At 34.6% G+C, this 59,183-nt stretch overlaps 3 protein-coding genes across 5 annotated transcripts; 2 read left to right on the top strand and 1 right to left on the bottom strand.

The window, feature by feature from the left end:
• The first annotated feature begins 1,904 nt into the window (after positions 1–1,904).
• On the top strand, positions 1,905–6,061 carry LOC144572058 (ADP,ATP carrier protein 1, chloroplastic-like). The gene is made up of 5 exons (XM_078321469.1): positions 1,905–2,810; positions 3,723–3,992; positions 4,377–4,520; positions 4,926–5,273; positions 5,400–6,061. Exons 1-5 carry the CDS (start codon positions 2,037–2,039, stop codon positions 5,796–5,798), a joined length of 1,935 nt encoding a protein of 644 aa, XP_078177595.1. The 5' UTR covers positions 1,905–2,036; the 3' UTR covers positions 5,799–6,061.
• A 10,511-nt stretch (positions 6,062–16,572) lies between these two features.
• LOC144572056 (protein argonaute PNH1-like) lies at positions 16,573–36,253 on the bottom strand. Of its 3 annotated transcripts, none has more exons than XM_078321465.1 (24): positions 35,990–36,253; positions 33,505–33,697; positions 26,804–27,144; positions 26,402–26,610; positions 25,442–25,588; positions 25,102–25,235; positions 24,910–25,019; positions 24,309–24,415; positions 24,053–24,191; positions 23,843–23,959; positions 23,358–23,465; positions 23,190–23,261; positions 22,660–22,782; positions 21,913–22,069; positions 21,326–21,447; positions 21,038–21,175; positions 19,665–19,807; positions 19,303–19,365; positions 19,113–19,176; positions 18,898–19,033; positions 17,634–17,707; positions 17,460–17,554; positions 17,315–17,346; positions 16,573–16,881 (listed from the first exon to the last, which is right to left on the bottom strand). In XM_078321465.1, the coding sequence occupies exons 3-24, from the start codon at positions 27,140–27,142 to the stop codon at positions 16,715–16,717; spliced, it is 2,796 nt and encodes a 931-aa protein (XP_078177591.1). In that variant the 5' UTR covers positions 27,143–27,144; positions 33,505–33,697; positions 35,990–36,253; the 3' UTR covers positions 16,573–16,714. The 3 variants fall into 3 exon arrangements, with proteins under 3 accessions (XP_078177591.1, XP_078177589.1, XP_078177590.1); XM_078321463.1 differs by lacking the exon at positions 35,990–36,253 and adding an exon at positions 35,051–35,212; XM_078321464.1 differs by lacking the exons at positions 33,505–33,697; positions 35,990–36,253 and having other exon boundaries at positions 26,804–27,943.
• A 15,225-nt stretch (positions 36,254–51,478) lies between these two features.
• Positions 51,479–53,236, top strand: LOC144571914 (uncharacterized). The gene is made up of 2 exons (XM_078321309.1): positions 51,479–51,614; positions 52,821–53,236. The coding sequence occupies exons 1-2, from the start codon at positions 51,479–51,481 to the stop codon at positions 53,234–53,236; spliced, it is 552 nt and encodes a 183-aa protein (XP_078177435.1).
• Positions 53,237–59,183: the final 5,947 nt, after the last annotated feature.

Genomic DNA, 59,183 nt, shown 5'->3' with positions numbered 1-59,183 from the left:
GACCGTTTGTTCTTTTAAATTGCTTACGCACTCGGAAAAAAGTACGAGCACTAGAATAATCATCTAGATTATATGCATAAAAAAAAATGCATAGTAACAAATGTGGAAAAATGCTGGTTTAAAGATTGTTCAAAGGGTGGAAAAAGAATTTCACAACATAGTATGAAATTTCGTGAATATTATCATGAGCTTCTTATCTACGGATTATTTGCTTTCAATAGTTTTTCAAATAAATATATAACTTAATGACTTTTCAAACTATTTTCTGAATTTTCCGAATTGAGTCCAAATTAATTATTTGCAAAAATTAATTTAGACTTCAAATTCTTAATATAATTACATGTTATACAAGGAAACAAATTATTTTCAAATTTATATATTTGTACCTCATCAAATTATTTCTGAATTTGATTTATAATTTAGAGAGCAGCTGTATGTCTTTCCTTTTTAAAGTCATGACAGAGGTAGAGAAGCTGTATGTCACGGAAAGGTATTTTTAATCTATGGAGATAGCATTTTCTGTGGAAATTATACACGGCATCGATCACTTCTTTTTACAAATACACAGAGTGAGGCTATGATATTATCCACAACGCACATAAGTCCTTAATATGTTATATTTTCATTTTCAATATTTAAGTTGTTAGTTCAAACCGCTTAATATGATTTCAATATACAGAGAAATATTAAATGATTTAAAAAATTAACTATTTCAATTTTAAAAATGAAGATATAAATTCATAATAAGAATCGATGTGTGTTGTGTTTAGTTTTGTAAATAACGGTATGTACTTGTCGGACATACAGAGTACCGTTAAGTGATTAATCGGTATGTGGCTGATTATTTATAATTTTACGGATAATTTAATATTTTTATTAAAGTTATGTGGATATACTTATAATTATTAAAAATAATTAATTTAACTCATTAAATTTATCAAATAAACTTATTTTAACTTAGTTTCGTTGTTAAATAATAAAATTTTATGAAATTATTATTTAAAAAAGCTAAGATAAAACAAGACAAAGTATAATACATATGATGAATAAATGCAAAAAAAATAACTAACTAATAATCATATAAACAAAAAATAAATTATTCTAACGATTCAATCACCGTCAATAACTTATTAATCGATTAGTGGAGCTAAACAGCCATTTTATACAACACTGGTTGTGTTTATATATTAATAGTGTAACGCCATTACCCCACCCCCTAGATAGTGCAATTTAATAAAAATGGACGGCTCATATTAATTCCATTCAGGCCAAACTCAATCAGGTAGTTGTTGAGATTGTAGGGGTCCTACTTTGAAATTCTTGTAAAGTGAAATGAACGGTCCAGAATCACCGATTTCACCTCAGGTACCTGAGGTGATACGGATTCGTGCATATAATGATTGTTGTAGTGGAACTTCAGACGAAAACAACGTGTACAGAGCCAAACTATAAGTCTATAACCAACTAACCAAGCAATCAATCTCCTTTTTCCTTTCCGCTCACAGATTAATTTAAAGTATTTTTGGTCCATTAACCCTCCTGAAACTACGTATTTCTTGGTTTGAAGAACGTCGGGGGAATTAGCATATACTTCACAATTTAGTTCCACCTAACATGTATTGAGAATTGACTTGTCAAGTGAGTCCAGCCGCCACATGGTTTGCGTCACATCAGATCACAGCGCGGTACTAGGAAACGTGAGAAGACCGATTTTCTCTTAAAAATAGTATCGCCGCTGGCTCCGACTCTCTCTCTAATTCTCCATCGCTCCTCTCCTCTGCAAAAGCAATTCATTGTTTAACAATAAATAATATCTCAGCTTTGAGCCTTTGTCCTTTGACAGTCCTAATCTACCAAATCCCTCCCCTTGTATTAACTAATTTTTTCATTCTCTAAAATTAATCCTCAAACTAAATATAAATACCGCAGTTCTCCCTCTGCCCATTTCCTCTTTTTGGGACTTCGCCTCACTCTCTTATCCCTTGCTCCCCTTTCCAACCCCCTCTCAAGATATTTCGGTTTCTACACACTAATCCATGGAAGGAGCAATCCGTAGTCATGGCCTCCTATCTCTTCCTTCCAATCCACAAATGTTTAGAGTGCGAACGCGCCTCCACACCGCGGCTGCCCTAAAACCCCAAAACCCGATAAGGCTCCGAACCCAACAAGCCTTGTTCTCCAGAGATAAGCTCTCTCCCTTTTCTCCGCTCAAAACGCCATTAAATGGCCAACGCTTGCTCTTCTCCCATAGCGACAAACCCCAAACAGAAAAAAGGCTCCACCTTTGCCACGCTGGAGCCGCTGGAGCTGCAGTTCCCTCAGAAAAACCCAAATTCCTCGGTGTGGAGTTTCAGACCTTGAAAAAAATTGTGCCTTTGGGTCTTATGTTCTTTTGTATTCTCTTCAATTACACAATTCTGAGAGATACCAAAGATGTATTAGTCGTGACAGCAAAAGGGAGCAGTGCTGAAATTATTCCATTTTTGAAAACTTGGGTTAATTTGCCCATGGCCGTGGGCTTTATGCTCCTATACAGCAAGCTCTCAGATACCCTTTCAAAGGAGTCTCTGTTTTACACTGTTATTTTCCCATTTATTGCGTTTTTCGGTGTATTTGGATTTCTAATGTACCCTATGCGAGATGCAATTCATCCAACGGCTCTGGCAGATCGACTCCTAGCAACTCTGGGGCCAAGATTTCTCGGACCTATTGCCATACTGAGGATTTGGAGCTTTTGCCTCTTCTATGTCATGGCCGAACTGTGGGGTAGTGTCGTAATTTCAGTTCTTTTCTGGGGCTTTGCTAATCAGGTAAAATATTTGGACTGTTAGTGAATATATTTTGTGTTATTTCTAGTGCTGTGGATCTGTTAATCATACTATACTATGTACTGGTTGATTTCTCAAGCCAAACGAGGTTCAAATAGCTTAAATTTTAGCTTGATGGGATCTTTAATCTAATAGGATATTTTGTGGTGATTAGGTGATGCACCTCTATTACTTAGAAAAGATTCTAGTTTTTCACCTCCACTTAACACTAGTTATTAACCGCTGTATGTATTTTACTGAGGCCGGGATAATAATCTCCAATTCAAGCTCGATATTAAATATCCAATACACATTTGTTCAATTTTGTTTTGATGGGTGTGCTACTTGATTGAAATCTTTTTTTTTTTTTTCTTTTCTTTGTCTATATATAGAAAATTTGTTTTGATTTTTGAGATCAATTAAATTTTCTGTACGGATATTAGGGAATCAACTATCTGACTATTTGTTTATTAAGTAATATGGAGTCTCTACAATACTAGTTTTAGACTAATATGAAATCTCACATATCGGTACAAAACCTGCCACTAGTTTTAACAAGACAACATAATATTCCGGCAGCGATCAGTGTGGGATCAGGGAATAATTGAAATTTTGATTATAAGACATGTTCAGAGTTCAAATAACACCTTAAAAAGCTTGTAAGCACCATAGTACAAGTCAATGTAGTAATATTCCTTTTTATAATACGTACCAGTATTTGAAAGCTTTAATAATTAAATAAAAATTATAGTACCAGTTGTTGCATAATAAACAAGACAATAATTGTGACTGATTCAACTAATTAAAAAGTCAAAAGCTATACCGAAATTCAGAAAACTTACAATAGAATTGAAAAAGATATACAAGGCAGTGGAACTGATCCAGTAAGAACTAATTAAGCTAATTTTTTGACAGATTACAACAGTGGATGAGGCGAAGGAATTCTATCCCTTGTTTGGTCTGGGCGCCAATGTGGCATTGATATTTTCGGGACGAACAGTGAAGTACTTTTCAAACTTAAGGAAAAACCTGGGGCCTGGAGTTGACGGGTGGGCTGTATCTCTCAAGGGAATGATGAGCATTGTGGTGGCCTTGGGTTTTGTCATTGCTGGCATCTACTGGGGGGTCAATAAGTTTGTCTTGAATGACCCGTCTCTTCCCAAGGTTGAGAAAAAGAAGAAGAAGGTATCTTTTGTAAATTAATTACTACCATATTTGTAGTTTCATGGGTATGCCTTCCTGTTTCCTTGCTTTAGGAGGTGTCAGGCTAACAGTTTAATTAACAAATGCTCCATCAAATGTGTTGAGGAAATTATGGTCTTATATAAAAATATGGTTTATCTACTCATGCTGTATTAAATTTAACCAGTTCAATGAATTGATTGGTATATTTCCTTAAGTGAACTGATTAATTTTTCTCCAATATGTAACTAGATTTCATTAAATAAAACAGAGAACAGATATATGGTTGCTTTTTGTTGCTTCACAACTTAGCATCTTCCAATTAACCAAGTGTCAGAAGCCAGCAAGTTGCATACTCTTGACAATAATATTCAATTATGTATGCAGGAAAAGCCAAAGCTAGGAATGGGAGAGAGCTTGAAAGTCTTGATATCATCACGCTATATCAGAGATCTTGCTACCTTGGTGGTCGCTTATGGTATCAGTATCAACCTAGTTGAGGTCACATGGAAATCTAAGCTCAAGGCTCAGGTTGCTACTCATTTCTGAAGATTGAATTTTCAGCATTGGATTATATATTTTTCTTTTTGTCAGAACTTACCAACGATCCCAGCTTCTTTTGGTATGCTGAATTTTCAGCCCAAACATGCCAGCAAACCCCAGTCCAAAACCTGAATTTCTGTATTGTGAGATGAAAAGGAGTTTGCTTATCATAAATGGTTCAATGTAACACCAATTTAATTTAGTTAAAACCAATGAAAAACAAAGAGGCGGGATGCTGCCGAGTTTTCAGTTGGTATTGGTTTCACACTGACACTTGCACCAGACCTGATTGTAAAAGGATGATAATCCACTACAAGTCACAGTTCTTAAACCTGTATTATAGGCCAATTCACTCTCAGCTCTAACATCTTGCAATTCTTGTTGATTCAACAGTTCCCAAGCCCGAATGAGTATTCATCATTCATGGGTGATTTCTCGACAGCAACTGGCATTGCCACCTTCACCATGATGTTGCTTGGCCGAGTCATCCTGCGGAGGTTCGGGTGGGGTGTTGCGGCCATGATTACCCCAACTGTGCTCCTCCTCACCGGTGTCGGCTTCTTCTCTTTGATTCTCTTTGGACAGCCGATCACTCCCCTCCTTGCAAGTGTGGGCATGACGCCCCTACTTGCGGCTGTCTATGTAGGTGCATTGCAGAACATCTTTAGCAAGAGTGCCAAGTACAGCTTGTTCGACCCGTGCAAGGAGATGGCTTATATTCCTCTTGATGAGGATATGAAGGTCAGTACATGTGTGTGTGTGCACGCATGAAAATATGAACTTGCAGTCTCGCATGCATGTGGTCAGAATGCACACTGATTTATTTGGTGCATATATTAAAGTACATGGTGTTATGAACTTATGTAGGTAAAAGGCAAGGCAGCAATAGATGTGGTGTGCAACCCTCTCGGCAAATCAGGAGGCGCATTGATCCAGCAATTTATGATTCTGACATTCGGATCCCTTGCCAAATCCACACCTTACCTCGGTGGCATTCTCCTTGTCATTGTGCTGGCATGGATCGGCGCTGTGAGGTCCCTCGATTCTCAGTTCTCTCCATTGGCAAAGCAAGAATTGGAGAAGGAGAGGCTGCTCAAGGAAAAAGCAAAGGAAGAGTCAATAATTGATGTAAATGTCACTCCAGTTGAGAGCAAGAATGGCTCTCTCCCTCCTGAGGTTTCTACAAATGGATCAGGTTTGAAACCAGACGTTCCACCACCTGAATCCGAGAGCATGCCAGAGGCCTCGAGCTACAGCACTCAGTAAAGTAAGGGGGTTTAATAATTTGATCATTCATTTTAGGCCGTTTCGGTGGAGTCCCGATCATCAGATAGGAATAATAGAAGAATAAATATTGGCCTTTTTTAAACTGTTTTCCTGTATCCATCTTTAGTACATGGGGATGGATGGCTAGTTGAAGAATTTTGTTGGTTTATTAGTGCCTATATTTGAAGTTTGAATTTTAGAACTGATTATGGTTTTACTGTTTTTATCATATTATTTTATACAAGATCTTAATTTTGCTATTATTTTGGGTGATTGTTTATACTGATTAGCTGTTCAACTGTATGCTGAGGAATTGGGTTTGCTTCCTGCTATGATAATAGCTTTGTTTAAATCTTGATTGAGATGAACTCTCACAAAGATGTCGAGCTAGATAATTGCAGGGTGTTGAATATGAGCCAAAAGTTATAGGTTATGCTCTTTCTACCATTGAAACTGTTCGAGATGGTTGTACATATTTTCCTCTCAGTTTCCAGTACTATATATTTTATTAACACTTCGGTTGCACCTGCTAGCTTAGACTGTTAAGAGTTAGGGGTGAAATCGGATTGGATATTGTTGATCCATATTTATATTTTTTGGGGATAAAAAGATTAGACAATTAAGAGTTAAGGGTAACTGAAAACAATATTGTCTGAGCAGCGTTCGATCTGGCCGAATTTTGTTTTTAGTTGTCATTTTTATTGAATTTTGTTTTTAGTTATCATTTTAATAAAAATAATATACGGACTTGAAATTGGAAAATTTTCAATAATACCGGTACGATAATGATGATGATAGTAAAATAGAAGAAATAATAATAACAACTATGATAAAATAATAAATGGAAAATGTAATTGTTATTATGAAGAGAAAAGGACGGGTCCTCGCATCGAAGGCCTGCTCGAATCATTATCTCCTGATAACAATAATGATGATGATAATGATCGTATACATATCCGTGCTTCGATGTTACATAATCAAGGAAAATATGTAGTTGATCATGAAAGAGATTGGGCAAATTTGCAACTCTTTAATTTTTCTGTTTTCTCACAAGTAGACATTGAGATTTTTTTTTTTGGTTGAAAGTCCGTAGGTGATTGTATTGATCTAACGATTTACAAGGTAGTTATTACATAGGTTTTTTTGTTAAATTAAAAAACAAAAGCATAAAAACCCATACATATATTGAGCTACTTGTAAAATCATTTAATTTGTTATGTCTTGAACTAACATATATGTAAGACCAGATAATACAAATTGGTCTATTCGCGCCAAATTAGCATGTAGGTAAACCTTCATTTTCTTCTCTGGTAATGTAGACACATCAGTAATTTTTTCAGGTTGCATGATTGGCAAACTATGCTGCATCGCATCCTCCTTCATTGATGACGAAACATCTTCTTCTTTCCAAAATCGATGCCGCCCAAAGGAATGCACAACTGAGAGGCACTGAATCAAACTGATCGGGACAGTCATCGCTCAAAGAGGAGATGGAAGAGGGCACTAAATCAAACCGGATCAGGACAATCACCACTCAACCGAAAAGGCATTGAATCAAACTGGACCGAAAACTGAATCAACCGGATTAGGACAGTCACCACTCAGAGAAGAGATAGAAGAAGGAAAAGAAGAAGAAGAAAGAGAAGAGAAGAGGAAGGGGATAACTCTTTACAATCTCGTCATCGGGATCAGGTACGTTTGGATGTACTCTAGAATAGCTAGAATAACTACTATTTGAGAATAGTGATTTTTGGAAGAGTGTGAGAATAGTGTTGATGTGGTGCTATTCGGAATAACGAAAATGTTGTTTGGATTGAACATTTAGAATAGCGATGGAGGAATTAAACATTTGAGAGAGCACCAATTGTTATTCCGACTTTTTGTAGGAATAGCGGAACAGCGCTATTCTCATTGTTCCGAATAGCAATTGAGTATGTTTGAATGGATCGGAACAGCGCTATTCTCGCTATTCTCAGTACATCCAAACATATAAGTACGTACCTTATTCACATATAGTTATAGTAAATATTATAGGGTGGGACGAATTCACAATATTCTCAACCGAACTCGAAAAATCAAGACAGATGAACGAAACGACGAGAGACAACTCTTGAACTGAGCCATCCGCTCAAATAAAGCGAGGCAAGATGAACCGGGTTAGACGAGGGACGGAGTGGGCAAGATGGCAGACGGGTGGCCAGTCGACTCTCAAAACGGTAATCTGAGCGATATCTCCAAGGTTTTTGCGGGTAGACATTGAGATGTTGAGCGACATTATAATCATACGATAAAAAAGAATTATAATTAAGGATGTAGATAATTATTATATAGCATGTGCATATATAATGATGTACACAATTTTATGAAAAGAACATTTTCTTGCACTCACCAATAGGATGAAGCAAGCAATTTTCTATCAATCTTAGACGACGAAAAAAAAAAAAAAAAACCCAACAAATATGTAACTCAAAGATGGAATGTAGTGTGTTATATGTTGTTTAGTTTAATACACCTCATAAGAACGAAAAAAATGCACACAAATGAAAATTTTCGCAATTCTGCAAAAATGAGGAATAGACATTAACTAAAACCACACGGGTGCTTTACTGTAGTTTCTTAGTAAAATCGATGGAATTTATCCACTTTTATAAATAATAAAAAAAAAGAAACTAAGACCACACGGGCATCAAGAGAAAATGTATTGGCAAAAGCACTTTTCTTTCAATGAGGCAAGTAGTAGACTACTAGCAACTCTTTTTATCTCCCTTTTCAAAAGTATCACATGAGTTTGATGTTTAAGAGTGAAGTAAAAAACAAATACAATAAAAATAGGAAGACGTATGTAATTTCTTTTTCAGCAACTTCAGTAATTTAGCTGCTGAAGCATCGCAAACGATGATAAAATATACTTCTTTGGATGTGCAACCCAATAGGTATCGAAATATGAGCAACATATTGTTTACTCTTAAAGTATACTCAGAACATTTATATGTTAGGGAATATAAAAAAAAGAAGAAGAGACGAACATCTAAATTTTAGTATAACAGTAATATTAAAAGCCACTGGTGGCATGAGAGTTACATCTAAATAACAGTAGTATTTTGGTTTTATCTGGAAATCTGGAATGCAAGCTAAAGCAAAACCCACACGTTTGATTAATATATATTTGTCAATGGTTTTATCGACCTTTTGAGTACACTTGACCAGAAATTACGTCACCAAAATACTGCGAAAGAAAGAAAATGAATTGCAACGGGGGATGGATTCTGGCATTGGGATGCAATAAGTAAATCAGTACTGTTCTTTTTACTTAACACAAATCTCAAAACAAAGCTCCTATAGCTTCTAAAGACACCAGATTCAGTTTGTTTCCAATGAGATTAATCTGAGACGTCCGTTTATTTAAATTGCACCACAAATACCTGGAGGAATACAGACTTTGGATTTTTGAGGAATCCAGATCCAGTGCAATGCATGATCGAGTACAATATATAAGATTTGAGTCATTAATTCAATCTGACACAATTTTCAAACCGTATTATTCTTGATTGGGCTGAGAGTACTGTACTCAGTCCGATAATCCGAACTCAGATCCATTTAACCCGATCTAGCTGTATCGTATTTGTTAAGACAGGTGTGGGTAAAAAAATTATTTCTCTAACTTAAAAGAATATGGATATGAATAAGAAAAAGTTTTTATTAATTTATCATGTAAGAATATAAGTAGAAGCTATTTCGTATGTGTTATCATACTATTTTTCTTTTATTTATATACATAACTATTTAATGTTTTGTTATCAGTGTTAGATTGATTTATAAAATATATTGTATAGTTTTTATTATGTAATTTATGATAAAATTAATTCATTTTTTATTTTTATAAAAAACATATAAAATGCCCGTGTCATTAGATTGAAATCAGAAGTTAACTTTCAAAACACGCAATAGTACTGTCACTTATCCAGTAGAAATTAATTTATTTAATATTTATATTTTTATAATTAGTAATTTACGATAAAATTGAATTATATAACATTTTATATTGTTAATAATTTACAATTTTAAATTAATGGGGTAATAAATTATATCTTTATATTTTATGATACATTTATTTATTTTTTATATTTTAAGAGTTACCTATATAATCTATTGTTTGAAGTGTTAGTTCGCATCAAGGTATATTAATTTTTTTTTAGTTGACTCCAAAAAAAAAAAAAATTGAGTTGACTCAAATTTTGAGTTTAGATTAGGACCACCAAATCTGCTTTCGTACGAATATTAAAAACACTCAGGCTCTGTTCGGCCGCGTTACTGTTTCTTATGCCCACACCCATTCCCATCAATGCGCCGAGAAGGGCCTCAGTGTATTCTATTTCAGATTGAATTAGTTCAAATTCTGATCGGAAGGTTCGCATCTAAATTCAAAATTTGAGTTACTTCATAGACTTCCCGTCCTTACAGGGTTAAGGATACGACCGGGTCTCATAATTGGATGTTAGTATTGCGTTAGTGTGATACTATTAGTGAAAAGAGCTGGGCTACGGTGAGTTACGAAGTAAAGCGACTATATTACTTCACGCTCATTTTTTGCGATTTTAAAGTTTAAAACGTCGATCCGAACCGTTCATCTTGTTCTTCATATTGAAATGTGCTTGGAGACCAAATTTTACATTTTTTGGAATTTTTTTACTATTTATTAAGCAATTTTGAAAGTCGCTGATCTGATGGTCCAGAAAATTTTACTGTTTTACTGTTCACAGCAAAACAGCAATTTTTAAAAATGCTTAATAAACAGTAAAAAAATTCCAAAAAATGTAAAATTTGGTCTCCAAGCACATTTCAATATGAATTAAATATCTAACGGTTCGGATCGGTAATTTGGACTTTCAAAACAAAAATACAGCGTGAATTAGAAACGCGTTTTACTTCGCAACTCACCGTAGACTACCTCTTAGTGAAAATATGGAAAAAAAAAAAAAAAAAAACATGCCCTTCATATATTCACTAGGTTAAGATTTTGAAATTTCAATATTTAGCAGACTAGAATCTATGTTGCAAGATCGCATCAAGTGACTGTCACCTAGCTACTCTGGAGCTTCATTATTATCTAATTAGTTCTGTTTTCCCATTTTAGTAGCTAATTCATCTCCGGGCAGTCAGCCAGTCATTCGGCAATTCAAATGTTTATTGGAAGTCGCTCATCAACATTTTTGTCTTTAGACTTGTGAGCACTTTTTTTTTGTTTCAACTCTGATTTGATGTGATCATAAATATAAATTCCATATACATTTGAAGTTATATGATTTATTTATTTAACTAAAATTATAATATAAGATTCACACCTAACAAAGTTTAGTGTGTTCAATATATTTCGATAAAGAAAATCCTATACAAATTCGAAAATTGTGTAAGATTCTCCTTGACAAAAAGAAATATACAATATCATACTTAGTCTTTCTAGTCAAACGGGGCGGATCCAATAAGAACTAAGGGGCAACTTTCTTTTTCTAAATTTTCAATTTTTGTGAAGATCTATAAATTCAGATTAACTCTCCCTCTTCTTCTAGTAATTTAATTTGTCTTCTTCTGAAATTTTAATTTGTAATTAGAGTTAAGATTTAAATTTTTTGAATTCTAAATGGTAGTTAGAATTAGAAGTAAAATCATTATATTTTGTAAGTTACATGCTTTCGAACTTATTCAGGACCAACGAGTATTTTCAGATCTTGAATATCAGGAATGGCTCTCCTGTAAGAATCAATTAGATATCCTTTATAAAGAGGAGGAACAATACCGGGCCACTAGGGCTAAACAAAAATGGCTAGAGGAGGGAGATAGCAATACCAAGTTTTTCCACACTATAGCTACTCATAGGAGGAAAACTAATAGAATTCATTCATTAGACATCAATGGACATTCCACCTCTCATTCCAAAGACATTAGACAACATATTGTGCAATATTATAAGGCAATCTTAGGAGAACCAGGGATGAAATTTGGATCCTTGGATAGTTAGTTTTGGTCCCCAAATGATAAAGTTACTGATTTAGAAAATTTCCTTTTAATTTCTCCTTTCTCTCCAGAGGAGATTAAACACGCTGTATTTGCTTCTGAACCCTCTGGGGCACCTGACCCCGATGGTTTTACCTTCCTTTTTTATCAAAAATTTTGGGATTTGGTTTAGTCCGATGTTGTCCTGTCATGTAAGGGTTTCCATCAACAGACTTTAGACTTGCATAAGATCAACAAATCCATTATATGCCTGATACCCAAGGAGCAAGATGCTCAACTTATTAACAAATTTAGGTCAATTAGTTTTAAGCTCATTTCGAAGGTCCTTACCAATAGATTAGAGAGTATAATGTCTAGACTCATTGACTCTAGCCAATCTGCCTTCTTAAAAGGGAGATACATTTTAGACAACGTTCTCATTAGTCAGGAGATTATCCATCATAGCCATGTTCAAAAACAATATGGAGTAATCGTTAAGGTTGATTTTGAAAAGGCTTATGACAAAATTCATTGGTCATATATCCTTGAGGTATTACAATTACGAGGATTCAGCCCTATTTGGATACAATGGATACACCTGTGATTAGTAAGTTCTCAATCTTGCATTAATGTCAATGGAGAGTTAACTCAATACTTCTACTGTAAGAGGGGGGGTGAGACAGGGTGATCCCCTTTCGCCTTTCCTCTTTATTCTGGCTACTGATACACTCAGCCACATCTTTTCTAAGGGTAGGAAGCACCAGATTATAAAAGGATTAGGTCCCAAATGTTTAAATGGATTAGCTATTACGAATTATCATTATGCCGATGACACTATTCTTTTCTTAGAAAATGATCCAACTAATGTAGAATCAGCTTGGTGGGTCATGCTAGCTTTTGAGGCCGTATCGGGCATTAAAATGAACCTCCAAAAAACTGAACTTTTTGCTATCCACACTGACTTAGGACCTCAGCTAGCTGAACTCTTTAGGTGTAAATTTGCACATTTTCCACTGAAATATCTAGGTCTACCTTTACATAAATCTAAACTAACCAAACAGGACTGGGATTTCCTTATTGCTAAAGTTGAATCCAAATTGTAAAATTGGAAAGGACAAATGTTGTCAATTGGAGGGCGATTAACTCTCATCAATTCAGTTCTGTCATCCATCCCCTTGTATACTTTATCCATCTTTAAAGTACCTGATTATGTCATTAAACAGATTGATAGTCTTAGATGTCGATTCCTATGGCAGGGGACTGTTAGAAGTAGGAAAAAATATGCTCTAGTTAACTGGCAAGCCGCTTGCTTTGCTAAAGAGGCAGGGGGGTTAGGTATTCTAAATCTCAAACAGATGAACAAAGCACTACTAATGAAGTGGTGGTGGAAATTTCACTCTCATACATTTACTGGGCTGTGGAAAACTCTAATCATAGCAAAGTACTACTCAAGACACCCTTCTCCTTTCTCTCATTTCTGGAAAAATATTATGGCATTAGATAATCTAGGTAAAGTTAGTGTTATCAACTCTCCTGGATCACACTCCACTTTGAAATTCTGGACTGATACTTGGAATAATCAATTAGCTTTGAATGTGCAATATCCCGTCTTATATGAGATGTGCTCTAATAAAAACATTTCTCTTAGTGCAGTTGTTCACTCTCAGGGCAAGGCTATTACCTTTAGGAGGCAATTTGACCCAGTCTCGTTAGATGAATGGTTATCTATATTGAATCTCATTAGTTCGGTTTTGTTTACTCATGGACATGACAGTATGGCATGGAAATGGGAACCATCTGGGTTATTCACTGTCCAATCCTTGTACAGGGTTCTGAATTTTCGAGGAATCTGTCTCCCTAATGCTATGATATGGTGGACTCTCCCTTTACCCTATAAGATCAAAATATTCATGTGGCTGCTAGCAAAAAATAGAATTCTCACTAAACAAAATCTTAGCAGACGAGGATGGAGAGGATCCACTACTTGTCACTTTTGTCACCACGAAGAAACCACCAATCATCTTTTTCTTTTGTGCCCACTTACTCAACAGATATGGTTCTGGATGGGATTAAGCCAACATCATTTTGCCAAATGGTCCACTATTTCTGATATTTTGTCTTTTGCGACCACTCTTTCAGGGTCCTCCAAAAAAGCTTTTTTGATTATGTTTAGTGTTTTATGTTGGTCTCTATGGAAACTGAGAAATGAGATGTGCTTTAACCCGACAACCCCAAAAAAAACATTTAAAACAATTGTTTTACTAATCATTTCACTTATTACTTATTGGTCAGGGAATTTCAAGAAACACATCACTGATATCATCCAAACTGAGTGGCTGCCAGAGAACATCGATCTCATCCCTCTCCAGGTTTGGGATCCCATTGCAGCATCAGAGGAAGAGCATGCTTTGCAAATGGTGCTCTACCAGCCCCCTTCCCCTGCAGAGATTGATTCCAATGACACCAGCTTCGCTTAGTTTAGTCGTACCTAGATTTAGATTTACATGAACTCTCAGTAATATATTATCGTGCATTTTGTTCTTTCTGTTCTAGCTTTTGGTAGCAGTATGCATCTAGAGACAGTATGAGAGAGACAGTTTCTTTTGTTTGTAACAAACCTTTCCAGTTTCTTTAATGAAACGGGCCCAAAAAGCCTTTTATCAAAAAAAAAAAAATCATTATATTTTATTTAGTGCCCTGTTAACTAATAGGTTTAAATATAATTAACTATTTAAAATCATTCACTATTTTTTTTGTCCATTCAATAAAAAATTATGAATCCGCTGCAGGTCTGGTGAAGTATAAATTTTATATAATTTTTTTTTAAATGTAGACGAGTCCACGTTATTTTTCCCATTTGGACACATGAAGATCCATGCGGGGACATATATGGGCAGGCGAGTCTTAGGCGACAAGATACTAGAGGGCTAAAGGCTAAAAAAAAAAAAAAATCCGTTCCATGAAGCGGAATTATTTCCACCTCGTGTTGGGCATGCAAAAATATTCAACCATCCTCTCTAGTCGTCAATACTCACCAATTTTCAAGACTTGGCGTTTAAGTCACAAATTGGGTCGTACTCAGATGTCATTTTAGTTCCGAATACGTACAACGGTACAAGAGGAAGTTCATACGAAAAGTGTATGTTACCTTTAGAGATTAAATTAGAATTCCTAGGTTTTGATCCGGTTCAGTTCAATACAGCGCTGCGGTTATTTAATTTGCTTACGCCTATTTCAATTGGATAAGGTTCACGGAATCCGGGTCATATACTGTATATCAATGAGAATTTGGGCTAGTATATTTTAAATACGTGGGGTGACAATATGTCGTGATCGAAAATTTCATGAAAATATATATTTTTTCATGTAATGTGAAGTGATGTTTCAAAAATAATAAAGAGAAGACACGTTTATAAACGTTTTTGTCATGCTGTAATAATTTCGCGATGTGCCGATCCGATAGTCATGTTTATATTTTATTACCGGATTTTAAATTGTTCATGAAAAAATTAGAAAAAAAGGTTAAAAGTTATGGAAATTTTGTAGAAATAAAAAAATGTTGGTAAAATTTTCTATGGTAATTTTTTTATTCTTTTTAAGATTTTAAATTGTTGATCGAAGAAAAACAAAGTTATTAAAATTGTGAAAAAATGAAAAAAAAAAAATTTAAGAGAACAAATGTTGACAAATTTATTGCCACATTCAAGTTGTTCCATGACGTGCTATGTACCACGTATATATACGTGATCACTTGTCATTTCGTTGAAATGACATGTCATGCGTCGTTTCATGATGTGCCATGTAGGGGTGATTAATGAGCGAGCATGAGCGAGTTAGGGTATGCTCATGCTCGCTCATTAAGTAAATGAGCGAGTTGTTAATGAGCGAGTTTAAATGAGCGGATAAATGAGCGAGTTGTAAATGAGCGAGCTTTTAATGAGTGAGTTATGAGCGGCTCACGAGTTATGACTCATAACAAAATTATATAGTGTGCCCACGCATAACAAAATTTGTTAAAAGTCATCATAACAAAATCCAACAAATTGTCATAATTCATTTAAATGAGAGAATTGTTATGACTATTACTTGTTTTGAGATTTAGGCAGAGGTTTTGGTACTGCCGATTTACAAAAAAAAAAAAGAATATGAAACTATGAATATTAGTATATTACACACGATTAAATGTTACATTGTGCTCACTATATTACACAGGATCAAATATGAAACTATACTTACTATCTATCAATCTTAATGAGGCAAGGTTGATGTTACACAGAATTACATAAGATTAAATGTGGCAAGGATTAGATGTGGCAAATGCTTAATGAGCGAGTTATGAGCGAGTTGGGTCATGCTCATGCTCGCTCATTAAGTAAATGAGCGGATAAATGAGCGAGTTTTTAGATGAGCTTTTAATGAGCGAGTTTAGATGAGCTTTTAATGAGTGAGTTATGAGCGGCTCACGAGTTATGAGCGATTTACTCACCCCTAGTGCCATGTGTCGTTCCGTACCTATCACTTGATATGTTTTGTCACTCTATACATGAGTCCCGTCATAGACACATGTTCTTTACATACTGTGTCATTCCATAAGGAAATCCAGCATAGATTGCCATTTTATGTTCACTACACGGATCGAACCAGGTTGCAGTTTGTATTTTAAAATAGCTAGTGCTAGATCATGTCTGGACTTGGTTTCGGTTAAGGGTAGGTTCCACTTTCCAGTACATTTTTCAGGTTGGGTCATAAATGTGACTTGCAAAGAGATGAAGGACAAGAGTACTTGAGCACATAATTATATCAGGCACTTGACATTAGAAATATTAAGTCACATCCTACTAAACTATTCAAGCCTAACAGGTTCTAAGCAGCTACTATCTACCTATAAATACAAGAACATCTATAAACTGATGCAGTCTCTCCCTTTAACAATAGAACATAACCTTCTTAACTTTATCTTTCAAGGCTGGTAGAGGCTTGACAGAGCATCCATTCCCCCGAGAGTTCTTAGATGGGTTGTTTTCATTTGCCTCAGGTTCCATGTAAAAGCGGGCCCGAAATGCAGCCAGATGCGCATAGTATGCTGGCGGCACTGCACATTAATAAAAAAAGGATTTCATTCAGCAATATATCGAACACAGTACAATAGAGGGGGCAATATTACATATGACTGTGCAAAACATCATTAGATGAATTATAGCCCATAAAGAATCATGGGAAAGCATACCTCTTCATGGCATTGAAAATAGTTTTTGTAAACCCATATTTTACTTCAAAAGACATTGAAACCCACAAATAATTCATAAACTTTCGGATGAATTGAACCTTCAATTATTAATTAATGGTTTTTGTTTACCACTAGAACTTAATGTGCAATAGACAAGGTCAAATTAGAACTTTCAACACGAATAGCCTTAAAGTATGTTGACCAGATTTAAATATAAAAAGGTTTTGTGCCCAGTGCAAATGCAGAGCAATATTTCATCTACTATGCAAAATAAATGGCAATGCTTTAAGAAACTTACCAACAGAGACTGAACGAGTGCAACGGGCATACCTGCAGCAACACACATAATTTGTTGTAACTCAAGAAAAACCCATAAAAAAAATTAGAAAATGAAAGACATACAAATGCAATGGTGATAATAAAAAATGAAAGATAATAATTACGTATAGCAAAGATTATTGGTCAGTGTTTGCATCTCATCTGCACTGAAATTATTCTCATCCCACAAGACATGATAATGAGCCGGTCGACTAGTACCCTACAAAAGAAGCTTACGTGTTAATTTACAACTTAAAACTAGATTGTCAACATGTTAAATTACAAGAGATAACATGTACCTGAATTCCAGCATGGCTACAAAGGTAGAAGTCAAACTCAGTTGGGTGACAAATCTTCGAATCAACCACAGTACCTAACAAAAACCAAAAGCAACTCATATTGTGTCTTTATATTAATATGTACAAGTACACTTTTTCAGTATACCACTTTTCCTACAGCATACACAATTTTAGAAATGTACCCTGTGATGTTTCAATCAATATCAAGTCGATATTCAAAGTTGTACAAATTACAAAAGAATGCTTATGAGTCATACAATGAAGCTTTGAGAGAGAAGCATTGAGCATCACTTAAAGAAGGATGACAAGCGTTACGTAGAACCAATTTGGTTTTATGCCTAGGATGTTGACCACATACCACAGAGGCGATTTTCTTAACAAGACAGCTTATGGAGAAATATAGGAAGCAGAAGGATCTACACATGATATTTATTGATTTGGAGAAAGCATATGACAAAGTACCGAGAAAGATCATGTGGTGGGCTCTTGAAAAGAATAAAGTCCCAACAAAGTACGTTACCCTCATCAAGGATATGTATGATGATGTTGTGACTAGTGTTGGAGCATATAATAGCGAAACAAATGACTTTCCTATTAAGGGTCAGCTTTGAACCCCTACATTTTTGCCCTAGTGGTGGATGAAGTTACAAGTGGCATACAAGGGGAGATGCCTTGGTTTATGCTCTTTGTTCATGATGTGGTTCTAATTAACGAGAATAGGATAGGGGTTGATAGGCAACTGGAGAAAGACTTTAGAATCAAAGGGTTTTAGATTTAGTAGTACACCTTTCTTACTCCAAATCCCTAGTCACAAGGCCTAAAGCCTATAATACTACCCCTAAACACGCCTATACAATATTTCGTAAGTCACGTTTTTGGTATGTGAATCGCTAACTTCCACGCACTCCTGACCGAAGCCAATTCTTTGGATACATTCTATTACTATTAGTAGTACTACTACTATTACTATTTTATTACCATCTACTTCACCTTGCGATTACAATTGGGTTTCATTTCTAGCCTACCCAACTTGTTTGGAAGTGAAGGCTTGGTTGTTGTTGTTGATGTTTCAGTCAATATTAGGTGTTTATTGTGACTGCTAAGAACAGTTCAATCTCATAACAAATTTGGGTAAGAACAGTACATACCACAACCCTGCCGCCAAAGTAGTGCATGAAGTAAAACAGATTTGTTAATGGGCTTTAACCCAAACTAACTATTCACCATATCATAATGAGGTTAAATAGGGAGTACTGAAAATTACCAGGAAGGATATTGCCACTCTTGTCAGTGGAGCTTCGGTCTTTGTGGTTGTTTGCAAAAAGGCGTGTATGGTGTCGTTTTTGCACCACCACAAATGTTACCGGTGGCTGGTAGTTTGGCTCCAGAGAGGCACATGCCTATTGAACACAAGCACAAGTTAATGCCCCGCTGATACCCAAGACCCAACACACAAAAGTTAATTCTTAACTAAATTACCTTGCGTATTGCATCGAGTTCGTAGAGTAGGACTTGATAGAACTGCCCTTCACTTACTCCATCTCTGGAAATTAGAAGTTAAGAAAGAGATTAATTGAACCTGTGCAAAGCTTTTCTCAAAAAGTAAAATAAAAAACCTCGTGCAAAGCTAATCAGTTAAGAGAATACAAAATTTATAGAAATGCAGTACCGGTAAAAGATTATCCTTAGTGGTTTCTGGCCAGTTGCCTTCCGAAAGGAGATCAAGAGCTCCCTAAAGAAAAGAAAAAACAACCATTGATTTATTTAGTATAATTTTAAATTGGACCATATTTAACAATACAACACATTTGTAAGTATCCGCTAATCCACTCAACATCAGGTACGGTACAGAAAAATTGGTACCAACGGGTAATAATCTGCTTCTGCTACTAAGGAATTTATAATGTTTCTTTATATCTATATTTGACATGATTCAAAATAAAACATGATGGCAAGATGGTTGATACCAAACATAAACAGCAACAAGATGACCAAAAGAGGATGATCACAAAGAATTTAGTTAAGCAGAACCTGATCATTCCTCCAGTAACAGTTCCCCTTTGTGGGTCATGCCATGTCTTGTACAAATCTTGAATGAGCTCTTGCCGGTGTGCCTGAGCACAAACCAACCCTGCATACTTTGTCACCTCTGGCCAGTCTTGTGATGCCACAACCTTCCAAACAGAAAGACAAAGAAGGTTATTTGCATATTTTATTAATTAATTGTCACAATTGCAAGCATCGTAATGTTTCTCATGTTAGCACCGGATAGTCAATATTTATTGGAATATTTTGGGAAAGTCCGAAGACTAAAATGGTTTAACTATGCAAAAAAAAAAAAAAAAAATCATTTCTTCAAGTAAAGTGTGTATGTTCTCATTTTTTAGCATAAATCTCAACAATTGCCTGCTTAGCTTCAAATGACAAATTTGAACCATTGACTTTAATCAACTTGATAAGCCAAGTGTTTATGTTCCAATTTTTGTTAGTTTTTTTAGTTCATATGTAAGACCAAGATATCGGAAATTGTTAAAAAATGAATGTACCAAAATAATTCATCTTTTGATGCCTTAATCTTGCACAAAATGAACTCGCAAATGAAAATTTTGGAATGTGGATGCTTGGCTCAAGATTAACAGCTCAAATTTGTTATTTGAAGCTGATCAGATCGTTTGAGGTTAAGCTCACTGACTTCCTTGGTGACTCTAAGCTCACAGCTACATATTATACCCTGATATGCTAATTTTTCTCATCCAAAGATAGAACACACCACAGGATATGCTATGGCTTTTACCTTTGCATTAGTGGGCCCATTTTAAAGTGACAAACGAGGACTCTATGCAGAAGAATGAATTTTTCAAGCTGCAAATTGACCCTCAATTTCACATTTCAGGCTAGTCAAGGCAGGATTTGGTTCGACGCTCAGATCAACGGATAGTTACCATTTCCCTAGAATTTGACGAGGCTTTTTCTTTAAGTCAGAAATTGATGAGGTTTAGTTACAATAACCAAAGTAGTAATTAATTTGCTGAAAGTCCCCTTTGTTTTCTCCGAAGTTCCATTTCCAGAAGGATGAGATGCTTTAACAATTCAGACCCATATAATCTTTTAAAGATGAATTACCAAGTTATTATACACATCAATAGTTTTAGAGAAACGATCACCGGAGGAAAATCGATCGGTAACAGGGTTCACCCTGTTTTCGCTCAAAAAAGGATAAACCCCTGTATATTTGAAAAGTGAACCTGGCACAAATTTAAAGCAAAAAAGGCAAACCCTATACTGGATGAGATAGGCGAAATTCTCTGGGTGATAGTTATCACCATACTAGTTTCTACATGATCAATATTGAACCAACCTAGGTCTCTATTTTAGAAAGGGAAGAAAAGGAACATGTGACATACAGCAGCAATGGATGGTTGAGAATCCTCTCCAGTTTCAGGATGTGTGACATCAGCACCAAAAATAATTGTTGGAATGTCACTGACCAATGGTATCCTCCAGCTTAAAGCATCCAATAGCACCGTGTTTCTCCCCCCCATCTGAAAATAGAAAAGGCAAAAAAATAAGGCATCAAAATTATGGATCTACACATCAAAATGAGGACTAAAAAACAAGTGTTAACAATGTATGTTCAAGTTAATTTGGATTTTGAGAATAGCCCAGAGGAAAAGATGAAGGGGATCAAGTACCTTGACATTGATTTTTAGGGAGACATTGGCCAAGTATTGCTTGCTTATCTTAAACACATGTTTTGTTAGGCAGCATTGGGATATCAGCCCCAAATCTGTCTCGCATATACGCTTTATATCACCTGGCAATGTTGGAAGAATGATTTTAGTATGCTTTTTCACGAATAAGTACCAACTATCAAATAGCAACAGGAATTTCTCTGTCAAAAACCAACAACAAAGTGACATGAAACAGCATGAGCCAGTACAGCAGCTCATCATACCAGCCAGTTTTACCACAAACCGATATTTCTCTGTTTTGAAGATTTTTGTGTTTACTTCGACATTTTAGACTTTGCACACAATTCAAATTAAATTCAGTTGAGCCTCCCATGCAATATTTATGGTTATCTGAAGCTTGAAGGATTTTATTGTTAATCAAGAGAAATTAGATCCAAGAAAGACATCTACTGCCTCACTGCTCAACTGCAGCAATACCCGATGGCACAGAGACTAGGATTTCTCTTAGCAGAACAAGTATGATACTGAATTGCGACTATTCTGCACTTGCATGTGATCCAAGGTACATGTAAAAAAAAAAAACGTACCATAGAGAGATCCATTGTTGTCAGGAAGAATGGCCAAAAGAAGTTCTAGCTCTTTCCCTTTTAGCTTTAAAGCTGCAGTGTACACATGCTTAAGAGCCTTTCCTACTTGCTCAGGTCTAGCAGAGTATACTGGTATAACTGGCTCGCTATTAAACTCCTGTAGTAAAAAAAAAAAAAAACAACAAACCACAATAAGCTTCTATAACCTTCACAATGAAGCACATTTGGTCAAGCCAACTACCAAATATAAAATATTAGCTGTCATAGCCTTCCCAAAGAAAGCGAGAGAAATGAGACATCCTTTTCTTTTATTAGCAAACTACGATAATTACTGATAAACATCTCAAGTTAATGGCACAAAAGTCAATTTAAAATGCAATTTATGTTCTTGATATTATTTTATAGGATATGCAGTTTTTTTTAATTTAAAATGTTCCAAACTACAATTAAGCTAAAAGACAGTACTTCAGATTACCAAATAATTTTGTTTTGAAATTAATACGCCATTTAATTTCGAACTACCAAGTAATACCTATTTTATCCAGACATGATAGTGTGGTTCAGTAAATAAAATGTTTGTAAAACAGAAAACAGAAATGGGCCCATTGATAGACAATGTTTTCTGTGAAGGTGATGCACAATGTTGTCTTCAGGCAAAGGCTTAGTACTCTAAATTTCTGTACTTTAAATATTGATATAAAATATCTTCAGATAGCAAGAACAACAAACAAGAAGAACTCAGCATACCATCCCAGAAATATGGCACATTTGAGCTAACTCATGACAGAAACTTCGAGCTGTGCTTTCTTGAACACTCCTTGAAAAATTAATACATGCCCAATGATTTACAGTAGACCCATTAATTACTTTCTACATGCAAAAAAAAAATTAGTAAGACAACAGATCAAAAGAGGACGACGATCAAGTTTTATTTGCACCCTGTCAAGTGCTAATATATCCTGCAACACCCCAGCAAATATTGGAAAAATCATGTATGCCCAGAAACATGGAAATATTGTCTATACGATCCTCTTGTTCCTGATTTACTCCCGTGAGTGCCTTTCATTGTAGTCTAATTTAATAGTTCGGCAGTTCCTAAAATTTAGGAGACAATGAGCATTTCTGATAGTAGTTACCCATGTCACAGAGGGCTACATGAAATGTTTCCTACTTTGAGGTTGCATGATATTTTAATGCTTTGCAGGGGGGATCATAGAATTATAAAAATGATATATTCAATCCTCTAAATATGCATAATGTGATTAAAATGTACATACCTTGTTAATCATGTTCCATTGCCCGACTTGAGGTAAGCACTCTTTCTCTTTCCCATTTTCACTGTACTTCAGCTGTTTGTTTTATAGAACAAAAAGGGTGTAAGAAACTTTCAATATTAGCAGGGATACATAATTTTAGAGTACCCAAGGGCTTGATATGAGAAGTACCCAAGGTGCAGGAAGAACCCGGGCTTCAACAGAAGTAAGCTTGTCACTGATATTGATCCCGAACTCCTTCGCGTAGGGATCTTGCTCATACCCATTTTGATGAACTGTCTGTTAAAAAAGCATGCATGAGGCTGGCATTAGATTTGTCAATTTTGGTTGTTATTTTTTTTTATAACCATCGAAGCCTTTGACTTTTCAACTTTGGTAAGAGAAGTCTCCTGTCATTTCTTTCTACTGATATTAATTTCAAAAAAATAATGTCAAAGACAGTTCAAAGCACTACAGGTGACATGACATAGCTTGTAAAGTGTCAATTAAGTTTTTAAGATTCTCTAGCTTTGGTTGCATGCACCAAGTATATCCTTCATACATACGCGAAGTAGGAGCCATTTTTGCAAGTTCCAAGGCATTTACAGTTCTTAATATCAGTGCTTCTAGAACATGTGATGAAAAACAATTTGGGATTTTTCAAAGAATATATTAACCTCTAAAATATCCATCTCCTGCTCCCTCGGCCTTTGACATGTAACCTTCAGCAAAGAAGTGATCTGTCTTTCATTTAATCTCTTCGAGTATCTCTGACCCTCCACAATCTTACAAGCCTATCAAAAAATTTATGATACCACATCTGTTTAGTAAAACTGGAATAAATACTAGAATTTAGAAAGAAGATACTCCAACAAAAATAGCCTTACTTCCATGGGAAGGTAATTTGCTTTCTTCTGATTCCCCACTTGAAGACAAGGAAGGTGCCCGTTCTTAATTGTAAAGCCATACATCTCCTTGAAGTATTCTACCACTGATTTCATGTTCATCTGGTCATCTATGGGGAAACTACATGAGATAGAGGGACAGGGTGAGAGATACTAGAGAGAGAGAAAAGTGAACAATTAGTTGAAATATATCAATGGGAAATAAAGATATTGAAACTAGGAAGTTGGAAATACATACATGAGTTCATGGGTTGGTCGGGATGTCAGACCAGAGATTCGGTATTTGCGCCTCACATTTCCTCTGTGAGTAACCTCAACTTTCACTCCTCTCAGAGCTCTCTTTATCTGATTGATAAAAATCAATAAGAACAAGCTTTAACCTTTATGTAAGAACACGAAAAAAAACTTGGTTAAATAAGTGTCATTTAGATATGAGTGAGGCTACAGTACAATGCATAGCGCACTTTGGTCCATACAACGGATCGATATCTTCATTTTCAAAGTCTAAATAGTTGTTCCGAATGAACGGTCTCCATATGAAAATGTGCTTAGAGACCAAATTTTATATATTTAGAATTTTTTACTTTTTTTTAAGACAGGTAGAAATTCACTAATTTTGAATGGTCTAAAATCTTTAAATCAAGTGATTTTGTACCTATTTTAAAAAAAGTAAAAAAATTCTAAAAAATGTAAAATTTGGCATCCAAGCATATTTTCATATGGAGATCATGTTGAGCAGAACAGATCAACTGTTTGGACTTTGAAAATGGAGATATGTATCCACAGTATGGACCAAAGTGCGCTATGCATAGTACCAGATGTCACTCTATAGATATTACCTTGATTCGATCAGCATCAGATAATGGCCTTGAGATCACATCCTTCCCTAATATCTGTGCCACAAATTCAATCACTGGGAGGGGTTCGATGAAGGCAGTGGATGACATGTCTGGAGAAAAGTAAAGCAAAATACTTAAAGCACAAGTTTCAAAAGAAGATGAAGAAGTTTCATAATGAAGAACTATCTTTACCGATATTAAGTGAGAGACCCATCTGCGTGGGTCGGATACTCTGGTAAAAGCCACACCATGATTGTAACCCCTCGCCAAGCCTTTGTGGTTTTTTAATACCAGGAGAATAGAATGACCTCCCTATTGACACATATCTATTCATAGAACAAATTATAAACCACCAATTACATCACATAACAAATTATTGGAAACAATTTTTGTATGAGAGAACTGAAATGCTACTCAAATCTGGTCATTCATCCTTTTAAATGGATACTAAATGAATAAATAAAAGATCTAAATAATAGGACCCGACAAAACAAAAATAATGCATAATTGGAAATGTTAAAATAGACTTCACCTTTGACTGGATAGCTCACGAAGGACTACATCAAGAACTTGAAGGGTCTCTCGAGGTGCATCAGGCTGCCGGCCAGCCAAAAACTGACGAAGGTGATGTAGGTCGGCATGTGCTGCAAACTTTATTGTCACTCGAAATTCTCTCTCCCTTCAAAAATCAGATACTAACATGTCACTGACAGGCTCAAGTATGTAACCAGAAGGTCCCTTTTTAATTCAAATTTTAGTTCCCTAAAAATTTGTAATGTCGAGGCAATAGATATTCTATCTGGTTGAGGGATATGGGTAAAGCCATGCAACATTATTTTCACCAATGAATCTCCCAAAAGAGAATTTTAAAAACACTAATGCATGAAATTACTCTTTAAAATATATCATAAGCACCACATGTAAACTTCCAACAGTGCTTGTTATTCAAATACTAGTAAAGGGTCAATGCTACATATAATGATTTTTTATAGTTCAATACAGAAGGATTTATTTGTAGAAACCAAACAGGAATGACAGAAGCTTAAAGTTCTACTCGAGCAATTTATAAAAATTCAAACTAATACACATGCAAACTCATTGAACTGGAAAGCACACAAGTACATAAAAGATCACAATGAACTATATCTCACAAATAATAATTGACCTGAAATTCTAAATTATGTAACACGAGCACAACCATGTCAGCTTGACGTTGTATAATGAACAATAAGACTTTTTTTTCCTTGATAAACCTAAATTGAGAAAATTAATTTCACTTATTATGTCAATAGCGTCTTATATGCAGGCTCAAAGGTAATACAGTAAAGTCACTATTCCAATAACAGTCTACGAGACTAATTAAGCTTAGAGAAATGAGGCATTTTTTTATTCATAACTGGTAAACTTATAAACGAACAGCCTTATTGCATAAAGGTGAATCTTTGGTTAATTGCAGTAATAACAATCATTTGAAATAAGCAACATGGCATACCTGACTATACCGGTACCATCATCTTCCTCAGAAATCTTTAATGTGAAAACCTTTGAATCGAATGGCAAAAGGCCTGCTGTGTAAAGATTCTTCCTGCCATCATAGGCTGGCAACCTCATGCCCAAATCTGATTGCCGATAAAGCCTCACCAATTCACCCATTATAACCCTATTCATGCTCCTTGAGTTCACTTCTGGAATTATTGTCACCTAAACACAACATATTCAACAGATTATTGTTCAAAATTTTGTGTGGATAATATAATTTCCTTAGCACTCATCAGTGCCCATTGCACCCACTCTTATTAGCAATATTTGTATGAAATGTGGTTATTCCAAGGAATTGTTGAGAATTTCTGGGTGCCCAAATTGAAAAATAGGATCAAGGAATTTAAAAGCTTACATCATACTGGTTCAAGTCTTTGTCAGGCAGTTGTGCAAGAAAATGGTTGGCCTTGACAATGCACCTGGTACCAACAGTCCCGAATCCAGGCCGTCTCTGAAAAGCAACACCTTTGCTCGAGACTGGGGAGCCCACAGCCAGAGTAGTCTCAACTTCTGGCTTGGGTGATTTCCCTTTGCCTCCCCGCCCTCTCCTCCTGTTTGTGCATTTCTTAGCCTCTTGAAGGGGCAAGGTTGTAGGTTCGAGTTTTTGTTGGTTTACACTACTCTGTAACGGCTTCTTTGAGATGACATGTCTCTCCCCTTTAGATGGGTCTTTCGCCATTTGTCGGTGCGGCATGTCTATACAACAATGAGATGGGTAAGTATTAGTTTCTCTGTCAAGGATGAAGGAAGGAATGGAGATGTCCAGTGATGCATTTGCCTTGGGGTCGCACAGTTGAAGAAAGGTAAATACAGAGGGGGTATAAGAAGATGTGACGGTGATAACAGAGTAAAAAGGAGGGGGAAAGCAGAGGGGAATAAATTAAAGGAACAGGTAGGTAATGCTTCCGCATTAATTTGCATATCAGTACTAGTACAGGTACCAGTGCATGTAGTTGACCCCTTGCCTCTTAGAGAGAGAGAGAGAAATGGCTTAGGGTTTTAGTTATAGCTTAAGTTTCAACAAAACCAGTAAGTTGTCGGAGAAGGTATATAACGGCTAAGCACCAGCACTTGCTTGACATTCCCCCTGGTATTCTCTAATACGAGGACAATAGGAATAAGGACCTTTTTCACATATAACCCTGAAAAAACTCAAATTGTACACACCCGCCCAAAAGGAAAAAAACACCAACACCAATGTACAGACCAAGTGTGAGCTGTATTTGCAGCCCCGCAGGGAGAATTAAATAATCTCTAAGGTGTTTATAGGAAAATAAAGAAAATGCTGACTGGAAAGAAAAGATCAAAGCTTAAAGAAACAGGAAAGGAAACAAAAGAAGGCTCCACTTTGGAGAGGTGGGGAATAATGAAGCATTGGGATGGAGCTAAGTTTAGTGGGATCCGGACAAGAGGCCACTAAGAGATAAATAGTATAAAACCAAGATCTGGAAATAGAAGCAGCATGGGTAAAGGTGTTCAAAATCCAAATCATAATAAAACCACCTCTCTCTTCAGTATTAATAAATTACTATGTGAAAGTACTGTTGATGTGGGGAAGAAAGAGGGAGGGAAAGAAGACAAGGACCCGCTTTCCCAAAAAGCCAAGGGACAAAGAGGAGCATTCAGTTCTTTATTGGTTTTATTATGTTTCTACCTAAGTGTATGGGTTATGATCCTCTCCAGTCCAAAGATGAACCTTCACCGTACGATGAAAAACAAAGGGCCCGGGATGTGCCTATGAGTCCCCAAATAAAGGGGTAACTTTGAAGAGGATCCATATAGTAATTTTCCACTGCCTCAGTGGTGGGGGGAAGGGACCATGTTTATGTTTATTTATTTATTGAAAATAGTGGCAAGGAATGGAATAAGGGATTAGGAAGTTTCACTGTTTGTTTATTCCTCCCACGCAAGGTTCACTGTTCTCAATTAAAAAAAAATGCTTTTGTAATTAAGGCATACGCTTCTGCTTTTCCTTTTTCCTTACTTTTTGAACAATGAACTGTGCACGCGCGTATGTCTTTTTAATATGAACCTTGCGCATAAATAATTTTAAGAACAACAATCACCATAATGACACTCTAATAAAAGTAATGCAAAGATTATAAAAAACTAACAGGAAAAATAAAAGCAAAATATTGATATCTGATATATATTCAGGGTGAGCCAGCATTAAAAAAAATAAGAGGGTAGATAAGTAAAATAAATTAAAAAGTCAATAAAAATATTCATTAGTTTTCATTATTTTTTGATAACGGAGAAAGTGATGAAGCTTAATGCCCCCGCTGGGACGCCGTCTATGAGCGACACACGAGGTAAGCGTGCGACCGTACAGATCTCGTTAATCATCTTCATTTACAACCAAAACGGAGAGATCAGATGTTTCAGATAGCAGAGAAGAAAGATCTCCATTAGTTGGAAAATGGAGAAGAGAGGAGAGGGTGGGAAAAAGGAACGGGGAGCAAGGTTTAAATGGAAACGCTGTATAACACAGATGTACAGTGAAAGGCATAATGGGGGGATACGAGTTAGGTCTGCCTCTGCGCTCTGTGTCTTTCTTTATTTTCTTTTAGCTGATGGCTCTGTGTGTCACAGTCTGCGCCGCTATAGTGCTCTGCACTTGAGCATGGTGTGACCAGAGCAGTGCTATCACCTCTAGTGGTCTAATTGGAATTATGAGAGAGAACCCATTTAGTTCTTTTAATTCTTCTGTAGTGCTTTAAATTGGTCTGTACTGCTGTCATGACCTGATTTATGCATGCATAAATCAACTAAAGAAATGTTCTAAAATATACAGCTTCAGTGGGTTTTCAAAACTCAAGAATGACATATTTATATTATCCGGGAGGGTACTCTGCAAGACTGCAACACCAAAAGCGACCATGTTTTAATGGATAAAGACAATTGATAGGTAATCCTAAAAAGGAATAAATAAATAATTAATTAAATACCTAACGATTTATAAAAAAATTAAAAAAAATACAATACAGAGCTTGCTTCACAGAAAAAATATATTCTAGTTTGAAACCAAATTTATCCAAGAAAACGTACAATATGGTTAACAAATATTTATCCACCAAACAGAGATAATCATCATATGTTCAAGTGTAATTGCAACGAGTAAATTGGTGGTTAACGGAAATGTAAAACAAAATGTTTGGTTAATCAACGAGTTTATTGCATTAAACCAACAGCATCATCACACGTGCTATTGTATTTATTTTTTTCAAAACATCCCGCTAGATATATCGTATCTAGGTATACCGTATTTAGACCGGCACATCACCTGGTGTATTTGACGAGTATTTCTCTAGGTATACCGTATCTAATATACATGCATAAAATGATGTGAATTAAACAAATGATATTTGAAGAACTGAATAATGAAGTATTCGTCCGAAGTATTGTGCCATAAATATTTGTACATTATAAAGATGTAGGTTATCCAGTAGATGAAAGCATGAGGATTTAGAGCGGCGAGTACCACCAAGGAACAGAAGTAATTTTGTAGATCACTCAAGATTAATAGCTGCTGTGTTTTCACCTTAAAAGCATAATATTGTTATTATAATCCAGTCCTCTGGATCTATATACTGAATGGATTGGATCTACACCGCTCTATCAGTGCTATCACAATAGGGTGTGTGTGCATCTGGACCGTTCATTTTAGATCCAATGGATTGGATCGAAGCCCGAATCATGTTTTAAGGTGAGAAAAGTAGCACATACAGATCTAGATTGCTCATCCCATAAATTTCTTTTACGCCCTTGTTCATGTACTTCATTCAATTTTATTAGGTACTACAAAAACAAGGCAATGAAGCTCTTACAAAATAACACAATACTTTCAAGTGATAGACAATTTGCACAGTACAATATAATATTAAGGAAAATTTAAATTTATTTGGGAAGGGTTGAAATCACGAGGTACTAACTTTACTGAGTATGTGTTTCCTATACCAAACCGATTAGATTAACAAAATCCATCCATCCTGACTATTTTTTTGAGTAAGAAACAGAGTCGATCCATCCTAACTATTAAAGTATACATTTCTATATATTCATCTATTACTTTTTTCATAGATTTTCGACATGTCTGTCCAAAATATATTTCCCCTGTGAAAACTTAATAGCTACTTTCCCCGGGATTTCTACCTGAAATCAATAATTATATAGGCAATGATATTTGTTATCACAACACAACTAGTTTCCTTACAAATAACTGAAGATGTCAACACTAATCAGTGCTTAGTGCTACAGATCAATGCAACTAGAAAAATTAAGACATGTTGCTAGCAGAGTCAATGAATTAATTTCAAGGAAAATTAAACAGTAATGCCTATCAGAACTCATATAGAGGTATGCCTCAATACAGACAGCATAAGATGAATATCAAACCCTTGATATAATAAAACTGTTTGCTCTATCAAATTAATGATAGCTTAATTTTAAGCACTAAGCACAATTGTATTCATCAGATTAAGGCAGGAGTTTTTACAAATTGCTCAGAAAACTATATAGATTCGGCTGTTACTGTTGATTTAGGTAAAATTACAAACAACTCTGAAATGGAAACTAAACTTTATCCATATGGTAAAATAGCAAACAAAGATTGGCATCAGTCCCTGATTGAAAGTGACGAGTGAATAGGATACAAATGGTTGGAAGGATTTAATATGAGAAAAGAGGGGGACAGACATTCCTCAATAAAAGTTTGGATTTGGCATCAGTTCATTATTTTCCTCTGATTTTCGTTCCGTAGCAGTTAGTGGCTCATATAAAAGCTCCGACAATGACGGTCAGTTTAAAGATGATCGCAATGTTCTTCTCGTCTTGTGGCTCACCTCTTTTTCGTTTACTCTCCTTCCCTCTTTATCCCTATTTGCGATCACAGCCTAACTAGGTTTGAGTGGCGAGGCTTAAAAATTAGGAAATTATCTTGATCTTTAGTAATTCTTCGCTAATAAATCATCCTTCCTAGTTAATTGTTTCAGAGAAGGAAAAATTAATTTCAAATCATATTCAATTTATCATTCTTTAATTAAATTGAATCGAATTGAATCTTGTTTGAAACTGTTTCGATCAACACTTAATACTGGGGAATGGAGAAGTTCGTTGAAGTTAGCCAAGCTTCGATATGTTACGTAATTTTTAAATCAACATCATATTTGTTCGCCTAGCTTGCTGCATAATCCTCAAATGAATATAATTATCATTCCTAAGTAATGATTTCATTTTGAATGAATTCTATTCTATCATTAATTTATTGAATTTAAGTAAACTTTTGCTTGAAATGGCTCCCCTATCAATACCTAAATTTGAGCTTCAATATATTGTTTTATTTTCAAATCCCGTAAGATTCACCAGCCAAGCTTGCTGGTTAAATCCTCGACTGAAAAGAAGATATGTTTTAATTGCATGACTTTAGATGTTCAAAAAGGAAATGTTTGGAGTTTGTCCTTCGTACCTTTACCATAGAAGGAATAAATTTTCATACTCTTACTCTTACTCCTAGTCTTATCATCAACTGATAAGATCAACTACACCATTAGTTTGACTTCTGATAAATAATTTATGTATACTCTTGGAAAAAAAAAATCTGTTAAAATCAGATCTAGATGTCCTTCTTAAGAAAACACCCTCAAGCAATTATTCAAATATTGTGAGCTTCAACCTTGAACTCAGTTTCTTTGTGGTTTACAGATTATACTTCACAAGACAATGATTCTATTTTAAAGTTGCAGGGTTCTTTATCAATTCCTAGTACCAATTCTATTCATTTAAATAAAGAGAAGAAATGTCACCTTCTATTTAACTTGGCAAGGGACTAATATATACAGGTCTACATTTAAACAGTACTATTAATATATATATATATATATTTTTTTTTATTTTGACAAGTGCAGTGTCAGTTGCCGACTTGTCACGATTTGTGAAATAAGTTTGTTGCCAAATATAACTGTTATCAATATATATAACTGTGTTTAGATACTTGAAAAGGGATAACCTAATTCCCTTGAGAATGCCATTTTACATGTTATGTCGTTCTCAGACAAGCACTCACATGGGCCATGAAGTAATGCAACTTCAACAACTGATATTCATGAATGTTTCTTATATACTGAGAAACCTAACCCAACATATCATAACCTACATATATGAGATTCTAACATATTTTCTCAAGAACACTAGACTAGTAGAAAATCGGTTGCCTGAATAAAAGATATGTGCTACCTATCTTCATAATTTTTCCGAATAGCTCAGCCACAAGACGAATAATTAGTAGTAACCCTGTTTAGTTTGTTAAGCTTTCATTGTTTCTATTCTTCACATTTAGATCTTCAATAAAACAAGCCACTAGTTATAAAATAAGCATACGAGTGACCATGACAGATGAAATTTTTGAAACTCAGATTAATGAGATTTTTTATCTATATACTAATTTTATCACATAAGTTGTAATGTGCAATGAAATGTATAAAATTAAGCCTCTAAGCAGGAGTATGGAACCTGCCTGCACATGTCATCAACTGACTCAAAAGTCAGAACTATGATGCACATATAGGTATTCAGCCTGATTCAGAACTACTGCTTGCATGGGTACCTTAATATTTTATCAAATAAACAAACAAGGGAACAGATAGAAACATTGCGCACAGGGTCACAGTCTCACAGAGACACTGTTGGATTTTGAGTCAATGTGACACAACTAAGATTTAGATGTTGCTTCAAAGGAACAATAACTTAGTTGACTTTTCCAGGAACCCCCTAGAATTAGCATTCTTACCGCGCTGAAAAGTTTTTGTGATAGTCAATGTTTTTTTTGCTTTATATATTTATTCTGACAATGTTGGATAGGGGATAGAACTGTAAATTTTGAAATAATACACAAATGAAAACATGGTAACATGGAAAGGAAAAGTCAACTTGAGGAAAAAGCAACGGTAAAAGATTGAAAGCAGAAGAGACAAACTACGCATGCATGCCACTTCAATGGTAAACTACAAGGAAAAAGGTCGAAATGATAAAAAATATTATAAATAAATGCATGGTGCATACCAGTTCTTTAGACTTTAGAGGTAGATGCCTTCGGTTGCTTTGTTGATGGTCCACTCTCCAGCCCCAAGAAAAAAACCTCACCTCACCTCACCACCTTTTGTTCACACCTTAACACGAAAGCACAGTAAGCGTGCATGCACACCCATACACTACCTCTGGGACCCACGGCACTTCCCGCACGGGCTTACCCTACCTGTCACGTGACACCCACCAAATTCTCAATTTCTCAGCAAATAGTAAATAAAAATAATGAAAAGAAACATAAAGCGTACTGGGATGACCCATCATTGACATCTGTACATGTCAATCCATATATAATTATTTTTATACGACATGGCAACTTGTTCGTTGATGTATGCTAATGACGCACTGAAACATAACCAGGTGTATCTAATGGCCATTATTCACACTTAACCACCTACTTAGGCTTAGTGCTTTCTACGGATAAATATCATATATACTGATAGTAGAGTTTACAAGTTCATTTTTTTTTTCAGATTATCTAAGGCGAGCAGATCCAGGAATAGAACAAAACTATTAACTCAACTCATGAGTGAGGTATAATACGCATATTGCAGATCAATTCGTACTATATATGAATTTATATTTTATTTTTTAAATTCAAACAATCAATCCAAATCGTTAAATATGGTTTCCATATGAAATGTACTTGGAGAATAAATTTTACATTTATAGAAATCTTTTAACTATTTTTTTATATAGATAAAAAAATCACTTGATCTAAAAATTATTGATCATCAGATAGTGGTGGTTTTCTATCTTTTAAAAAAAAAATGATTTACAGGTACTTTTTTTATATGGATGTCATATTTTGTTTAACGCTGTTTGAACTTTCAAGATAAAAGTTTCTAAAGTGAATTACCAGTTAAAAACTTTAAACTAAGGTCCACAAAAGTTGCATCCGTTTACACCAAGCTTATTAACCGAAGTTATTAGTTATAACGAATTCCCCATCTATGCAACAGAACCCTTATAAGCCCATAAAAAAGCCCAAAAGAGAGTTGGTTGGTTGATATTAATTATTTTTATCATCAAATTAAGCTGAAAACAAATACGTATTTCTACCAAATAGGTCCCAAGCCTTTCTTTCTAATATCAACCAATGCGAAACCTTCTAGCTCTGTTCAACGTAATGACCCATAAATGATTAAAAAAAAACTAAAAAGAGTTAGATACTCGTTAAAATTTGCAGCCGAGGCAAATATGGCACCAACAAATTACTACAAAAATAAAATAAAAATAGACTGATGAAATGACGGGTGACGACAGTGAAAAGACGTCAAGATTCGTGAATCCTCTGTCATAGTACAAGACAACTAAAATTCAAAATCACCAAAAAGATATCAATTAGACCGTATCGAATGAGGTGACATAGAGAGCGAGCACAAATATTCAAGCGCCATGGCTGGACTTGCCTATGCCGAATCATAGGAGACACCCCCACATAACCGTAAGCACTGCGAATCGCGGCGCGTACGGTACAATCAATCAATCAATCCTAAAAGAGATAGAGAGGTAAGCTTACCGTCGTTCCGACTTAGAGATAGAGAGAGAGGTTGGGATATACTTGAATACTTGATAGTTTTTTTTTTGAGGAATACTTGATAGTTGATAGGATATGAAGAGGAGGGTTGATAGGATTATGAGAAAACGACGAAGGTAAGGAAACAAAGGAAGAGAAGCAATCATGAGATCGCTGCCCAGGGTTTGAAATATAGTGCTGAAGAAACGACAGACCAGGACTTGTAACAGAAAAGTACCACAATTTCTCCATGAAGAACGAAAATGGAGACAATATTACTGAGAAACGGACGTCTCCAATTGTCAATAAAGGAGGGACAGGTGACAGATCTGAGCAGGCATGGACGAGGACTGAATGAAACCTTTTGCTTCCCGCTTTGGCCCCTGGTGAAACAGTGGCATGCGCTCGGTGTTCCATGGAGCGAGGATGTAGTGCACTCGGAAAGTGTTCTGCCACGTGGTGCACCAGCTGAATAATTTAATTTCCATCGAGCACTTGGGGCACGTGGAACAGCTTTGTCAAAAGCCCAATTTCTCTCTTTGCAAGAAAGAGAAGAAACTTGAAAAAAAAGAGTAAAAAAGAACGAGAAAGAGAAAGGAAAAAGAGAGAGAAAGCGAAAAGAAAAGAAAGAACGGCATTTAATGCGGTCATTGAACCGGGAAACTCTTTCTGGTTTAGGCTGTCTCGCGGCTTTTAATGCATGCTATTCTCCTGCATGCGTAGCACTAGGAAAGGAAGAGGAAATGAAGAACTGGAGGCAGCGCTCGTATCAGAAATAAGGAAGCGGCATAAATGAATATTCCTCCTAGGTGTATCAATATTACGTAAATCGTAAATACAATAACACACCCAGCAGGCACCAGCTCCCAAAATCTAAAGCGGACGCGAATGTGATTAATGTTAGAAAAAAAAATATGAACTAAAAAAATGGAAAGAACTCACCTAGCGCTTGAAGAGGAAGAAGAAGAGGAACAACAGAGAAATCTGTTTCCAGCAAATATATGAGAGCTTCTTGGAGAGAGGTTGGAGAGAGAAGAAACTATTGAGATAAGCCACTACTTCAGACTACAACGGTCGCAAGTGCTCTCGCTTTTCATCCGTTACTCAGGCCGCTACAAAGAAAAACTGATGACATCTTCTCATCAGTTATAAAGCACGCTTTGTTAATTGTTACTACTTTTTTTTTTCTTGTGTGCAGTAAAATCTATGAAGCCACGCTTTCAGTGCTCTCGCTTTTCATACATAGCTTTTTCTTTTTATACAATTGAAGGGGGCAGAGAGAGATTGTGTGTGAGAGGAGTCGGACCCTGATGCAGAGAATGTCTGTAGGACCCGATTAGAGAGAGAGATGGGAAGATAAAGCAAGAATTCGTATCACCCCAGGTACCTGAGGTGGAAGCTACAACTCTGGATCGTTTTTTTCATATGGCACGAATCTAGAAGCAGACCCCACAGTTCCAACCGGTTTTGGATTGAATTTGATCCAATTGGAATTAATCTGGACCGTTCATGTTTTTAAATTGTACCTCAGGTACCTGGGGGAATACGGACTCATAAAGCAAGCGTTTCATCGTCGAAGAAAAGTGTTATTAGAGAGAGGATATGGAAAAAAGAGGTTGAATTGAGAGAGACGTGAATTCGGCGTGGGCGTGGGGTGATGCAGCGGGGTTTCCAAGACGACAGAATACATATCTAGTAACATCTTCATCATAATGTTTATTTTACTTAATTAGTTACCGCTGATGTGGCCGTAACTAATTGGATTCCTTGTACAATAGCCTGTCGAAGTAGAGAGATGTATAAAAATAGTTGTAGGTATAATGGAAAACGGATATCATTGTTGGCGTTGAAATATTGGGCGCACCGTTCGATCAGAGTGTCATAATTAGGATCTGACGGCTTATAACTTGAATGATAACCATGCATTAACGTCTGTATTTATTTCGGAATTTTTCTACTGTTGATATGGCACTGGACGTGTCCATGAATTTAGAAAGGATGATTCTTTTCAAATAATGAGGAAATGGAAATAGATTGGTTCAGTTACGGAAATGGAGAGGAAAAGATTCGCAGTATCCTGCCTGCAGCAATGCTCGAGAGATCACGGATTCACGGATCTTATTTCGTATGATGGCTTCCATTTCCGTTTTATGGGACTACGCAGAGCTGGAGCAAGTAAAGCTAGAAGGAATATGTGTTATTTTGCTCCTCTACAGACGTACAGTTCGATGCTTATTGTATTGTATTTATTTCTATAATATTATGAGTATAACCGGGGTGTTTCTAAGTTCATCAAGTTCTCTTGTGAACTCAATTCTAAAATATATCAAATTGACTTCAAATGATGAATTCAAATTATTAAAAAATTTCTATCTTACGAATAATGTGTCTACATCTGAAAATTTTAAAGTTTTTAATTAATTTAGTATAAAATCAATTAGTCAAAATAAGAAGGTTTATAAATTAATTTTAATGCATTTATTTGTTGGACGCCTTTTAACCACTTGACTCTATACAAAATTAATTTTTTATTTTTTTGCATGTAGACGCATCACTCGTAAGTTAGAAGAATTTCAATGGTTTGAATTCATTGTTTAAAATCAATCTGATAAATTTTAGAGTTAAGTTCATAAAGAGATTTGGTAAACATAGGAACACTCTAGTTCTACTCATAATATATATATATATATATATATATATATATATATATATATATATATATATATAGAGTACGGCTAACGCGCTTCCTCTAGCATATGGGCCGAAATGCTTCCGGTAGAAATTTGAAATTTCAAAATCCAAAAAGTCGATCTGAACCGTTCATCTTCTTCTCCATATTAATATCTGCTTGGAGACCAAATTTTACATTTTTCTAAATTTTTTTACTATTTATTAAGCCACTTTGAAAATCGCTGATCCAACGGTAGCTTCTGATTTTTACTGTTTGGTAAGCCACAGTTGCATCAGCAATTTTCAAAGGCTTAATAAATAGTAAAAAATTTCAGAAAAATGTAAAATTTGGTCTCCAAGCAGATATTAATATGGAGAAGGAGATGAACGGTTCAGATCGACTTTTTGGATTTTGAAATTTCAAATTTCCACCGGAAGCATTTCGGCCCATATGCTAGAGGAAGCGCGTTAGCCGTACTCTATATATACATATATATATATATATATATATATATATATATATATATATAAGGAGGGTTCAAATGCACCCAAATGCACCCTATCCTTTTTCTCTGTTTTCAAAGTCCGAATAGTCAATCCGAACCGTTAGATGCGATCTACATATTAAGATGTGCTTGGAGACCAAATTTTACATTTTTTGAAATTTTTTTACTATTTATTAAGCCACTTTGAAAATCGCTGATCCAATGGTCCAGAAAATGTAAAATCAGCGATTTTCAAAGTGGCTTAATAAATAGTAAAAAAATTCCAAAAAATATAAAATTTGGTCTCCAAGCACATCTTAATATATAGATCACATCTAATGGTTCGGATTGACTATTCAGACTTTGAAAACGGAGAAAAAGAATTTGAAAGATAGGGTGCATTTGGGTGCACAAAAATTTGGATGCATTTGAACCCTCCTCATATATATATATATAGAGAGAGAGAGAGAGAGAGAGAGAGTGGCTAATATGCATTCGATTGCATATGGACCGAAGTGCTTACGGTCCTAATTTGATTTTTCAAAATCCAAACGGTCGATCTGAACCGTTCATCTTGTTCTCCATATTAATATGTGCTTGGAGACCAAATTTTATATTTTTCTGAATTTTTTTACTATTTATTAAGTATTTTACAAAATTGTTGATCCAACGGTAGCTGCTGATTTTACTGTTTTGTTAAGCTACCGTTGGATCAACAATTTTGTAAAATACTTAATAAATAGTAAAAAAATTCAGAAAAATATAAAATTTGGTCTCCAAGCACATATTAATATGGAGAACAAGATGAACGGTTCAGATCGACCGTTTGGATTTTGAAAAATTAAATTTGGACCGTAAGCACTTCGGTCCATATGCAATCGAATGCATATTAGCCACTCTATATATATATATATATTTTAAAAGAGGCGAAAGCCCATTTCATTGACTGAAATCAAGTTAAATACAAAACATACTGTTCTTTTCAAGGCACCAATAACCTGTAGCAACTACCAAATTCAAGAAAGTAAAAAGATAATAGTTCATACATCACCATAGTCATAACAGATGATAACTTCCAAAAGTAGTTAAGGGTTGCTAATACTAAGCCACTTAAGAGAGGGATAAGGCCAAGTAAACTAGGCATGCAAAAAGGGTCAGTGTTCTTCTTCATCAAACTAAGACAACTCGGCATCAAGCTCTGCTTCTGTTGGCTGATAGACTGTCACTGCAAGAGGCATGAACTGATTAAGTGGAATAGCATCTTCCATTACGGGAAGCCAATCTCCCACTGCATCTTTGAACTTCTTCTTCATGTTTCAAGTCTAATAGAGACACATAGATTTAATAGTGAGTACAAGGTTTTGAACAGTTTTAACTGGACTGTTATTAAAACAAAGATCATTTCTATGTTTCTATATAGTCCAACCAAAGGCACTTGGTATAATTAAAAAACCCACCCCCATCAAACTGCTCAAGTGAATTTGCAAAATTTATAATATCCCCCATGCCTGCCATTGCTGCATTACATTTTGACTTTTACCTAACCAAAATCACACTTGTTGGGCTAAATTGCATAATAAGAACAAATGGTCAACTGATTCCTGCTGACAGCAAAAGTGACATTGTGTGTTACCATTCCAACCCTTTTTAATCAGATTATCCTTAATTAATATCGTATTATGTGAAACTAGCCACATAAAAACCCTGATTTTTGGAGGTATTAGTAAGTTCCAGCATAGCATAGAATTAATAGGATTAATCCCTCCAAAGTTAAGAATACGATAGATAGATTTAGTTGAAAACTTCCCTGAGGTCTCTCACTTCAATTCTATTTGGTCACAGCTTAGAGTGAAGGATGTTGAGCTAATAAGAAACAAAATTTCAAGCCATTCTTGGTAATCTACTCCTACTAAATTTAACCGGAATTTCACAATTTGGCCTTGAGAGTGTATAACATTAGCCAAGAGAATGTCCTTATTAGTACATTTAGAGAATAGAGAGTAATATTTAATTGCTAAAGGACAATTTTGGAACCATTGATCTAACTTGTGTGTGTACCCCTGGACTAATTGATGTGCTAAACTCTCCTATACGACTAGTTTTAAGTAATGTAGACCAAAAGAAGGACAAGTGAGGAAAATGACTCAATGTGTATTTACATAATATCAGAGTTTTTCAAGGACTATGATAATTATTATTTTTAAGTTTCCACCACCATTTGAGTAAGAGAAAGATGTTCATTTGTCTAAGATCTAGAATCCCTAATTCCCCAAAAGATTTGGTTAGTCTAGAAGTGTACCAGTCAATAAGTATGTATTTTTTTTTCTTTTTGGAGTTCCCTTGCCAGCGAAATCTTCTCCTAATTTTGTCTAGCATTTTAATGATTGTTAAGGGTACCTTATATACAGATAGGGCATAAGGGAACAGCAGTAAGGACTGAGTTAACTAGGGTTAATCTGCCACCTATTGAGAGCATGTTACTTTTCCAAAGTTGGAGTTTATTTTCTATCTTATCAACTAAGAAAGCCGAGTCAGCAACTAACAATTTTTTATAGTGTAAAGGCAAACCTAAGTACTTAATTGGGAATTCTCCCCAGGAGCATCGAAAAAGCTGGTTAAGTGCTAGTGATCTATCTACATTTAGAGCATACATTTTTGTTTTATCATAGTTTACTTTAATACCAGATATGGACTCAAAGGCAAGCATTGCCCACCATGCAGCTTCCATATTTTGTTCTTGTGCTTCCAAGAACAAAATTGTGTCGTCTGCATAGTGGCAATTGGTTATTGTTCTATTATCTATACATGGTGGTTCTAAGCCCTTAATAACATTTGCTATTCTATCTTTCGAAAAAATTTTACTAAGTGTGTCAGCAGCTAAAATATATAGGAAAGGTGAGAGTGGATCTCCCTGTCTAACCCCCCGTCTACAATAAAAGTAATATGTAAGTTCACCATTAACATTAATACATGATTGCGAGCTTTGCAGCCAATGGGTAATCCATTGGATCCATTTAGTACCAAAATTCCTACTTTGTAAAATCTCTACCAAATAATCCCAATGTATCTTGTCGTAAGCCTTTTCAAAGTCTATCTTAATTACTACCCCTGGTTGCTTACTATGATAGCATGAATGTATTATTTCCTGACTATATTATCTAAAATGAACCTATTTTTGGTAAATGCAACTTGACTCTTATCTATTAGTCTATCCATCACTACTTCTAATCTAAGAGTAAGTAATTTAGAAAGTATTTTAAAACTATAATTAACTAAACTAATTGGTCTAAACTTCATAATCAAAGTAGCATCTTTTTCTTTTGAAATAAGACATATGTAAGATTTATTTATTCTATGTAAATTTAAACTATTTTTCATAAAAGAAATGAGTAAGTATCATTAAATCAGATTTAACTGCTTCCCAGAAGAACTGATAAAACTTAAAGGTAAACCCATCTGGATCTGGGGCTCCATTGGGTTCAGATGCAAAAACTACTATTTTAAGTTCTGCTTCTGTAAATGGTTGTTCCAGTTCCTATTGTCCGAAATGAGTGAGTTTATCGGAGGCATCCCAAAAATTATGATCTAATACTCCATATTTAAATCATGGGGTACCTAAAAGTTCCTTATAGTATGCTACTACATGCTTTCTAATATCTATTGTATTATTTGTAATGACACCATCTATCTCTAGGCTATTAATATGATTTTTTTAGACCTATGAGTTGCTATCTTATGAAAATAACTAGTATTAGCATCCCCCCGCCCCCTCCAACCAAAGTTGTCTAGATTAGTTTCCACTGATCTTCTTCCTCACGTAACAATTCCTCTAATCTATTTGAATTATGAATCCATATTTCTTCTTCTAAAGGGGTATACTCCCTTATTCTTTGTAATTCATGTAAAGTCTTTTGTATTTGGGTCTTTTCTTTCCTCCTTTTGCCATAAATTTTTTTCCTCAACTTTTTCAGTTTCAGAGACCAGCTTTTAGCTATGTCAGGAAGTTTGAGGGGGGTTTCATTCCACCATTTGATAATCAAAGGGCCAAAATCCTCTTGTTTTGTCCACAAGGGATCAAAACGAAAGATTGGAGGAGGAGTGGGAAGATTAGTGTTTGTATTAACTAAGATTGGACAATGGTCTGATCCAGTGCTGCTTAAATCAGATAAAAGGCTGAAGGGGTATAACTGATCCTAAGTAATGGAAATGAAAATTCTATCTAATAATGCAAATTTTGTACCATTTGACCAAGTATATCTCATATTTGTAAGTTTAAGTTCTAATAGCCGGTTATCATTAACGAAGTTATTGAATGATCTACTAAGTGGCATGTCAAAATTGGTACCAGATTTTTCCTCCCTTTTTCTAATTGCATTAAAGTCCTCACATAAGAACCGTACATCTAAATTAATGTCCCTAATAGAGTTCAATTCATCCCATAAATCTTATTTATATTGCCTAAGAACTGGTCCATGTGTTAGTTTGTAATAATCTAGAAGTCAATAATACGATAATTTATCATAAAGATTTGTTCATGAATTGAATGTTTATTTATATAGCATTTTGTTGCCTTGAGTATTATTGAATTTATGGATCATTTCGAGTTCATGACTGAAATTGTGAAACTCCATAATATAGATGATATATACTCTTAAAAGGTCACTGACCAAGGTAATTAGCAGGAACACTAATTACCGCGATAAGGTTAGTATGTGGATTAAAAGATGGTTAAGTTTTACAAACCACCTGACATGAGATGTCATTTTAATCACATAGATACATGTTTTAGAAACATGGTATTTGACAAACCCCGAATGAAACATTAAATAGAATTGTGTTCGTGTCATTTATGTTTTCATTCAGTGTCACGTTCTACAGTATGAGGTATTTATCGTTCCCACTGAGAAATATGTATGTGTGATTGTTATCCACCGCTGTCCGTAAAAAGCAGTCATAACGGTAGCTTTTCCATATGTATAGCTTAGCTGAGGAAGTGATAGTTTACCAAGAATACTATTTGTCCCTCGTATCTCTATACGAGCTATAGCATCACTGGGCCCCTTGATAGAGTAAGATTATCTGCTAGCGGTATAATTACAAGAGTAATTATATTTGATAATCTGCTCAAGATCAAGAAAAGATTAAGTTAGCAAGGATGACACACATCTACCTTGAAACTAATCTGATAGCTATGAGACAGAAGAACAGACACAAGTAAATTGTTTACTGGATCGTGATATTGTACAGTACAGCATCATCTGTGTAATTGGATGGTCATGATGTGTTGCCAGATGCCACCCATGACTAACAGAAGTTAAAACAGTTTTAACTCTGTTTACCAACATAACACAGATCCTATTGGGTCACACCATATAGGAGCTACTCGGAGAATCTTACTGATTAATTATAAATTGATTATAATTAATATTAAGATGGTTATAATTAATTATACGTGTTATAATTAAATTATAAATGTTATGTAAAAATAACAAGCAAAAACATTGGTTAATTTATAAACGTGTATGACACGTTGTATAAAAGTTAACCGGTTAATTTATAAATGTGCAGGACACATTGTATAAATTATCGAAACAACAAATAACCGCAAGAAAAATATATATAATTATTCAGAATAATTATACGAATATTATTTGTGTTCGGGCCGAGGGCATTCGAGTCTTTTCAGATTCGTCCTTATCCGCATGACACGTCATCGATCCTATCCAGATGACACGTCATCGATACCGAAACAAATAACCGAAAGAAAAATATATATATAATTGTTCAGAATAATTATACGAATATTATTTGTGTTCGGGCCGAGGGCATTCGGGTCTTTTCAGATTCGTGCTTATCCGCATGACACGTCATTGATCCTATCCAGATGACATGTCATCAATCCTATCCACAAGGGCAATATGGTCATTTCACACCTATGCCACCTTGCATGTGTAGAAGCATGGAGAAGAATGTGGAAGAGTGTGGAAGGGGTATTTTGGTCATTTCACATATAAAAGGATGAGGTGTCAATGGCATATCTTGTAAATAGGCCGAACTTGGAGGGCATTTTGGTCTTTTGCAACCGAATCTAAACACTATAAATAGGGGTGGAGGGGTAGAGAGAGAAAGATATATTCACATATATACATATGCACATTCACATGTATCTTTTCGTGCAGAAACGAATCGGTATTTTCTCTCTTTCTCGGTTTCTCTCCCAAATAGTGTTTCGGTTGAGAAAAGAAAGTTATACGTAGTTGACGTATAATCTTGCGGGTTGTTGTGGAGAATATTTACGGGATCGATGAATAGTGTTTTACCGAATTTAGCGGTATGTCAGTTTTGCATATTGATGAAACTGAGCAACCGAAAATTCGTGTTTACGGGTTTTCGTCTTTTCCCCGTGAATAGTGTTTTTGCAGAATTCCGCGGTTTACGGTATTTCTGGCAGAAGAAATAAACCGCTCTCTGGTTAGTCCTGGTGGATAACCGATAGAGGTATCACACGTGTGATACTCCGAGTCGATTCCTTCCCTGGTGAGGCTCTACTCGCTCGGTCTGCATTCCAACTGTGATTTGGAAACAAGGTATAAATATGTTATATTAATCTATTTAATTTGTAAGTAGATTAAAGTTTTAGAAATCAATCATGGAGTAGATCTGTAAAATGATTAAATTGGGTTTTGATGCCAAAGGAATACTGAAGGTGGACCGCCTTGGAAAGTTTCCTGACATACCCCGTTTAATCCTGAGCTTAAGTTGGCCGTAGAAATTTTTGTTCTACGGTCATTCCGCAACTTAAGCCTAAAAGGGTTTCCGGTTATACCGCCCCGAAACCCCAACACCATGCACTACAGTGACTTGCCATTTGACATTATCTAACTTATTTTCTACAATGAGATTAACACACAATCTATGTAATGAGTGTGTGAGAGCTCTAATTTTATTACTATCCCAACCTACTAGTATGCCTCCCGATCTTCCTACGGAAGGGAGCCATATCCATTGATCTATTCTATTCGATAGTCCTTTGAGACATCTATTAGTAAAAGTTCCATTTTTTGTCTCTTGGATTGCTACAAGATCAGCCTTAGTATCTATCATTAAATCTCTAAGTAATTGTCTAGTTCTACTTGAATTAAGACCTCTACAATTCCAATTAAGTATATTCATATGGAACTATCTGTACACTCCTCTCCTGAGCATTAATTCTACTTATAATATTATATCTAAATGATTGTGTTCCAAAATCTCATTAAAAAGAATTGTACGGGTTTAATTTTAAAGAATGTGCATTACAAACAACGTGTCCACGAAGCCAAATATTCGTAAAACATGAACAAAATAAATCATATAAAATTTTTATAATATGGGAGTTAATTTTATACGAACTAAAATATTTTACTTAAATCTGTATGAAGAAAAATGTACATAATTTTTTTGAAAAAAAAAATAAGCGTTAATTGACCTCTTTCCTTTAACGTGGCTCTATCATTGCATGTACAACAAATAATTATACGGTATATTTGTCATAGAATTCACGAGAATTTCATATATGACCTTCAAATTTTTTTGAAATTATGTATTTTTCCCTCTTTATTTTATAATATTATATTTAACCCTATTTATTTTAAAATCTCTCAAATTTATTATACTTATGGCATTTTCAATTAAAACACATTTTAAATTTATCTATTCCCATTTTATTCTTTATTGAAAAAATATGTAATTTATATAAAAAAAAAGTCTAAGTCTTTTAGGAATTCATATCACCCGATTCAAGCAAATTATAAACGGACGATCCAAATTAGTTCTTTTTGTAGTTGTAAGCAATCTTCAGTGTTGTTTGACTAGTTTGTAAAACATATAAACGTTAAATTTTACAGTTTCTTTGTTTGAGATGCATACATGTTTAGTTGTCGTGTCCGAAGGTCAAAACAGGTCATAGATACATATCATGACAAGTTGGCGTGACAAATTGTACAAGATAATTGGATACATGATCTCCTCGAGCCATAAGAAATGATACGAAGAATGATTCACACGAGCCATTTGGAATATCGGATATTGACAATATACTTAATCATGAATATTATAGAAGATCATAGAGACTGAGATAATGAAGATTATAAGGATCACACTTTACCATTTTGTTTTATCAATTTCAATTTATATCCAAAAATATGATAAAGTAGATATGAGGTTGTGACCACCTGAGTCTAGCTGTTGGATGATTGGAAGTCCAATTCAAAATTCAAATAACCAGCCCTGGTCAATACTAAAAACTAGGCACAAGCAACAAAAATTAATCCTTTATTCTGTAGATCTTGTAATATGCATAGAGCCGTTGGCAACCCCCTTGGACCCCATTATAAATAATGAGCTGTGTTATCTGTCTAAGGTGACAGAAAATATCCTCACAACTTACACCTTTGAAACCATCTGAGAGATTTAGCCTAATCCATTGTTGTTTGTGCCTAAACTTCAATTATCTTTTCAGCAAACTCAAATATACTTCACTGAAATTGATCATTGTGAGATTAGAGTGAAGCTAGTGATTGTCTGGACTTAAAGCTTTTGTTGCTCGCCTACATCAAGCTGTTGTGCTTGTTTCTGAGCCGTAGTTGCTCATATGTCTGTTTTTGTGGATCATTGGTGTTGTCTTGCCGGTCACAACTTGTATTTCTTGTTAAACTTAGTGCATTGCTAATCTCTCTAGAAACTGAAAATAAATGCGATTAAAAGTAAATAGATGAGTTTAGAGAAATTTGACACGCGGGGTGAACTGATAACGGAGTTCGGCAAAACAAAGGCCTACGTCTCCGGGGCATCGCAACCTCTTCTAGGTGCGCCTTTCTGTACCCAACGAGAAAGGATTACAACTTTGAACCGGTGAGCCCTTACAAAGCAACAGAAAGTCACACGGCCAACTAGAATAGAGAACGAAGTCTCAAAGTTTTAGATCCTCAAGAGAAACACTCTAAATCTCACTCTAACCTAATCTAACTCAAGATTAGTGAAGTGAGTTTGAGGTTGTTTGAGAGATATTGAAGTTTTAAGCTCAATCAACAATGGAGGACTTTAGCTCACAGAAAATCACTTTTTAGAAAGTTAGGGTCGGCTGTGTTAGCTTGGAAAAGAAGTCATATTTATAGAGACAGCTCCAAAATGTGCTTTTTGGCTTAAAACGTTACATACGTTTGTTAAAATGTTACAACGTTTTTGCTCAATTTGAATTTAGGTTTGTTTTTTCTATGAGATCGATCAAAATGTTACCAACGTTTATAAAACATTACGTAACGATTTGCACTGTAAAAACTTGCTCAAAAACAGGATTTTTGAAACTTGGAATTTAATTAAAACGTTACGACGTTTTCAACAAACGTTATAACGTTTTATGATATTTCCTGAGTTTTGATCAAGTCATTCCTTGGTGTTTCTTTACAGGCTAAATCGTTATAACGTTTTACAAACGTTACCAATGTTTGTATCATGTTGAAACAACATCAAACACATTTTACCAAGTTTAAAATATTACAAATTAAATTCTTGATAAATGTCTTCATGATTTCTTCAGTTCAAGTCATCTACTTTGCAATTCCAATTGACTTGAACCTGCATTGATCTAAAATAGAAGAAATTGTAAAATTCAAATAATTGTATGTTTTGCAAATTAGTTAAATAGACAAAAAAGATTATTGCTACAACCAACATTTCTTTATGTATTGGGCAATAGAAAGGTGTGCCTCGTTTTGGGTGCACTGCCCTAGAGACGTAGGTCCTTCAGTTGGTTGAATTCCGTTGTCAACTCGTGTGTCACTTTCTCTAACTCTATCTATTTACTTTATTGTACTTTATTTATATATATTCATCAATTCTTGATTCCGCTAAGAACTCTAAGTAGATAGATTTACTTAATCACATGAACGACGTTTAACTTGTCTATCCGACCGATAGTTACAAGTTATAGAATTTAAATTTTAAACAACCACATATTCAACCCCCCCCCCCTCCCCTTTCTAGGTGTTGTTAAGGACAACACTTTTAACTTGGCACAAATCTCAAAACAGATCCTATAGTTTCTATAGGAATTGGAATGACTTTGGCCCGACTATGATTAATCTGGGCCGTTCGTTTGTAATTTACTTGAATCAGGTACCTAGGAGGATACGGGTTAAGTCTTCTAGTTGGTTAATTTCTAAGGACGATGATTTGTTTCTTTTTTTTTGATGTATGCACAATAGTATTTAGGTATACGTTTGTGTGTACGTCGGAAGTAAGACAATGAATAATTTGCTCTCACAATCAGTTGATTAGAAGACTGGACTTAAGTTCTTGTACTTTATTTATATATATTCATAAGTTTCTGATTCCTCTAAGAACTCTAAGTAGATAGATTTACTTAATCACATGAACGACGTATAACTTGTCTATCCGACCGATAGTTACAAGTTATAGAATTTGAATTTTAAACAACCACATATTCAAACCCCCCCCCCCCCCCCCCGCCCCCCCCAAAAAAAAAAATCTAGGTGTTGTTAAGGACAACACTTTTAACTTGGCACAAATCTCAAAACAGATCCTATAGTTTCTATAGGAACCGGAATGACTTTGGTCCGAATGTGATTAATCTGGATCGTTCGTTTGTAATTTACTTGAATCAGGTACCTGGGAGGATACGGGTTAAGTCTTCTAGTTGGTCAATTTCTAAAGGTAATGATTTGTTTCTCTACTTTTGATGTATGCACAATAGTATTTAGGTATACGCTTGTGTGTACGATAGAAGTAAGACAATGAATAATTTGCTCTCACAATCAGTTGATTAGAAGACTCAACTTAAGCTCCAATTTCATTTTATTTTAAAAAAGAGTAAAATAAATATTTTATCAATTCAAAATGAGTTTTAATAGAAAATGCAATAAATTGAATAATTTTGTGAGTTTTTTAAATTTAAAGGAGTAAATATAATATTACAAATTTTAGAGGAAAAAATATAATTTCGATTTTTGTTTTTAGCATGCGTGAAATTTCTCCTAGAATTCACATTTGCTGTCATAATTTTCCTGACATAAAGTTGTCGCGCTTACCACAATTTTATGACATAAAATTTTAGCGATTCACAGCTTAATTGTTTGAAATTTTCTACGTATCTTAAAATAATTTTCCCAAAAACTTACACTGCCGTACACATTCCATCCGAATCGGACAGTTTGAGGCTCTATATCATAGTTATGATATCGAAAACGAACACGTTATTACTGCAAGGAGGTTGATTTCTTGGAAAATCAAAATTATTAAAATGGAACATGTGATAAAATTATAAAGAGGCAGAAGATGAATGATTTGGTGGTAAGTTTAGTTTTTCTTATTAGGATCTGCTAACAATAATTAGAGCATCTACATCCCTGAAACTCTTGGAGTTTCTAATCTGATGTGACAATTTCTAAACTAGTTTCAGGAATGCATATGAGTTTCTTATTTAGCAACTTTGCTCCAAAGTTTCTTAATAAGAAATCGTTTATAAACTGTGACGTACTCAAATAATTCGCTGAAATTCTTTTCTCTAGTAATTTATTTGCTGATGTGGCAATTAAGAAACTCTAATTTTAGTTTCAAGGATGTAGGGGTTTAGAAACTTTTAGAGACAAAATTTTTAAAAATTAGTTAATGTTATAAAATATATTTATGTGGATGTTCATTCTATAACTTCCAATATTAATTATCATTTCATTGCCCACTACCTCCACTACCTCCACTATCTCCACTACCATGGGCATTCATTTTCTCATTTATTATTGTAACATCTCTTTCTAGCCTATAAATAGAGGCTTTGTAAATAGAGAAGATGACACACATATTATATACAATAGTGGAGAATACAATTTTGTTATTGCTCTCTTTATCTCTCTTGTTATTTACTTACTTTTGCTGCAACTTTATCTTAATTTTACAACACGTTATCAGCACGAATTGCTCAGAAGAAGTTACAAAGTAATAATGTAAGTAATTTGTGTGATTAATTATTATATCTTTCATTAATTTAAATTTCATTTAAATTTTTTATTATATTTGTTTGAGTTTATAAGAATCATTCCTTGAAGTGAATGATGAAATAATAACCTGAAGTTATTATCAAAACTAAATATTTATCAAGAACCTGAAGTTCATATTACCTGAATATAATAATAAGAGTAATAACCTGAAGTTATTATCACAACTAAAATTTTATCAAGAACCCGAAGTTCGTATTACTTGAATAAAATAATAACCTGAAGTTATTATTAGAATTATTTACATCCTGAAGTTCTATTATAAATTTTAGTATAAAATTAATATAATAACCAGCAGTTATTATAGGCCACTGGATGAATAATAACCTGAAGTTATTTTCAATTAAAAACCTGAAGTTTTATTAGAAATTTTCATATAAAATCAATATAATAACCATAAGTTATTATAGGTCATCGGATGAAAATATAACCCGAAGTTATTTCAAATTAAATTATACAATTGTGCAGCCAAGCAATTTAATAACTAGAAGTTATTACATAAAATATTTTACTATAACCTGAAGTTACTAATACATTTAAATTTATTTATTTATCCATGCAATTTACATATTCTTTTATTTTATATTCATTTATCTCCTTTTTCATAATATGAAAATATGATATTAATAACCTGGAGTTATGACATTGATGACATTGATAACCTGAAGTTATGACATTTATAATTCAAAATTATGGCATTCATAACCCGAAGTTATGGCATTCATAACACGAAGTTATGGCATTAATAACCTGAAGTTAATGAGTATCTATTTTGTAGTACATATGACAAATCTCACAAAGTTTGAATTTATCTCCCTTTTCATTTATCATAACTTGAAGTTATGGTAGTAATAACCTGATGTTGAAAATACATATTAATGAGAAAGAAAAACGTCATGAAGATGTTTGTTTCAAATATGGGATGATAAATCACTGGTCGCGTACCCGTCGTACGCCAAAACATTTTGTGGAGCTATATCAAGCCACAATCAATAAATAAGGGGAAAATATGAAAAATAACTTTACTGAATATGACCCCAAAATAAATGCCATATGGATACACATCTTGATGTATCATATTTCTTTCATAATGTCAATAAAGAAATATATATTATTACTTAGGGAGAAAATATAGTATAAAAATTTATATTTATGTTTAATAAAAGTTTAGTTTACTTTTTAATTTTTTTTATGAAAAGTAATTTATTTTTGCATTTTAAAGGAAAATGGCTGACGCAATGATAAGTAATGAAGATCCATGTCTGGTAGACAGTGGAACAACTAATACCATATTGAAAAGTAAGAAATACTTTTCACAATTGTATCTTGGTGAGACTAATATTCACACTATATCTGGCACAAGTAATTTAATAGAAGGCTCCGGAAGAACTTGTATTTTGTTACCTGAAGGAACAAAATTAATAATAGATGATGCATTATATTCAAGTAGATCCAGAAGAAATCTACTAAGCTTTAAAGATATTCGAAAGAATGGTTATCATATTGAAACTATGAATGAGAAAAATTGCGAGTATCTTCATATCACATCTATTAAGAATGGCCAGAAGATCATAATTGAAAAGATGCAAGCAATGTCATCTGGATTATATAGTACTTATATAAGTAAAATAGAATCAAATATGGTTGCTAACCCGAAGTTAACCGTTACTAACCAGAAGTTAGTTGATCCAAAATTATTTACATTATGGCATGACAGATTGGGTCATCCAGGAAATATAATGATGAGGAGAATAATTGAAAGTGCAAATGGGCATCCCCTAAAGGACTTGAAGATCCTATTATCAAAAGATATGACATGAGAAGCATGCTCTCTTGGAAAACTAATTATTAGGCCATCTCCAAATAAAGTTGGACCTGAAGCTCCTTCATTTTTAGAAAGAATTCAAGGAGATATATGTGGACCATTTAGATATTTTATGGTGTTAATTGATGCATCAACACGCTGGTCACATGTGAGTTTGTTAGCAACAAGTAATGTTGCATTTGCTAGACTATTAGCACAAATTATCCAATTGAGAGCTAATTTTCCGGATTATCAAATTAGAAGAATCCGGCTTGATAATGCAGGTGAGTTCACTTCTCAAACTTTTAATGATTATTGCATATCTATTGGAATTACGGTAGAACATCCAGTGGCCCATGTTCATACACAAAACGGTCTGGCAGAATCGTTGATTAAAATATTACAATTAATTGCTAGACCATTACTCATGAGGTCTAGTTTACCGTCTTCCGCATGGGGACATGCCATATTACATGCCGCTGCACTAATTAGATTAAGACCAACTGCTTATCATAAATATTCTCCATTACAATTGGTCTCCGGAAGAGAACCAAATTTGTCTCATCTAAAGGTATTTGGTTGTGCAGTATATGTTCCAATTTCTCCTCCACAACGCACAAAAATGGGACCTCAAAGAAAGTTGGGAATTTATATTGGTTTTAACTGTTCTTCTATTATTAGATATTTAGAACCATTAACAGGAGATGTTTTTACAGCAAGATTTGTTGATTGTCATTTTAATGAATCAATATTCCCAAATTTAGGGGAAGAAAAACAAAAACTGGATAAACAAGTAAGTTGGAATTCATCGTTATCTTATCTTGACCCCCGAAGTGGTCAATGTGAACTCGAAGTTCAAAAGATCATAAATATGCAAAGAATTGCAAATGAATTGCCTGATGCATTCACAGATACGAATAGAGTTACTAAATCACATATTCCAGCTATAAACGCACCCGCTCGAATTGACATTACAAAAATATCTAATGAATCTAATGTGCGTAGAAAACGTGGAAGACCACTTGGTTCTAAGGATGTAAATCCACGTAAAAGGAAAGAGCAGAATAAAGCAGTTGGTCCAACCCCAGAAGAGGTTGATGGTAAAACTCCTGCAGAAGTCAATAAAACCCCAGAAGAGGTTGATAGTAAAACTCCTGAAAAAGTATATAAAATCCCATAAGAGATTAATGGTAGAACTCATGAAGAAGTTGATAAAAACCCAGAAGAGGTTGATGAAGTTCCAGAAGAAACTCAAGTACCAAATGATTATGAGATTTCTATAAATTAAGTAATAAATGGTACTATATTAAATAGAAATAAAACACATGTTGATGAAATCTTTGCATTCGCTATAGCAAGCGATGTTATAAACAAAGAAGATAATGTGCCAAAAACTGTAGAAGAGTGTAGACATAGAAATGATTGGCCTAAATGGAAATATGTCATACAAGCAGAATTAAGTTCATTAGAAAAGCGGCAAGTATTTGGACCTGTAGTCCAAACGCCCAAAGATGTTAACCCTGTAGGTTACAAATGGGTATTTGTCATAAAAAAATGAGAAAAATGAGATTGTGAGATATAAAGCAAGGCTAGTGGCACAAGGCTTTACACAAATACCTGGAGTTGATTATGAAGAAACGTATTCACCTGTAGTGGATGCGATAACTCTCAGATTTCTAATAAGTCTCACAGTTGCAGAAAATCTAAAAATGCGACTTATGGATGTTGTAACAGCCTATTTATATGGTTCACTTGACAGTGATATATACATGAAAGTCCCAGAAGGATTGAAAATGCCTGAAGCATATAAGTCAAAACCTAGAGAGATGTACTCTATAAAATTAAGAAGATCTTTATACGGACTAAAACAATCTGGTCGAATGTGGTATAATCGACTGAGTGAGTACCTTCTAAAAGAAGGATATAAAAATAATATAATTAGTCCGTGTGTTTTTATTAAAAGATCAAATCTAGGTTTCACAATCATTGCAGTGTATGTTGATGATTTGAATATTATTGGATCTCCTGAAGAGATTGAGAATACTGCAAAATTAATGAAGAATGAATTTGAGATGAAAGACCTTGGTGTAACAAAATTTTGTCTCGGCCTGCAGATCGAACATCTAAAGAATGGAATATTTATCCATCAATTAAATTATGTTGAAAAAATATTAAAAAGATTCAATATGGATAAAGCTCGTCCTTTGAGCACACCAATGGTTGTATGATCGCTAAATGCAGAAAATGATCCTTTTCGTCCACAAGAAAATAATGAAAAAGTGCTTGGTCATGAAGTATCATACTTAAGTGCAATCGGGACATTATTATATCTTGCAAATAATACGAGACCCGATATCTCATTTGCAGTAAATGTGTTAGCAAGATATAGTTCCAAACCAACCAGAAGACATTGGAATGGAATTAAACAAGTATTTCGGTATCTCTGCGAAACTAGAGATATGGGGTTATACTATCAAAAAGATACAAAATCCAATTTAGTTGGATATGCAGATGCAGGATATTTATCAGATCCACATAAAGCACGATCTCAATCGGGATATGTATTCACCTATTGTGGAGCTGCAATTTCATGGCGATCGACAAAACAAACTCTTACAGCTACATCTTCAAATCACGCCGAACTGATTGCCTTATACGAGGCGGGTCGAGAATGTGTTTGGTTACGGTCAATGATTCAAAATATTCAAGAAGAATGCGGACTTGAAAACATCAAGGTAAATCCTACTCCGCTATATAAAGATAATGCAGCATGCATTGCACAAATCAAAGAAGGATATATCAAAGGAGACCGAACTAAACATATTGCACCAAAGTTCTTTTCGACACATGACATACAAAAGGAAGGTGTAATAGATGTTTGACAAGTCCGATCAATCGACAATCTTGCAGACCTATTCACAAAATCTTTACCAACAAAGGTTTTTGTACAACTCACGAAGAAGATAGGTCTACATCGATTGAAGGATATTCAATGATATCAAATTGAGGGGAAGCATTATACGCACTGTACTCTTTTTCCCTTAACCAAGTTTTTATCTCAATGAGTTTTTCTTGGTAAGGTTTTTAATGAGGCAGTACATGGTCCTGAAGTATCATGTTAATATCGATCCTAAAGTATCATATTAACAGCCTATAATGAAAGATGAACATCCAAGGGGAAGTGTTATAAAATATATTTATGTGGATGTTCATTCTATAACTTCCAATATTAATTATCATTTCATTGCCCACTACCTCCACTACCTCCACTATCTCAACTACCATGGGCATTCATTTTCTCCTTTTTTATTGTAACATCTCTTTCTAGCCTATAAATAGAGACTTTGTAAATAGAGAAGATGACACACATATTATATACAATAGTGGAGAATACAATTTTGTTATTGCTCTCTTTATCTCTCTTGTTATTTACTTACTTTTGCTGCAACTTTATCTTAATTTTACAACAGTTAATAGTTATTTAGAAACTCCAAGAGTTTCAGATATATAAATGCTCTTACCATCCTCATCGTTTCTCTCACCATACAAACACGCGCCGGGAACCAAATCCTCTGCTCACACGCTGCTACGAATTATGAGGCATTAATTGGTACAGATTTAATATGCAAAATTGCTTGAAGTGTGAACTGGTCGGAATTAAAATTTAATTAATAATCAATTTTGTACGTAAATCGTACTTGACAATTATTAATTACAATCTATTTTGACAAAGCACAAGTATGAACCTATGGGACAATATACTTTTCTTTATTTTTTTAAAATTTTGATATAGGAGAGTTCAAATGTCTCCATTTTTTGTGTGTTCATTTCAAAAACTTTAATAACTTGAAAGTCAAAATAAACCGTTGGATATGATCTACATGATTTTATTTATGCACACATAAAAAATTATGACATTTGAACTTTGTTTTGGTTGTCATTGAGGAGTCCGGCTAGTATGACATCGGTGTCACATGACACTAATTTCAAAATTGATTGAATAGACTTGAAACGACTAATCCAAACCATTCAGACCAATTTACTTTATGAGTGATGCATTTATATGCAAACTTTTTATATTTTCGAGTTATTTTAGTATCAAATCAAGCGGTAAAAATATTGAAAAATGAATGTATTAAAATTAACTTAAAAGCTTACACATTTGACCGCTTGACTTGATACCAAATAAATTCAAAAAGTTATAAATTTTACATGTAAACGCACAACTAATGAAGTAGACTAGTTTGAACGATTTGGATTCACCGTTTGAAATCGATTTAATATGTTTTGAAGTTGGTGTTATATAGATTAAAATGACATTAATGTTATACTAGTCAAACTCGTCATTGAGAGCTTGTACAAATATACTAATGTCAATAATTTTTAGATGTTGTTTTTTCAACTTATTGATTCACATAAAAATAAAGCTGAAACGTGATAAATTTTTTATGAGCATATAGAAAAAATAACATAAATCACATCGAACGATTTTATTTTGATGCTTATAATTTAAATTTTGAATTATTTACATTTTAAAAATGAAAGCATAGTAGAGACACCAAAAATAGAGATATTTGAAGTTTTGAACCCTCTTCATCTTGAAATAAGCTTTCACACAAGTTTAGATACCATTCTAATTCATCCACTTATGAACTTAAAAAAAAAGAAAAAAAGAAGAAGAAGACAGTTGATATCTCCATATTATATCTAAATTACGGCCCTGATTTACACTGAAACCTATGCTTTAAAGCCTATAAATGTGGACTTTTTACTTATATTTCGATGAAATGTGGTACTGCTATGCTTTGTTTGGTATTTTGCAGGAAAAATGGCGAAAAACTGGATCTGACTACTTTTCATACGGCCCGTACAAGATCTGCCCAACTGCACAGAAGGTTCCACAACAGAGGCACAAAGTCTCCAAGACAAAGCACAGGCATACGGCCCGTACGGGGTCCCCTACGGCCCGTAGGACGCTAATTCGGAAAATCCAGCTGGAATCTGAAATGAGCATAATTTAAGGAGGCCGAAAAGGAAGCCTCTGGGGGCGTAATCTGAGGTATTAAATGAGATATTCCACACCATAAAAAGGAGATTTCGTGGTTGAACCTGGACAACCTTCCCTAGGGGGAGTGAGGGCTTGGCTTGGAGAACAAGTAGAGAGGAGAAAAACGAAAGTTTTGCGACGGATCTTCTTCGTTCCTCGAGTTTTGCCATGAGCTCCCTTATCATTATCTTTACTTGTTTTATTTGCTTTCTTTTCTTTTAGTTTCTAGGGCTAAGATGTAGTTTCTAGTTTGGTTTTGTTTGCATGCTACTTGGATTTTGTGTTGAATGGTTTGTTTTTACCTTGTTGTGTAGTATTTTGATTGCTTTATTTGTGCTTGCTTGAATCGATTAGTCATCCCGTTAGATGAATGTGCACATCTAAGTGTTAGGAGCCAAGTCTATGACATTTAATCCAACCGAATAAAGTATATGAAGTAGGGTGAAACCAAGGAGTACCCGAAAGGTGAAACTTTCCTTGAGGCGAAAGTCCTTGGATACTTTTAGTAAACCGACAAGTAACTTGGATAAATTAGGCCAAAATGCGAAAGTTGAGGTTTAACGCATTTAAGAGGGAAGTATTTGAGTCCGGTAATCGGGTACTAGGCCAAAATGCGAAAGTTGAGGTTAGGTATCTAGATCTGGTCGATAGAAACCCTAAACATTAGCACCAACGTAGAAAACAGTAGCTGCAGCATTAACTCGGGGTCCCTTACGGGCCGTACGGGAATCCGTACGGGCCGTATGCCTCGGGGCTGGACAGAAATGAAATATGAACCCTGGAAACGCCTTTTTATTCTTATTAAACAAAACCCCAAAAATTTTTATTGTTTTGAATATTATTATTAATCTTTTTAAAACACCAAAATCACATTTTCAACTTCTAGAGTTTATTTAATTTAAGTAAAGTCCAGTTAAGTTTCAACCGTCTCTGTGGATCGATACCTGATAATACTACGCGATTAGGATTGTACACCTGCAATCTGAGTCGAAAGTGTAATCAAGGTTAAAAGGTACAGCTTGCTGTACTGAAACTTTGTGCATACTTTTGTGTGAATAACAGTTTTCTGTTAAAATAGCTATTGTGACATTTACATTTACAACAACAACAATAAAGATAAATAAAATTGTAATTGTTCATATGAGGAGAAACTTTGTTAGATAAGTAATGTGGCATAAGTTACCACTTTTTTCTAATTTAATAATTCGAAATTAAAAGCACCCAATAATAAATGAACTTGATTATAATTGATGTAACATTTAAAAAAAATCAGCAAATCATGCACGCACATATATGAGCCTTCGAGATCATTTTTGCAAGAATGAAGGGCTCAATAAATAAATTTACTGACTTTATTATTATGATATATAAAATGTAAACTACTTTAGTCGTCATCCTTAAATTTACAGTGCTAAAGTAAATAAATAATTCGAACCAGGAAGGTCAGAAAATAAATTACAGTGCTAAAGAGGATTTGGTTCGAAAATAAATCTAGTTATGTCGATATGAAATTCTTAATCACGAATAAATACTTATATGGTTTTGATTGTTTGTATTATTTAGAATATAATATTTTAGAACGTTTGGCCTGGTGATTTCTTAATTGTCAGCTTCCTTTTAAAAAAAATGCCACTAAATTACTTTGACTCGCTTCTCCCAAATCAATAATTTATCAACTTGTTGTTCTATTGAAATGAAATTGGTGGTGGATGCAACTTTTTACTCTGTGGACATAGTTTCTGGCCTTTTTTAAGTGGACACCAATCTCATTTCTCCACTATTTTTTTAGATGAAAAGATAAATAAATAATTCGATCGAAACAAAACGTTCAACAATTCATGGAGTAAAATTTAGTGAAGTTTTAAAAAAATTACTCAATCATCGTTGTTGGTAAATTAATATAAATTATTTATCCAAATTTACACTTCTGCCTAGTTTTAGAGAGTAATCTGACTTGTCTTAACAGTAATTAGCAAATCATATTATTTATATATCATTTAAAAAAACATTTGAATAGCAAAAAACAACAGCTCTTCACGTCTTTTCAATATATAGTCCCAGCAACAAGCAATGCCATGTA

This window comes from Carex rostrata, chromosome 19, assembly GCF_964058835.1.
Source record: "Carex rostrata chromosome 19, lpCarRost1.2, whole genome shotgun sequence".
NCBI classification, from domain to species: domain Eukaryota; kingdom Viridiplantae; phylum Streptophyta; class Magnoliopsida; order Poales; family Cyperaceae; genus Carex; species Carex rostrata.
This window is presented reverse-complemented; position numbering and strand designations above follow the sequence as displayed.

Bases quoted from the DNA above. Each gene is read 5' to 3' on its own strand.
- LOC144571914 (XM_078321309.1), top strand. From the start codon at position 51,479: ATGGCTGACGCAATGATAAGTAATGAAGATCCATGTCTGGTAGACAGT. The intron at 51,615-52,820 runs GTAATTTAATAG...TCCCAAATTTAG, and splicing joins TCACACTATATCTGGCACAA to GGGAAGAAAAACAAAAACTG.
- LOC144572056 (XM_078321465.1), bottom strand. From the start codon at position 27,142: ATGCCGCACCGACAAATGGCGAAAGACCCATCTAAAGGGGAGAGACAT. The intron at 21,448-21,912 runs GTACGTTTTTTT...CAACATTGCCAG, and splicing joins CAACAATGGATCTCTCTATG to GTGATATAAAGCGTATATGC. The intron at 21,176-21,325 runs GTACTTGATCCC...TTCTATTTTCAG, and splicing joins CCCTAAAAATCAATGTCAAG to ATGGGGGGGAGAAACACGGT.
- LOC144572058 (XM_078321469.1), top strand. From the start codon at position 2,037: ATGGAAGGAGCAATCCGTAGTCATGGCCTCCTATCTCTTCCTTCCAAT. The intron at 3,993-4,376 runs GTATCTTTTGTA...TTATGTATGCAG, and splicing joins TTGAGAAAAAGAAGAAGAAG to GAAAAGCCAAAGCTAGGAAT. The intron at 5,274-5,399 runs GTCAGTACATGT...GAACTTATGTAG, and splicing joins CTCTTGATGAGGATATGAAG to GTAAAAGGCAAGGCAGCAAT.